The sequence below is a fragment of the Tenrec ecaudatus genome, chromosome 4 (genome assembly GCF_050624435.1).
Source record: "Tenrec ecaudatus isolate mTenEca1 chromosome 4, mTenEca1.hap1, whole genome shotgun sequence".
NCBI lineage: Eukaryota > Metazoa > Chordata > Mammalia > Afrosoricida > Tenrecidae > Tenrec > Tenrec ecaudatus.
The window spans coordinates 66,924,133-66,996,221 of NC_134533.1; the positions used below are offsets into that span (position 1 = coordinate 66,924,133).

General features: G+C 37.1%; 4 protein-coding genes and 3 pseudogenes across 4 annotated transcripts; 5 read left to right on the plus strand and 2 right to left on the minus strand.

The window, feature by feature from the left end:
• The first annotated feature begins 6,538 nt into the window (after positions 1-6,538).
• LOC142446835 (olfactory receptor 51V1-like) lies at positions 6,539-7,480 on the plus strand. Its single transcript, XM_075548570.1, has one exon. The coding sequence runs from the start codon at positions 6,542-6,544 to the stop codon at positions 7,478-7,480; it is 939 nt and encodes a 312-aa protein (XP_075404685.1). The 5' UTR covers positions 6,539-6,541.
• Positions 7,481-20,917: 13,437 nt separating this feature from the next.
• LOC142446836 (olfactory receptor 51G2-like) lies at positions 20,918-21,871 on the plus strand (annotated as a pseudogene).
• Positions 21,872-25,990: 4,119 nt separating this feature from the next.
• Positions 25,991-26,114, plus strand: LOC142447599 (small nucleolar RNA SNORA70; annotated as a pseudogene).
• Positions 26,115-38,411: 12,297 nt separating this feature from the next.
• Positions 38,412-39,420, plus strand: LOC142445884 (olfactory receptor 51A4-like; annotated as a pseudogene).
• A 4,066-nt stretch (positions 39,421-43,486) lies between these two features.
• On the minus strand, positions 43,487-44,428 carry LOC142446837 (olfactory receptor 51I2-like). The gene has a single exon (XM_075548572.1). It carries the CDS (start codon positions 44,426-44,428, stop codon positions 43,487-43,489), a length of 942 nt encoding a protein of 313 aa, XP_075404687.1.
• Positions 44,429-64,912: 20,484 nt separating this feature from the next.
• Positions 64,913-65,857, plus strand: LOC142445885 (olfactory receptor 51I2-like). Its single transcript, XM_075547757.1, has one exon. The coding sequence runs from the start codon at positions 64,913-64,915 to the stop codon at positions 65,855-65,857; it is 945 nt and encodes a 314-aa protein (XP_075403872.1).
• A 4,063-nt stretch (positions 65,858-69,920) lies between these two features.
• Positions 69,921-70,877, minus strand: LOC142446838 (olfactory receptor 51G2-like). Its single transcript, XM_075548573.1, has one exon. The coding sequence runs from the start codon at positions 70,875-70,877 to the stop codon at positions 69,921-69,923; it is 957 nt and encodes a 318-aa protein (XP_075404688.1).
• Between the last annotated feature and the right edge of the window lie 1,212 nt (positions 70,878-72,089).

Sequence of the window (72,089 nt, forward strand, 5' to 3'; positions counted from 1 at the left end):
TTATATTATTTTTGCTATTGTCTTTTGCAAAAATCACTCATGCTGCGGCACTATGTCGCTCTGCAGCCAAATGCTGTTCCTCTGATGGCTCTGAGATGTTTGTTTGTCTGTTTATTTTAAATATTTGGTGAACTGATAGGTAATTCCTGATAGGTATAAGCAGAGGAATTTGTAGTAAACATTTGGATACATTCAGTTATTTTTAGGAATGCTATTGTTCCTGATTCTTCGCACCTCACTTGTCCAGTAAAGGGACAGTGTCAGGCTCTTGTGATTATGGAAACTTTCACTTGCAACACTTTAACTTTCCCTGAGGATTGGCTGGCTTTGAACTGCTGATCTTTGGTTAGCGAGCAATAAAGAACCACTACACTTCCAGAGTTACTATGGGAACATTACTACATGGAAATTTAAAACTTGGCTGTGTACTGTATGAAGTGCAGGCATGTAGCATTAAGTGTAAGTGGTAGTCTTGTTAGTGTAGTCTTGCTGTCTAGTCAGTTACATCACACAGGATTGCTATGTATAACAAAGAGAAGCACTGCTTGGCCTTGCACCAGCCTTACAATTGTTTCTATGTTTGATCCCATTGTTGTGGCCATCATGTCTGTCTATCTCATGGAAGGCCCTCCTGTTTTACGCAGATCCTCTGTTTTACTAGCTTGAAGGTTTTTTTCCTGAGATTGGGCCCTCCTGATAACTAGTCCAAAAAATAGGAGGCAAAGTGTTGCCATCCTCACTTATAAGGAGCTTTCTGGTTCTACTTCAGCCAAGACAGAATTGTGTGTTTCTCTGTAACACCGTGCTACTTTCAATATTCTCCATAATACAAACTGATTGATACTTCTGTAAAAACAACAAATAATTGCCAACAGTTTCCTGCTATGTGTCATCCTCTAGTAGTACCCCTTAAAATTTCTTGTCAATGATGAACACACCAATTCATTGAAATTAATAAAATGGAGTCATTCCTAATTATAGATTATTTATTGAATATCATATATATTCCAAAAGAAAGATTCTGAGTATAAAACACTAAATAACAAAACATTAACATACCTCTCCACTATTATTCATACATGTCCATGCAAGATAGTTCGAAAACTTAATAGGCTACTAAAGAGATAAGTGTGTGTTCAAGAGGATACTTTAGGTAAGGCAACTCGGAAGATGGCCAGTAATGACTAGGCCTATATTGAAAATATGAAGTTAATTTTACCAAGTGAAGAATCAGAAAAGATCAAATAAATAAACTTCTTGTCACTGAGTCAACTCTAGCTCATGGCACCCCAATAAGACAAAGTATAACTGCACCAGTGAATTTTCAAAAGGATCAGAAGAAGGATTTTAAAAAGCTAAAGATGTGTAGATACCTCTAGGAGAAAATAATGTCTTAAAGTTAAATAAGAAGAGCTTAAAAAATACAAGTGTAAATATGGAATGTATCAAAAATAATACTCTGGTTAGGGCCTTATGGAGGTCATTAATCACTATTGGAACTTAAAGAAAAGGAAATATTAATAGCAAAAATACTGCAGTCTTATATAAAACATGAGATCATGACTCTTCATGAGAACCCTAATCTAAAACATGAGCAGATGAGTACAATAGCAATGCTACTTTCTATCTTTAATGAGCCTACCATTACTTTTGGTCAATCGTTTAGAATGTGAACATGTTTGGCACATGTCAATGAGCAGAGTGGAAAGTGCACATCAAGTGGTATTTACAATGAAAGAAAGGCTGCAAATAGAGCTCTAACGTTCTCAGTAATACCATTTGCCACTAGTTGACTAAGTCATTAGGCTCTAGTCACTAACCTCCTATAAAACTGTCTTTATCAATCAGCATTTATTTTGAAATCATATAAGTGTTCAGTCAGAAATATCAGCATTAGATTTATATAAAATTTCAATTCAAAATTTGTTATAAAATAAAGGCCTCCGAATGAAAAAAACCTCAGTGCTGTCAAGTACTTTTTGACCCTTCGTGACCTACAGGTGAGAGTAGAACTGCTCCTGTGGGTTTCTACGACTGTTCATTTTTACGGGAGTCGAAATCATCCTTTTTCTTTCCTGGAAAGCTAATGAAAGTTAAGCTTGCAGTTAATCCTTCAACACATAATGTACTCCACCACTAGAGTTTAATAATTCATTTTATTCATATGTATACACCTGTTTGCCATATTTATTTGGGATGTTAGTTCAAAAGATGTAGAAAAACAAAACCAAATTCATGAACATAGATAATGGAGAGATATAAATAGTGCCCCTCAGGAACTGATAGCTTTGCCCTTGAATTATGGTATAAAGCAATGCTTTCTTATATTTTTATTTTACTTGCATATAACTTCAAATTATAATGCATTAGGTGGCTTTTTTAAAATGACACTAATACACTTGATATTTAAAAAGAGGTTACAACACTAAGCTTTAGTTGCACTTTTATGAAACTTCCCTCATCAGATGCTAATAAATACAAAATATTTATGATTGTGTTTCTTAATTTATCTACTTACTAAATATTAGTATCTCTCCACTTTACCAATTGTTCTGTGTAGATGACCTCTGAAATTGGTTCATTGGGAATAAAAATCTTTATGATCTTATTTTTTAATGATTAAAGGCTTTATTAGTTGGGTTTTTTAAATCATTTTATTGGGAGCTCATACAACTCTTATCACAATCCATATATACATCCATTGTGTTGAGCACATTTGTACATTTGCTGCCCTCATCATTCTCAAAACATTAGCTTTTCACTTGAGCCCTTGGTATCAGCTCCTCATTTTTATCCCTCTCTCCCATTCCCCAGTCCCTCATGAACCCTTGATAATTCATAAATTATTATTATGTTATCATATCTTACACTGCCTGATGTCTCCCTTCACCCACATTTCTGTTGTCCACCCACAGGGAGGAGGTTATATGTAGATCCTTGTAATTGGTTCCGCCTTTCTATTCCACTTACCCTCCACCCTCCCAGTATAGCTATTCTCACCACTGGTCCTGAGGGGTTCATCTGTCCTGGATTCCCTGTGTTTCCAGCTCCTATCTGCACCAGTGTACATCCTCTGATCTAGCCAGGTTTGTAAGGTGGAATTCGGATCATGATAGTGTGTGTGTTGGGGATATGGGGGGCTGGCAGGGAGGAAGCATTTAAGAACTAGAGGAAAGTTGTGTGTTTCATCAATGCTACACTGTACCCTGACTGGCTCTTCTCCTCCCCAAGACTCCTCTGCAAAGGGATGTTCAATTGCCTACAGATGGACCTTGGGTCACCACACTGCACTACCCCTCATTCACGAAGATATGATTTTTTTGTTCTTTGGTGCTTGATACTTGATCCCTTCAATACCTCATGATCACACAAGCAGGTGTGCTTCTTCCATGTGGGCTTTGTTGCTTCTGGGCTATTTGGCCGCTTGTTTACCCTCAATCCTATAAGACCCAAGATGCTATATCTCTCAATAGCTGGCCACCATCAGCCTTCTTCACCACACTTCCTTATGCATACATTTTTCTTCAGTGTTCCTATGTGGAAGGTGAACACAGAATGGTGATTTTTGTTCTTTGATGTCTGATACCTGATCCCTTCAATACCTCATGGTTACACAGGCTGGTGTGGGCTTGGTTTCTTATGAGCTGGATAGCCACTTTAAGACCCCAGATGCTATATTTTTTTGATAGCCAGGCACCATCAACTATCTTCAACACACTTGCTTATGCACACTTTTATCTTTTAGTGATCGTGTCAGGAAGGTTAGCATCATAGAATGGCAGTTTAATTGAACAAAGTATTCTTGTATTGAGGGAGTACTTGAGTGGAGGCCCAATGTCCATCTGCTACCTTACTACTAAACCTATAAATATATGCACATAGATCTATTTCCCCATAATCATATAAAGATATATTTCCATATGTACATGCCTGTATTTAGGCTTCTATAAATACCCTTGGCCTCCTACTTCTTTCCTCTATTTCCTTTTCTTTTCCTCTTGTATGACTATCATGTTCAGTTTTCATTTGGGTTTCATTAATTCCTCTTGGTTGCATTGCTCTTGATCACTCCCTACCAGGCCTCCTACACACTCCTCACTGCTGGTTTTGAATCACTAGTTGTTCCTTTGTCCCTGGGTTGGTTAACACTACTTTCTGTACCCCACCTCCCCCTCTCCCATGTCCTTCGGAACCATTGGTCCTGTAGTTTTCTTCTCCACATTGTTTATCTAGTCTATCTTATCTAGATAGATCTGCAGAGATAATAATACGCACATAAAAACAAGACAGCATTAAACAAAGCAACACAGAAAAACAAAACAATGACAGCAATAACAACAAAAAAAACCCCAATGACACACAACATAAAAAATAACAGCAAAAAGTAAGCCTGTAAATAGTTCAAGGTCTGTTGGTTGACCTTTAGGAGTGTTTGCTGGTGGGGTCTAATGGTGTGCCATGCCCTGGCCCCAAAGTCAATTTGGGGGACTGCTCCCTTGGGACTTCCTTGCTCTGCTTCCTTTGCTGTCCTGTTGCATGCCCTTAGTGTTTTTCCTCGGTGTGGTGGGTCTGCTCAGGCAAAAATCCCACACTGTGTCTCCAGTGTTATCCCATATAGGGCTATGGGTCAGTGCAGATGTTCCCTCTCATAGTGGAGCCGGGAATATGGTCCTCTCTGTGTATTGACCGCTCTGAGCGGGGTTATTGTCCTCAGGGCTTGGTGGGCCAGGGTGTGCTTCACTCCTTTCCTCCCTCTTCATTTGCTTCTGCTTCTGTCTGGGTATGGTAGGTCGGTTCCTTTCCCACCTGAAGGTCTAGTGTCATTCTCTGTGGCACGCGATTCCATGGTGGGTTCAGGTTGGTTCTGATTGGAGCTGGCCCTACAGCCCAGTCTTTTTTATGGATTTCTTCAGATGTTACATTGCCCTCTGGTTTTGGCATGTTATGGTGTCATACCATTTAGTTCTAAGATATTTATAAGATTTTCAAAATATAGTGAATGTTGAAAAATAATTACATCAAAATATAATTAATTTTATGTGAAGCACATCAATAAAAAGTCTTGAGACAAAAATGCAGGTCCTTCCCTTGGTGGCTGGACAAGCTTTTATATATATGAGAACATGTTGTTTCTCTCCTAGCCTGGATTGTCGTTTTAGGGGAACTTACTAAGTCATTCCTCGCTTTATTGCTGAAAACTCAATAGATTAATCACTAGCATTTTTTACTGGAACATTGCAAAAATTTAAAAAGCACATGAAATTTGTGATTTCATTAGAAAATTTGTATGCATATTTGTCCTATTAATTAACTTCCAATCCCACATTACATGTTCAGTGGTACACTTCAAATGCTCTTTGGGTGTTTGTATAATTTGAGTATTTTCTTATATTTTTAATACTGTATTTCTTATAAACAAAAGTTATTACACTCCTAGAATTTCATTGAATTACCCATGTAAACTAATTATTTTGCTGGTCTTCTGTGGAATTGCAGTTGCATTCTGAAGTCCCAAGATTATTCTTTAAAATACAGTTAATTCACAGATTTTCTTAGCAAATAAATTCTTGTCATATTGTTTTAATCTACTTAATATGAAGTAATGCTGAGGGCATGTGGTAGTGTACCCAACTTTGCAACTGATAGAGCACAGACTGGTCTATAAGTGCCACTGCTGGGATATTACAAAATATGTAGTTCTCTCAAATAACTGATTCAATCTTACTTTTAAATAGTTAAATGAAGTCTTAAATAAAACTGATCATCAATACACTTTAAGACTTCAGGTAATACATAATAATGCAATTGTTTGAAAATACATAATTCAAAATGCACCTTATTTATGACATCTTATGTACTAAAATATTGTGATAGTCAATGTGAATGTAATTCTTTTACAATACCTCGAGAAACACAAAATTAAAGAGGGGGAAACAGTACAATCTCAAAAGGTCCCTAGATTAAAGAGAAGTTTAATAAGGTGGCATATACAAAACATTGTCACTTAATTTAGTTCATTAAGTTTTTCCTTGGTGAATTTTATGATCTTCAAAGTTTTATTAAATTTGCTAGTTGTTTCCTTTGGGATCTTATGACCCATTGGGGTGGTAGAAGGAACAGTTGTAACCAAGAGAAAATAACGCTCTACTGATATTCCCTAATGAACATTTATGTTGGCAATGAATCCCTGTGCCACACATTACTTTCTTTCAGGAATTATCAGAGACACCCACAAGGCTAGTTTCATGTAGAAATCCCAAGTGCCCATTTCTGTTACTGTTTCCGTATAAAACACTCTGCTTTCAGGCATTACTCACTAACACCAGAAACTTTATGTCTAGACTATAGATTTTTCTCCCCAAAAGATATTCAATTAAGGGATACAAAAACTCTATAATTTTTTAGTTCATGGCACTAAAGGATATTGCATTATTTTATTTATTCTGAAAAGCAGAAAATCAGTATTAGACATTTGAGAATCAGGAATTCATCCAATTGACTATATCTCTCCAGAAATATTCTCATTTTTATAGTAGCATCCATGATCTCCATCTCTAACCTCAGTAATCCCAACTTTGTTCTGACTGGTTTTTCCGGGCTAGGAGTTGACTACATCTGGCTCGCCATCCCTTTCTCCTCCATCTATGCCATGGTGTTCCTGGGAAACTGCATGGTGCTTCATGTGATCAGAACTGAGCCGACTTTGCACGAGCCCATGTTCTACTTTTTGGCCATGCTGGCCCTGACTGACCTGTGCATGGGCTTGTCCACAGTGCCCACCGTGCTGGGAATTCTGTTGGGACTTCTTCAAGAAATCAGCTTGGATTTCTGCATTGCACAATCCTACTTCATCCATGGTCTATCCGGCATGGAGTCTTCTGTCCTTCTTGCTATGTCCTTTGACCGCTATATTGCTATTTGCAACCCCCTGCGCTATTCTTCTATCCTAACGAAGGAGAAAATCATGAAAATTGGGATTGCTATTTTAGGTAGAAGTTCCTTACTCATACCTCCGGTCATAATTCGCCTGAAGTTCTTAGACTATTGCCGCCCCCATATTCTTTCTCACTCGTTCTGTCTACATCAAGACTTAATTAGAATGGCTTGCTCAGACATTCGTTTCAACAGCATCTATGCTCTGTTTCTGGTAATCAGTACCCTCTTGTTGGATTCGGTTCTCATACTTATTTCCTACATCATGATCCTGCATATGGTCTTAGCCATTGCAACCAGGGAAGAGAGGATCAAGTCCTTACAGACATGTGCATCTCACGTCTGTGCAGTTTTGGTTTTCTACATTCCGATTATTGGTCTGACTATGGTTCATCGCTTTGGGAAACACCTTTCACCTTTGATTCATGTTCTCATGGGAAATATCTATATACTTTTTCCTCCTTTGATGAACCCTATTATTTATAGTATCAAGACTCAGCAGATAAGAAGGAGAATCCAGAGATTGTTCTACTTGAAAGGTACTTAGATTCCCTGAGATAAATGTGACTAGATTTAAAAGAGTGGTTTGAGTCTAATTCAATGTGTAATTGTAATTAAGTGTAATACTTTAAACAGGTATTATATTTTATATATTTCAGTATAACCTCTATTTTCCTATAGTTTCATAAATCAGTTAAATTGATTGAAATATTATTGTAATCCACATTAAGAACCAGAAAATATGTACTCATTGTGCAGAGAATCCTTGAGGCAAGCTTGCTCATAATTCCAATATATGTCAGTGGACAATTCTGCATTTTATGAAAAAAACTATTTTGCTAATGGCAACTCTTGAAGTAATTAGTTAAATATAAATCATTATTTTATCATTTGCACTATTGTAGGTATTATTCTTTTTTATTACTGAGCCATAATGAAGCCAGAAACCTATGAATATTGGGTTATTTGGATTATTTGTGAAATTATAACAACAAGGACACTGCATGCTTTCCCAGTTTGAGGCTATAACTTAAAAATGGAGGTGCAGATCATTGGTAATTGCCAAAGTGATAAAATTGAAACTTTGTGATTACCTATTTGACCCCCAAAACAATGGTAATAGCAATTACCATACAAAAATGTTTACTGTGTATGTAGTTATTAGCTGAATTCTCTCATTCGAAATCTATGTTCTTGCTTTCAGAACTTAAAAAAATTAGATATTATTACTGTGATCGATTTTATGTCAACTTAGGTGGGTCAACCTTCTTTCATGATATGATCTCACATAATGTGGTGAACTCCATGATAGGATCATCTCTGAAACAGCCAAACTTGTGGGAAGAATGGATCTCCTTAATCTGATTACAGCCTTGATGTGACTGAGGGAGATTTCAATCAGGATAGAGCCTGCCCTCAGTCGAAATTGACAGTGTTTTGAACCTAGCCCACTTCTACTGCTGGATTTGCACCCTGCAACTGGCTCACCCCCTTACGTTTATATCACCAGCTAATGCCAAAAGCCATCAGCAGACAGTTGATCTAGGATTCATTCAGCCAATCTCAAATTCAATCAATCAGCTCTGCATCTATCCATCTGTGGTTTTCATGCTTCATCTTCCTGTTTTCTCCGCTTTGGGCCTTGTAGCTACAAGAACCAGGAGATGCCTTCAGCTTACATCTGACGCCTAGACTTACCCACATCTTCAATGATGTGAACTATTTTTATATGTAAATATCTTTCTATACATATGCATATACAAGCTTCACTACTTTTAATTGTCAAGACAAACCAACCTAACACAATTACCATGACTAAGTAACATAATAAATATGTTTCTAATTGAATTTTCCTACTAACTCATTTAGTAGATATGATTTTAATACATAGATGTATATCTTACAATATAAAATGATTAGATGCTATTTTTAAGTTTAGGGGGGAAATAAGACAAAAGGATTTAGATATATTTTCCAGTTTAGTTATTTTCAAATCTCTTTATATCCTCCCTTTTGTGCTGTTCTTTTTAATGAGAAGATGACTAATCCATTAAGCAAGGATAAAACGTTTGTATTGTAAATAGAAGTAGAATATGATCCAACATTTCTGAGGAATTAGCCACTGAAAACCATTTGAATAACAGCAGAAGATTACCAAATGATGGAATCCTTTTGAATAGCAGCAGACCTGTCAGATAGAGCCTGAAAATGAGTCCCTCACATCAATAGACACTCACAATATGACTGAGGAAAAGCTGCCTTTTCAAAGTAGCACTGATCTATTGATGCAGGTGGAAGAACGACTTCTGGAGCTACATTTGCTGAAAAGGCATAGCTCAGAGAGAGGAGAAATAGCCTCAGACAACTATTAATCATTAGAAGTCGGATTGTACGGAGTAGGAATCTAGTAAAATTGGAAGATTTCTGAAATGAAACAGAACACATAAAGACCAATTTCCTAGGCTTAAGTAAGCTGAAGTTGACTAGTATAAGCCATTTTGAATCAGACAGTGATATGTTTTACCATGCTAGTCATGACAAATACAAAATGTAAATTGTGTCACATTCATCATTAAGAGTCTATTTCAAGATCATGAAGTACAACTCTTTCTGTAGTAGGTTAATATTTCTAACATTTCAAAAATACCCAGTCAATCTCACCATTATTCAAATCTATGTTTGAACAATTAAGCTACTGATGAAAAAATCAATCATCTTCCGCTTGAAATTGATCAGACATGAAATCCAGACACATTGCTATTGAAATATGAAAGTTGAAAGCAAAAGGGAAGGATCAGGACTTGGAAAATACGGTCTTGATTATGAAATAGAAGCTGGAAATGGCATGATACAATTTTGAAAGGCCAACAAGGTATTCACTGCAAATACCTTTTTCAACAAAACAAACATCTATTATACACATGAATTTGTCCTGATAAAATATATAGAAATCAAATAGGTTACATCAGTTGGAAGAAACAGTGGAGAAGTTCTATATTAACAACTAAAACCAGGCCAGGGACTGACTATGGACTAGACCATCAATTTCTCCAGTTCTGGTTGAAAACAGAAGATAATTATAATTATAATAGTAAAGTCAAAATACTACCTTGAATATTTTACTGCCATTTAGTTGACTCCTAATGACCCCTGTGAGTGTCTTAGACTTTAACTGTTACAGGATTAGAAAGCCGAGTCTTCTCCCACAAAATCCTGGTGGTTTTTAACTGCCACCCATGCCAATCACAACCTGATATGTAACCACTACACCATCATGGCTCCATACCTTAAGTATATCCCACCTGAATTTCAAGAACATCTCAAGAATAGATTTGACACATTGAACACTAATTAGAGCATATCTGATGAGCTATGGGATGACATAAAGGACATTATTCAGGAAGAAAGAAAAAGATCATTAAAAAGACAGGGAAGAGAAAAACTCAAAGTGGATGTCAGGAGAGTCTCAAAACTTGTTCTTAATCATAGAGTTTCTAAGGCAAATGGACAGAATGAGGAAATGAAACAATTAAACAGAAAATATCAAAGGGCAACTCGGGAAGACAAAGTATGTCAATGAAGTGTTAAAGAACTAAAGTTAGAAAATCAAAAAGGAAGATATGCTTATCATATCTAACACTGAAATAAATGAAGGGGGAAAGCCAATTGTTACTATATTGAAAGGTTCTTTGGGCAAAATAATGAATGATGCAGGAAGCATGAAAAGAATATACAAAAAATAAACAGAGTCATTGTAGCAAAATATACTAATTAACCATCAAACAGTTTAAGAAGTATCATATGATTGAGTACTAATGATACTGAGGGAAGTACAAGCTTCTCTGAAAGTATTAATACAAACAAGGCTTTAATTACAAACAAAAAAATAAGGCTTTAGCCATTGACAGTATACCAATCTAAATATTTCAACAAGCTGATGGAGCACTCACTGGTGTATTCCCAGAAACGTAGAAGGCAGTTTCATGGCCAGAACGGCAGTGGAGCATCCCTGGTGGCGCAGTGGTTACAGTGAGGAGCTGTGATGCTCATGGAACAGTAACCACCAGCAGCCTGGGGATGGGGGCGTGTAAGCAGTCACAAAAGCCACAGAGGGTCACTGATTTAGCATTGACATAATGGAAAGGAATTTGGGTGGACGAATTGGAGGACTGCAGTTATAATCTTGAAAGACCCATATGCTCAAAATCAGGGGTGTTGCACATTAAAACTCAGATTTTTATTCTTAGCTTTAAGAGAATGCAATGAAAATTGAATTATACATATGAATCTTTAATGTTTCAAATGACTCTATTTGTGCTTTTGAATATATACACATATACATATATCATGTATATATTATAACTTTGCTATTATGTAACAATATATTTGAATAACTTTTCTGCCAATTGGATGTGGCTGTCCTCTATTGTGCTATTTATTTCTACCCTAGGTCTCTGTTCAGTGGGATGCCCATAGAGCTTTATTACCATTTACAGTGAAGGGAAAGCCAACGTGTCCCCAAGGAATTTGGTGCAAGGACTGGACGGGCATGTGTTGTGAGTGTTATTCTACTTGGCTAACTCTGTTAAGGGCTGTCTCATCTTCCATATTACTGTGTATGGAACTGTGTCCTTTTGAATGCTCTGCTTAATTGTGACTATTTTCTCTTCATAAAGATCCTATTGGGGAATCAACTCAATGAAAGTGTTTTGGTGTTTTTGTTTGTTTGTTTCTCTTTGGCTCCATTTAATGGTCTTAGTTCTGATTCCACATGTCCTGACCCATTTCCTCACTTCTTGTCTTTCATGCTGATCCTGTGGTCCTTGACTCTAATGTCCTGCCCTACCAGCAATGGTGACTCCCTTGAGGATTCAGCAGCCAGTTCCCCCATGACATTTTCTCACTTTGTCCCCAGAGTACTGTACAGGGTATTTACATACCTCCCTGTGGGGAGGAAAGAGGGGAACTTTTTACATTGTTTACCAAATAAATATGTGTCTTGGTTATTTCTGCTCCTACAGGACCACCCCAAATTGGAGTGCACAACATCCTGCAAGGAAAGCTCACTCAGATATACAAGCAGAGCAGCCATCTCCACTCGATTAGCTTCCCCTCCAAATGCATGAAATTTCTTTCTATTATTGACTTATCTTTCTATTCTGAGTTAATTGATGTACAGTGATATTTAGTTCTTCAAAAATTATCCTTTTCTTTTTTTCTCTTTTCCCATCTGTGTCTTTCTTCCCACCCTCATGCCTAGTGTCTGGATGGACTGCCTCCGTACATGAACTCTTTATCTCCCTATTGTTGCATGAGTTGACTGCCTCTGGCAGGAAGACTTAATGAAAGTAATGAAGAAAAGAAATAAGTATAATAAAATAATATTAGGCATGTTTGAAAAAGTACATATCTCAATACTTGGAATTGAAAACAGAATTATTAAATATGCACATACTCATTTCTTTTGTAATAAACTGTATAAATGACTGAACATTGTAAATAGGTTTATTTTTAATCTGGGAGACTTTGCATAGTGAGTCAATGAACTCTTTTGCTATCATGTTGAAATTAACCAATTACAAACGACCTGGAATAGCCATCGCATGCTTACTTGTTACAGCGCTGCATTATAGCCTCTCTGTAGCCACTTTTGTAACTTTCCCGTGGGGACCTTCCCAGAAAGCCAGAGCCTGGCTCACCTTGAAACCTCATAAAGAAGACGTTTTCCTTGTGAAGAGAAAGTGCATTTTTCACCTGGCAAATGTCACAGCCTACAGTCAACAACAGGAACACCCCCCCCCCCGTTCCAGATGTGAAAGAGGATGAGGCCAAATGCTGTTTCACAAGAAGCTCCGTCCCAAGTCTTTGTTTAAATCTGTAAACACCACCTGTGCACGCCCGCTTGTTTGTTGATCCTCATAAAAATGCCTGGCTCTGACCACTGGCTATCAGAGTGGCTTCAGCGATAGCAGACACCCCACCCCTTCTGCTGCCATTAAAGCTTTGTATTTTCTGACTGATATACTGAGGCTTTTCATCTTCCACCATAACAATAGAAATATATTCCCATTTTGACAACAACTACTTATTATAAAGTATTGCTAATCCAATGTTTTATATTGTTAAAATATTTCCCATAATACTACAATTATGCTATCTCTCAAGCTTAACATGACTCTAAATATGCAAATATATTTCTATCATGCTGTATGTAAATAATTTTAAAAATCTACTGAATTCTCAGGAGGACCCTGGTGTCTCTAGAAAGTGTTAGACTAATAACTGCAAGGTCAGTGGTTCAAACCCATCAACTACTTCAAGGGAGAATGAAGAGACTTTTGTTCTCATAACATTTGTAGTTCTCTTATCTCCCCAAAAGTCTTCATTTCAGAGGACAGCACTGATGCTACAGCTCAGTGATAGGACATGTCTGATCAGAGTACATAGGAGCAAAGGAAGGAGGAGGGAGAGAGAGTGGAACACATCCTGGCCCACCAAGCCTTGGGGACTATATTCCCTCTCAGAGTAGCCAAAGCACACAGAGGACCATCTGGCTGACCTCACCACTATACATGACGTCCCTCAAATACCCATAGTGCTTTGGGGGCCAACACTGGGAACACAGTGCAGGAAATGTGTCCAATCTGACCCCACTACACTGAGGCAACACAGTAAGGGCATGCAACGGAGCAGCAAGGGGAGCATAGCAATGAAGTCCTGGGGGAATACCAAAAATAGACTGTGGGACCAGGGTGTGGCACCCTATCAGAGTCAACTGAAAAACACTCCTAAAGGTCAACAAACAGACCTTGAATTATTTATAAGGCTTTTCTTCCTTTTCATTTTTCTTGTTGTAGTTGTTTGCTTTCCTTTTATGCTTTGTTTCTTTCTGTCTTAGTTTTGTGCATATTATTATCTGCATGTGTATCTAGATAAGATAGGAGAGATAAACAGTCTAGGGGAGAAAGCAATGGAACTTACAATTCTGGGGGGACATGGGAGAGACGGAGGCAGGGGAAAGGAAGTGGATATTAACAAACCCAGGGTCAAGGGAACAAGTGAAATAAAATTAATGGCGAGGAGTGTGTAGGAGGCCTGGTAGGACTTATTCGAGGGCAATGAAACCGAAAGGAATTACTGAAACCCAAATGAAAGCTGAACATGATAGTGGGACAAGAGGGAAGTAAAAGGAAATAGAGGAAAGAACTAGGAGGCAAAGGGCATTTATAGAGGTCTGAATACAGGCATGCACATATGTACATTTATATTTATATATGACGATGCGGAAATAGATTGATGTACATATATTTACAGGCTTAGTATTAAGGAGCAGATGGATATTGGGCCTCTACCCAAGTACTCCCTCAACACAAGAACAATCTGTTCTATTAATATGGCATTCCATGATGCTCATCTTCCCAACATGATGCCTGAAGACAAAGCTGATGCATAAGGCAATGTGAGGAAGAAAACAGATGGTGCCCAGCTATCAAAAGATAAAGCATCTGGGGTCTTAAAGGCTTAAAGATAAACAAGTGGCCTTCTAGCTGAGAAGCAACAAAACCCACATGGAGGAAGCACACCAGCCTGTATGATCATGAGTTGTCGTTAGGGTCAGGTATCAGGCATCAAAGACCCAGAACAAAGAATCATATGATTATGAGTAAAGGGAGTGTGGAGTGGAGACCCAAAGCCCATCTGTAGACAACTGGACATCCTTTCATAGAAGAGTCGTGGGGAGGAGATGAGCTAGTCAGGGTGCGGTATAGCAATGATGAAACATACAACTTTCCTCTAGTTCTTCAATGCTTCCCCCCACACTATCATGACCTGAATTATACTTTACAAATCTGGCTAGAGAAAAGCTTGTACACAGGTACTAATAAAAGCTTGAAACACAGGAAATCCTAGACAGATAAACCTCTGAGGACCAACATTGAGGATAACCATACCAGGAGGGTAAAGGGAAGTTACAGGGAGAGAAGAGAAACTGATCAAAATGATCTAACTATAACCCCCTCCCAGGGGGATGAACAACAGAAAAGTGGGTGAATGGAGATATCGGTCAGTGCAAGATATGAAAAAAAATTAATTTATTATGATGGTTTCATAAGTGAGGTAGGGTGGGGAGGGGAAAAATGAGAAGCTGATACCAAGGGCTCAAGTAAAAATAAAGTGTTTTGAAAATGACAACTTCAACAAATTTACAGATGTGCTTGACACAATGGATGGAATATGATAAGAGTTGTAAGAGCCCCCAATAAAATTATTTAACAAAATAGATTTGTAGTCTCAGAAACCCTTTATAGTATTGTGATGAGTAGGAATCAGCCAGAAGAAGTAGTAGCTTTGGGTTAATGAATTCTTACCCTGTCCAGGCACTACCATAAATATTTTATGTGCATATTTTCACATGTAAAAGTAAGCACATAGATTTAGTGATGTTCCACAAGCTTTACCATTTAAAGTAATGGATTAGAGATTTAATGTCTGGCAACTGATTAGAGATTACTCTCTTGATCAAAACATGAGTGTCCTATTTCTTAATACCTGAATTTTCTGGTTAATTATTTTTAAAAACTACTAATATTTAGCAAAGTTATTTCAAGTGAAAAATTTTCTATTTTTAAGGAAAATTATCAGCTATGATCCAATATATTCACTGAACTATTCTGTTTTGTAATCTCTAATCACAGCTAAGTATCCAGACTCCATTTATATAATAACATTTGTTCTAGAATGTTATTAGGGTCCATCAATTCAGTTCCAACTCATAGCAACTGAATTTGCAGCAGAAATACTACCTGATGCTGTGCAATCCTCAACATTGTCATATCTGAGTCCATTGTTGCTGCCACTGTGTCAATCCATCTCTTGACAGTCTTACTCATTTTCACTGAGCATTCACTTTACCAAGTATGAGGTCCTTTCCAAGGAATGGTCTCCACTAATAACATATCAAAAGAATGTGACACAAAGTCAAGCCATCTTCACTTCTAAGGAATATTTGGTTGTACCTCTTCCAAGATAGATGTGTTTGTTCTGATAGCCCATGGACTTTTCAAAATTCTTTCCCAACACATTTATACAAATGCATCAGTTCTTTTGTGGTCTTCCTTATCATTGCCCACCTTCTCATACAAGAGGTGATTGAGAATACTATGAGTTTGGTCAGGTGCACATCATTCTTCAAAGTAACATACTTGCTCCTCAACACTTTAAAAAGGACTTGTTCAGCAGATTTGCCTCATGCAATACATTGCTTGGATCCTTGAAATTGGTTGACTGCTACTTCCATGAATATGGATTATGAATCCAAGCAAAATGCCATCCATGGCAACTTTGATCTGTTTTCCATTGATCATGATGTTGTATCAGTTGTGAGGATTTTGATTTTCTTTCATTGAGTGATAATCCATACTGAAGACTGAAGTCTTTGATCTTCATCAGCAAGTGCTTCAAGTCCTCCTTGCTTTAACAAGCAGGGTTGTGTCACCTCCATATCACAAGTTATTAATAATCCTCCTTCCAATTCTCATACTGCATTCAACTTCATAGGGTCCACCTTCCTGAATTATTTACTCAGAATTCAGATTTCATTAGTATGGTGAAAGGGTACAATCTGATGCACATCTTTCCTGATTTTATACTAGGCAGTATTCTGCTCTGTTGCTATGACAACTGCTCTGTCCATGCACAGTTTCCACATGAGTACAATGCAGTGCTCTCTAATTCCCATTCTTCTCAATATTATCCATAGTTTGTTAAGATATACACAGTTGACTGCCTTTGCATAGTAAATAAACTCTCGTAAACTTCTTATGGGGATTCTCTGCTTTCAGCCAAGGGCCTTCTGACTTTATCACTGACATCACTTGTTCCATGTCCCCTTCCAAACCCAGCTTGAATTTCTGGTGGTTCTATGGAATAGATGCCCATGATTCTTTCTAAAATATATGTTAAATATTCTGTGGTTTATTTTGAACATGAAAATATCCAGTTCTAAAGATTTTAATGCAATGTTAAGACAATATTTTATTAAATCTTTTAAACAAAAAGGAAGATACTTTTGAGGAAACAAAATCCTATGATTTTGTGAAACTAGTCTTTTTCTTATGTCCCTGACTGGTTCTTTATGTTACAATGGTAGACCTACTGTGTTCACTTTCACTGTTATGCCCTTCCTGTGTCTATCTTTCAGTCATTGTCTCTGGCAATAGGGTCAATTTGATGTTATTAATATTAATACTTAAGTTCATAGAATTTGAAGATATGCACTTAAATCATGGGCTACCAAATTTTTAATTCTCGCATCTGCAGTTAGTGGGATAGCTTGTTAATTTTAAATTGCTCCATCTATTATAATTAAATTTCTCACTGTATAGTATAGTTAATTTCTGGTTCAGAGATGTGAGTATGTGTCAAAGTAGAACCACACTTGTTAAGTATTCAAGGCCTGACTGGATGTCGATCACCAAGCCCATCTGCAAAGGCATACAATGCACCTTCTTCCCTCTAACTGTAATTTTCCTATCATTAATGCTGAGCATCCCTGTGGTACATTTGCTACAACTGATACACCTATATAAATATACTCTTATTAACGGAAACAGGTAGTTTATGTTAGGGTTCACTCTGTCTTATAAAGTTCTGTGTGTTTCACAAATGGATATCATGTGATCACCACTACAGCATCATAGGGAAAAAAATGTACTGTTCCAAAAATGTCCTTCTTCCACCTTTTCCCTGCCAAACTTAAACCTATGGCAACCACTAAAAATTTTACTCTATGTATAATTTTAGCTTTCACATAATATTATTATGTTGTTATCACAGATTGCATTAAGTGAACAGCATGTATATAATTTATTTCATCTATTTTTAAGGAAAAGTTCCTCATAAGTTTATGATAGCAGAACTATCATTGATTTCTGACACGATTCAATAAATTGAAGTGCTCTGGAGTTTTCAAAAGGGAGAATTTGGCATGGCCTTGATTTTAATTAATTTGCTAGCATTTCAGTTACTGCAAGTTTGAGCTACAATCTGTTGGGAATAAGAACTCCTCTGGGACAATTTCTCTAGGAGACTTCTTTAGTTGCAATAAGTAACTGTGAATGTGAGAGAATTGCTTCAATCAGAGATTGTTGATTTCTTAAGAAGCCATCCATTACTCATCTAAACCAAGGAAGGTTAAAGAGGACTGTATTACTAAAATCACTATCAGCTTTTACTGAAGGTGCTTTTTCTGTGGAGAAGTAATTGTCAAAATTATTTTTATGAAAGTAGTAGAGATAGAACACCATCTTTATGGGAGGATTAAATGAAATTTCCTTAGCAAGCAGGATGTCAAGTCAGAGAAGCTCAGTGGCAATCTAGCGTGAAGCTGAAGGAGGTGGGGAAGGGGTTCGCATGTTGGAAGAGGGAATAAGGTGACAGAAGTTCCAGCCTAATGATGAAAACCCATTGTAAGTAATTGAATAATCAGGATTTTCTGATAGAAGAGATATATGTTTAACAAAATATTGAGTTGTCATCAGGTAGCTGAGAAAAGACTTTACAGGATATCTGAGACATCAATATTGTAATATACTTAAGTATAGTAGTTAAATACATTTGTATTCCTAGAGTTATTCTTTGTAATATCCCTTTGCTATGGCCAGTAATCCTCGATACAGCAAAAAATGGAAATTCAGCAAAATCACTATTGGAAACCTATCAGGCTGATAAATAGGAAATCTACTTCATAATATACTTTTGTTCTTCTACTCTAAGTTTTGGGAAATCTACTATTGAGTTCTAAATGCATCAATTTTGAGAGTATGGCCCTAAAACTTGTCCTATTTCATAGTTTCAATGGATTCTTGAACAACTGCTGATTCCTATGTCTTTGTTAGGGATTTATAATGGATATTATGAAGTAGAGTGTCTAAATTAGTGATTGAAAAGTATCTAGACATAGTCTCCTAGGTGATCTGATGATGTTCATGTTAATCATGGCTGGATCAGTGTTTAAGACATTGGAGAAAGGTGGAAATAATAGAGATAAAAGTGGATTTCAAAATTTACTTATCAAAGTAAGGACACTATGTTATGTGCATGTAGGATCATGTAGCCTATTTGCTTGTGTACACTTAAATGAGGGATGCAGTATACTGCATAGATCAGAATTTGGTTTATATAGGAGTGCTTTCTCTTAGTGTGTTGAGCAGCAGTGTATTGAATGATTGTATGAGTAGCATACAAATACTTGGTGAGATTGATTAACCCAATCTTTTATTCTTCATGCCAATATTTTTTCGTAATACTCTTTGTATACCTAAATGAATATATAAAACATATACTTTATTTATTATTCTAAATCCTTAGAATATCTGAATCTTCATTGTTGTTGTTGTTGGGTACTGAGTAGTCAATTCTATGTACAACAGTATAAAACACAGGCTGACCCCGCTCCATCTTCACACTTGATTTGTTTGAGGCTGTTGTTACATTTGCTATGTCGATCCATCTTCTTGAGGGCCCTCCTGTTTGTCACTTCTCCTCTAATTTACCAAGCATGTTGTCATTATGAGGGACTGGTCGCTCTTGAGAACATGTCTAAGGTATGAGATGAAGTAGCAGCAAATGGTGGGAATTCTTATGAGGATTTGTAAATTATTCTTATATTCACTTCTCTTAAAAACTTGTGCTTTGTATTTTCATTTTTACCACTCACACCATGAAAAATCAGAGGATGATCCAGTAGGTACCTGAAGTCAAGGAGATGTAAATGGAAGAGAGGAACAGAATAGGTCTTCACATGGATGGATGAAAACATATAAATTAGGATTCATCTGGTATCTTATCCTTAACAATATAACTGCATCTATTTTAAAAGACAATATTTTTGTGTATTTACATGTACATGGTTTTTTAAAACACAGAAATAATAACTGTCTTTTGTAACCATATCTATTACTAAAATAAATTACTAATAACTATATTCATAACTTATAATAATAGTCTCCTGTCACAATCAAATTGTTCTTCCAAAAGAATCACATTAATCTCTATTTAATTTGGGAGTCTACTTTCAAATATTTTAATTCTCCTTTGCTTTGATTTCATGTTTTCTGAATAAAAATGCTGCTCCATTCTATTACCTACCCCCCAAACAAACCATTGTAGTTACAACTCTAGTCTACATTTCAATTTTATAAATTTGAAATTTAAAAAATATTACATAAATATATTCAAACATCCATAATTAATATCTTCTTACACTTCACTAGAGAATATGGAGTTTTATGCTAATATATTTCCTTCAAAATATGTCGTTTTATATTTATTTATTATTTATGGTTTTAAATCTATTTTATTTATATTTTGATATACAAAACATATTTCAACTATTTCAATTAATCATCTTTGAATGATTGAAATTATTTTACATCAAGTTAAGATTAATGACAATAACAACTTTCATAATATATAACTTTCTATATAATATATAGATTATATAGAGTTATGAAGGTAATAGGGGAGAAAAAACAATGATTCCTTTTAGGTTGTCTGAAAAACAGATTGAATATAAAAGTATGGTTAAGCATAATTAGATAGGATAAATTAAACTTCCAAATACTAGAAAGACATTCAAAAATTAAATATTTCTAAGATTTAAAATTAAAAAAGGAACTTAGGTTCTTAATTTTATTTGCCATTTGATGAATGATTAAGGGTTTCTACCCAAAGGAACTTAACATTTTTTTTTGGAACTTAACTTTTACATTTACTACCAGTGTTCTAAATTCTAACTCCTGATAGCTTATTAGAGAAACAGAAATTTTCAAAAGATAAAGTCCTTGTTGTAAAGATGCTTTGTGTTTGAGTTGCCCAAAATAAATTAGATGCAGTTTGCTTTTCAATGTTCAAACCTATTATGTTTTCTTCCAATAGGAGCATCTGGAAACTAACTTGAGGTTGAATGCCAAGAAGTACCCAAATGGGTCCTATAAATAGCAGCTGGTTTCAGCCACCAACTGTCCTTCTAACAGGCATCCCTGGTCTGGAGGCTGTACAAGTATGGATCTCAATCCCATTGGGTGCCATGTACCTCATTGCTCTGCTAGGGAACTGCACCATCCTCTTTGTTATCAAAACCACCGCCAGCCTTCATGAGCCTCAATATATTTTTCTGTCTATGCTAGCAGCTACAGACGTGGGTCTGTAATTATCAACTCTGCCCACAGTGCTTAATGTCTTTCTTCTGAATCACAGAGAAATTGAGTTCCACTCTTGTCTGACACAGATGTTTTTCATACATACTTTTTCATCCATGGAATCTGCCATTCTGTTGGCCATGGCTTTTGATCGTTTTGTAGCTATTCGCAACCCACTGCACTACACTGTGATCTTGACCCCTGCTAGAATTACTGGGATGGGACTTGTGGCTGTGGCTAGGGGTGTGGCATTAATGGTCCCATTGCCAATCCTACTGAAGAGATTGCCATTTTGCAAGGGTATAATTCTATCTCATTGTTATTGCTACCATCCTGATGTTATGAAATTGGCCTGTGGACCTGTAAGAATCAATATAATCTATGGGTTATGCCTTGTCCTCTGCTCCTTTGGAGTTGACTCTGTGTTCATTATAATTTCATACATAATGATTTTGAAAACAGTGCTAAGTATTGCCTCAAAAGATGGTCAGCTGAAGGCACTTAATACTTGTGTTTCCCACGTTTTTACTGTCTTCATCTTTTATGTGCCACTCATTGTGCTGGCCTTAATTCATAGATTTGGTACATTCACATCTCCCCTTCTCCACGTAACCATGGCAAACCTCTTCCTCTTTTTGACCCCTGTTCTTAACCCTATGGTTTATAGCCTAAAAACAAAACAGATAAGATCATCATTGCAGAAGGTATTCAAGGGGAGGGGAAATCTGCTGGAGTAATCAAGTTGACTTTAATGAAAAAAAAAATTTCTTAATTGTTTCTTTTAAGTCAAATAAGTCATTTGTGGTATGTTTTTGTGATAACTATTAAGTTATCTTATTCTTCGTGTGAGACAGCAACATAGATATTTTAGCTTTTATGTTAACTGAATTCATTATGAACAAAGTTACACGAGGGCTCTTGCTGAAATATTAGTTTTCCTTTGTTATCTCTTCCCTTGTATGTATTTAAGTGCCCACAGTTAGGCAGTTACCAATTGTCCCGAAAGTAGAAGCAAATTAATTGACATACTCTAGAAAATTTTGGGGATTTTCATTCTTACGTATTTTACAACCTCAATTCCAGCTGAACAATACCTCTTCTTCCCAATGTATTTTTACAAACATATACCAGTTTATACATGACTCCAGATCTTACTACTCTCACAAGAACTGCATTAAGGGGTAAGGGTAATGAAGTTAAACGAAACAGAGATCAATATCATTATATAGACAATCTTGAAATAATGATAATCTAAATGTAGATACATGTATAGGTAATCAGGCTTATCTTACCATGGGTGTAGGATGGAGAATGGATTTGTGACCAAGAATATATGTAGGTGTGACAGAGAAAATACATTCATGTATATTGAGCTTTACTAAAAGTACATTCATGAATATGATGAAGCATACAACATGCACAGACACAAAAATGTCTTAGGCATAATCAAACAATTAAAGATAATGTGTCTCAGGACCATGATCTCAGGATCACCAAAGTCAATTGGTATAGCACAGTACACAAAGTCAGTGTTCCACATCCTACTTCAGTGAGTATTGAATTGGTCCTTGAAAGCTCATGAGTGATCATCTACAGTACATCTGGAGGAAACAAGAATGAACAAAATCAAAGATTCATGGAAACAATTAGTGTAATATACAAATGAATCATACAAACAACAGCATTCGTGACCCTGAGGTTATGTTCTGCTACCTCTACCAACTGCTCTGAAGAGATCACATTAGAAGGTCCGGGATAGTGTGTGTGTGTGTGTGGGGGAGGGGGGGGGTTGGGATATGGAGACAATTCAAAATTATAAAAAGACCAGACTTACTGGGGAAACCTCCTTAGTTGTAATCATCATTCAAAATTCAAATCCAGGGATTAATTTACTCCATGGCTCAATTTTCATGAAACTGCCATCAAGTCAATTCTGACTCGCAGGCACCCATTAAGGCAAAGCAGAACTGCTTCTGTAGGATTTCCAAGACTGCCATTCTTTGTGGGAGTAAAATACATTGTCTTTCCCTTGTGGAGCAGCTTGTGATTTCGAACAGCTAACCTTGCAGGTAGCAGCCCAACGTGTAACAACTAGGCCACAAGGCTTCCACACAGAAGAGCCCAAGGAAGGAAAAATGACTCTAGGAAATACGCACACCTTAGAATAATCAAGCGGGATACCAGTAAGGAAGCAATTGCCCAAGGACAAAATTCATAAGACTGAGATAAAAAGGTAAAGGATTAATGAAAATAGGAAAAACAGGGAAGAAGTGAGATAAATTATGTTATACTATGGGGATTGTGTATTGTAATCATTATATTAAACAAAATGTGTGAAAATTATTCCATGTAAAATTGGCTTGGTAAACTTTTATACAACTTACAGCTAAAATTACAATTATTTAATGTTTACATAGAATTGACTCTTCCAATTGTCTCTCAATATACCACCTAATTTTGTAATATTCCAACATTACAAAAAGCGTTTTCTTTTTTTTTTAAAATCATTTTATTAGGGGCTCATAGAAGTCTTATCTCAATCCATACATACATCAATTTTGTAAAGCATATTTGTACATTCATTGCCCTCATCATTCTCAAAATATTTGCTCTCCAATTACGCCCCTGGCATCAGCTCCTCATTTTTCCCCTGCCACCCACTCCCCCATCCCTCATGAACCCTTGATAATTTATAAATTATTATTTTGTCATATCTTGCACTGTCCGATGTCTTCCTTCACCCACTTTTCTGTTGTCCATCTCCCAGGGAGGAGGTCACATGTAGATCCTTGTAATCAATTCCCACTTTCCACCCCACCCTCCCTCCAACCTCCCAGAACTGCCACACTCACCAGTGGTCCTGAAGGGATCATCTGCCCTGGATTCCCTGTGTGTCCAGTTTCTAGCTGTACCAGGGTACATACATCCTCTGGTCTACCCAGATTTGTAAAGTAGAATTGGGATCATGAAAGAGGGTAGCGGGACGGTGGGGCGGGCTAGAGGAATCATTTAGGAACTAGATGAAAGTTCTATGATTTCCTATTGCTACACTGCACCCTGACAGGCTCGTCTCATCCCCGTGACCCTTCCATAAGGGGATGTCCAATTACCTACAGATGGGCTTTGGGTCTCTACACCACACTCCCCCTCATTCACAATGATATGATTTTTTGTTCTGATGATGCCTGACACCTGATCCCTTCAACACCTTGTGATCTCACAGGCTGGTGTGCTTCTTCCATATGGACTTTGTTGCTTTTGCGCTAGAGGGCCGTTTGTTTACCTTCAAGCCTTTAAGATCCCGGGCTATATCTTTCTATAGCTGGCCACCATCAGCTTTCTTCTCCACATTTGATTATGCGCCCATTTGTCTTCAGTGATCATTTCAGGTAGGTGAGCACACAAGGATATGATATTTGTTCTTTGATGCCTCATAACCGATCCTTTGGCATCTTGAAATCACGCAGGCTGGTGTGTTTCTTCCATGTGGGCAGTGTTGCTTCTGAGCTAGATAGCTGCTTGTTTACCTTCAAGCCTTTAACACCCCAGATACTATTTCGATAGCCGGACACCATCAGCTTTCTTCCCCACATTTGCTTATGCACCCACTTTGTCTTCAGCAATTATGTTGGGAAGATGAGAATCATGGAATGCCAGTTTAATAGAACAAAGTATTTGTTCATTGAGGGAGTACTTGAATGGAGGCCCAATGCCTATCTGCTATCTTCATACTAAAGCTATTCATATATGCACATTGCTAACAAGGGTTTCCCAGTCCGTGGACTCTTTTATTATTCTCTTGGTAAATTCTTTCGATGTACACAGGTGTTTTATCTTCAGTATATTCCATTTGTCAATTTGTGCCTCCTCTGTGTTTGTGTCCCTTCCCTAATTTCTGATAGTCGATGTATTCCCTGTGCCAAAGTTCTCAAGTTGGTGCTAATTGCCTCATTAATAGCCCTAATAGTTTGGCGTTTTACTTCAAGGTCTGTAATCTACCTTGAGCTTATTCTTGTGCAAGGTATGAGATAAGGGTCTTGCTTCATTTTTCTGCCGGTAAATTACCATTTTTTTCCAGCACCACTTGTTAAAGAGAGCATCTGCTTCCCATTGGATGCTTTTTGTGCCCTTATAAAAGATTAGTTGTATTATGCTAATGATTCTATTTCTGGGTTTTCAGTTCTTTTCCATTGGTCTGAGTATCTTTCATTGTACCAATACAATGTGGTTTTGCAAAGTGTGGCTGTATGATATGTGCTAAAGTCAGGTAAAGCAAACCCTCCCACTGTGAAAACTCCTCTTCTTGGGGAGTTATCTGCCTATTCTGGGCTTCTTCCTTCTCCATATGAAGTTGGTAATCAGTTTTTCCATTTCTTTGAAGAAAGGTAAGCGTAAATTATCGGAATTGCATTAAATTTATATAGCTCCTTAGGCAGTTTTATAATCCATGAGCATGGGCTATTCTTCCATTAGTTGAGATCACTCTTGGTTTCTTGTAATAGGATTCTGTAGTTTTCCCCATATCGATCTTTTGTTCTTTTAGTCAGGTATATCCCTAGATGTTTCCATTTGTGTTTGACTATTGTAAAGGGTACCACCTTTTTGATCTCCTCTTGTGTGGTCTTATCTGATGTGTATAGTAGTCCGATGGACTTCTCTTTGTTGATCTTGTATCCTGCAACTCTGCCAAACTCCTCTATTGTTTCCAGTACTCCCCTTGTGGGATTTTCCATATATAAAATCATATCACCCGCAAATATCACATCTTCCTTCCCTAGATGAATACATTTGATGTATTTCCTTCACCCTATTCTGTTAGCTAATAACTGCAGTACGATATTAAATAAGAACGGGCTCTGCAGCCAATTAAGACGACCTAGTGGGGGCTGGTGTGCAATGGCTGCAAACAGCAAGCCTCCTCGGTAGTGTATGCAGGCTATTGGTATGTATAGGCTGCCCTAAGGGACCTAGGAGACAACCTTTTGCTGCTTTTCAATGCCTCTGGCCTGGCTAATTTCTGCTCTCCCTAAACTAGGCTTCAAACTGGGATGTGAGGTGCTTTTGGGAAACCTCAAGGCACAGTGGCTAGAATCCACATTGGCCAGGTTTTCATGTCCATCCGCACCAAGCTTCAAAACAAGGAGCATGTGATTGAGGCCTTACACAGGGCCAAGTTCAAGTTCCCTGGGCGCCAAAAGATCCACATCTCTAAGAAGTGGGGCTTCACCAAGTTTAATGCTGATGAATTTGAGGATATGGTGGCTGAGAAGCGCCTCATCCCGGATGGTTGTGGAGTCAAATACATCCCTAACCGCGGCCCCTTGGACAAGTGGCGGGCCCTGCATTCATGAAGGCCTTGGTAGACCTGTGCTACCTCTCGTATCCACCAAATGAAAATTGAACTTCCTGATTAAAAAAAAGAAGAATGGGCACAAGGGGCATCCTTGTCTGGTCTGCTTCTTCAGTGGGATTATGTTAGTCTTTTCTCCATTGACTACCACGTTGGCTGTTGGTTTTTCATACAGAGCTTGAGTTGGCTTGAGGAATTTTCCTTGCATTACTACCTTCTCAAGTGTCTTAAACAGGAATTGGTGTTGGATGTTGTTGAATGCTTTTTCTGCATCTATCAATATTATCATGTGGTTCTTATATATTTCTTGTGTCAATGTGGTGAATGATACTACTGCTCTTTCATATGTTGAACCATCCTGGTATGAATCCCACTTGGTCATCATGAATTGTTTGTTTTATATACTTTTGTCTTCTATTGCCATAATTTTGTTAAGGATTTTCATTAGGGATATTGGTCTGTTGTTCTCCATTCTTGTGGGATCCTTGCCGGTTTGTGTAATAGAGTTATAATAGCTTCATAGAAGGAGTTCAGGAGTTTGCTGCCTTTTCCTATGTTCTGGAAGGGTTTGTGTAGGATTTGTGTTAGTTCTTCCCAAAATGTTTGGTAGAATTCTCCAGTGAAGCCATCTGATCCAGGGGATTTCTTTGTTAGTAATCCCTTGATAACCTTGTCTATTTCTTCCATTGCTATGGGTCTACAGAGGTTCTTGATATCCATTGTGGACAGTCTAGGGAGGAATTGTTTTTACAAAAATGTGTCCATTTCTTCCACGTTGTTGAATTCATTGGAGTACAATCCTTTGTAGTACTGTATAATTATCCTTTTGATTTCATTGTGGTCTGTTGTAATGTCCCCTCTTTCATCCCTCATTCTTGCTATTAAAAGTGGTTCCTTCCTTTCTTTGGTTAGATTTGCCAGTGGTCTGTCGATTCTGTTTATAGTTTCAAAGAATCAACTTTTAGCAGCATTAATTTTTCCCAGTTTTCCTATTTTCCCTCTCCTGAATCTCAGTCCTGATTTGTATTATTTATTTTCTTTTACTCTTAGCTGGATTGTCCTGCTGACTCTGCTATAGTTGTTGTAAATTTGGGGCCAGCATATCAATCATGAGACTCCATTCATTTTTCAGGTGTGCATGTATTGCTATAAAACTATCTGTGATAAATGCCTTTGCTGTGTCTCATAAGTTTTGATACATCGTGTTATCATTCTCGTTGGTTTCTAGAAATTTCCTAATTTCATGCTTGATTTGTGCCAGACCACACTCCTTTTGCAATAGTGAGTTATTCATCCTCCAACTGTTTCTCTTGTTTTCTTTATCTTCCTTTTGGTGATTTCCAGCCTTATGGCATAGTGGTCAGGGAGACAGGTCTGTCAGATATCAATGTGCTTAAATTTATGTAGATTCGCCTTATGTCCCAGCATGTGGTCTGTCTAAGAATATGTGCCACGTGGGCTTGATAAGAACATCATTTTTTATATTTGGATGAAAGCTCTGTAAGTATGTATCAGGTCAAATTGTCTAATTGTAGTATTTAGATTTCTAGCCTAATTGTTGAGTTGGTTTCCCTATGATCTTTCTCAGAGAGGGGTGTATTGAAGTCACCCACTATAATTTTTGAGGCTGCAATTTCTTTTTCATCTTTGGAGTGTTTTTTTTAACATATTCAGTGGGTCTCTTATTCATGTAATAAATGTTTACAATGTTTAGGGGTTCTTTGTTGAGCGTTACTGTGTCAGTCTGGGTACTTTAGAGAAACAAATCCATAGAAACTCATGTATAAAAGAGAGTTTTATATAAAGGTTAAGTGCGTATCAAGAAAACATTCCAACCCAGTGCTGCCCAATCCAAGTCCAAAATTTACCCATTAATCCATTTGTCCAATACCCATCCACAAAATCTTCACCATCTCACAAAACACGCAATGATGCCAACTGCAGGAGGAAAGCCAAATCAGTGAATGTGTAATCATCTCAACACTGGCAGGGGTCAGCACATAGGTGCTCCAGCACCCAGGCCTGCATCTCGGTTGTTCCATGTGGCTTCTCTTCAGGGATGTATTTTAGGAAGTGAACCTTGCCAGCTAAAGCAGCGAATTCGTGAAGACAGCTGAATCCTGGTCTGACCATCAAAAAGCAAGAGATCCGAGAAATAGAAAGGTGAGGCTCACTGAGCCATTTATCTCTCTGCTCTTCAATTAACCCCACATGTGTTTATCAACCAGGTTAGCACAATAAACTAGCTCAGTTACCTTGAGCATTACATAGTGTCTCTTATCTCATTTTATGGTTTGCAATTTGAGGTCAATTTTATCAGAGATTAGGATTGCAACCCCTGCTTATTTTGAATTGTTGTTTGCTTGGTATACCTTTTTCTAGTGTTTGTTTCTTTGCCTGTTTTTCTCTGTATCATTGAGAAATGTCTCCTTTAGACAGAAGATTGATAGATTGTGTTTTCTAAGCCAGTCTGCTTGCCTCATTCTTTTAATGCCCGAGTTCAGGCCATTGATGTTCAGGGTTATTATCTCCATCTGCAGACTTTGTGATTCATCTTATACTTTTTGTGTTTGGTGTTTTCCTACCTTCCTTTCTTATTAGTATTTTGTGGATGTGTGTGTGTGTGTGTGTGTGTGTGTGTGTATAATTCTTGACTTCTTTTCATCCTTAAGCCAATGCTAACTTGGAGTCTGTTTTCTCTTTATTTCCCTCTGGGTGAGGTTGTTCTATGTGGCAGTCTATTATTTATGCTTGATGAGTGTTGTTCTCCTGCCCATACTGGGTCAGAAAGGATCTATAGTAGGGCTGGGTTTCTTCTAACGTATTCTTTGAGTTTTTCCTTGTCTGGGAAGACTCTTCTTCATCTATCTTAATCGATAATTTGGCTGTGTGCAGTATTCTTGGGTTTGCGTTATTTTCCCTCAGTTTTTGGAATATGTTGCTCCACTGTCTCCTCTTCATAGTTTCTGCTGATAAGTTAGAGCATATTCTTATTTGGGAAACTTCATATGTGATTGCTTTTTCCCCCCTAGTTTATCTCATAATTTTCTCCTTTTCCTCTAAATTGGATATTTTAACTCTTATGTATCTTGGTGATTTCTTGGGATTCAGTCTACCTAGGTTTCTTTCAGCCTCCTGAATGGTTGCCTGGTTTTCATTCATTAAACTGGGAAAGTTTTCTCCAATAATTCTCTTACTATTATTGCAGATGACTTCTTTGTTGTGTCTTCCTCCTGTAAGCCAATAATTCTTATGTTGCTCTTCTTCATAGCATCAGACATAGCTCTTAGGTGTTCTTCAGCTTCTCTGATGATCTTATTAGATTTTTGTTCATGTCAGTTAAAGTCTACTTGGCTGTCCTCCAAGTCACTGGTGCAGTTCTCTACTTCCTCCAGTTGATACTCGAGTTGCATGAATCTGCTACTGGTTTTTCTTTTCTCCTCCCTAAGTGCCTGTATTTCCCTTGGGTGTATGGACTTTATCTCCTTTATCATTTCATCCTTTTTCTGTATTGTTTACCTCATATCTTGCATAACTCCAAGCAGCATTCTGAAAATTTCTTTCTGTGACAACTCAATGTCTGCTTCTTCTATGCATGTAGTTATGTTTGGGCCCTTTTTGCAATTGCCTTTTGTTTCTCCTGTTTTTTCGATGAGGTTGTTGGGGATGATGGCAGTTTGCATTGCATTTTTTTAGAGGAGCCAACTGCCGTTTTCCAGGGAGTCTAAGAGCACTGGCTCTCTTAGAGACTTATCAGAATGCTTCTTGGAATATCTATAGCTAATTTCACTATGGAATTAGCCTACCACTTTATCCTGCTGTGGCTTCCCTCTCAGGTGAGTGCCCTAGAAGACTGGTGGTTTGCTTACTTTTTTGTAGAGCACTGCAAATACTCAGCAGAATTGTCGTGGTCAGGCAGATCACTGCGGAGATTTGGCAAGGGTTCCTTCAGCAGTTTGGATTGTCAAAAGTCCCCAGTCCCTCAGAAACTTGTGTATCTGTGTCTACTTATCCTATAATGTTCCTCCTTTGATCCATCAGTGTTTAATTTCTCTTTTAGTAACTCTCCTGGGCTGATTTCTTAAGAGTCCCTCAGGTGTGTGTTACTCAGTCACCATCTTCCCAGAAGTTTCCCAAAACTTTTCCTATATCTCCATACAAATGTTTTTCATTTAATTGTGCATCATTTTGGGAAATGCTGTCCTAACTGCTCCCTGAATTCCTCCTAGGCACTCTAACCAGTGACACAGTTCATGGTGAACTATTTTTTTTAATTTTTGAATAAATAAATGCTTTCTATTACAACTTTGTAACATGTGAATGTAACTGCTATTTAGCATAGCTTTTTTAAAAAAATTGAAGACCCTGTTTCATTTTTATGGTATCTTCAGAACTTAACAGAATATTTAAAAGATTATACACAATAAATATATAGTGATGAATGAATCAATTGATATGTTAACTGAGATATGTAATTGAAGCTATGCTGCACTTCCAAAGTATAGTTAAAATGCAACTATAAGATAATCAGGGGCATCTTGACAACAAATTATTCAGAAAATGAGGGATGTATATTGAAGTATCAAATGTGTATCTCAAGTTATTTTCATTACACTACCATATCCATCTTTTGTCTCATAATATAAATAGAACAAATTCTATTAGATCTAGTTTATAGACATGATGGGATAGTTTGTTTCATGTTAGCTGGGTGAGGCCCTGATTCTCAGTAGTTCAGTAGTTGAGTTCTCATAATACCCCATAATGTGACTTATTATGATACAATCATCTCCATGACAGGATCAATTGTGAGCAACCGGATCATTGTGAGTAGATAAGGGTGATGTGCAACCCACTTTTTCAGGCCACAGTACTGATGCAATTGAAAAGTTTCCTGAGCCCTGCGAACTATTTTCTATGTAATTATACTCTGTGGAAATGCTTTCTTGTTTATGCTGGGTTTGGATCTAGCATCTGGATCAATAAATTCTGGTTATTTTGACTTGAGCAAATGGCCTGCAATATTTCCTGCTGATTCCAGAAGTCACAAGCAGTCTGCCTTTGTCCTTGGAGTCATTCACAAGTCTGACCTGCTGACCTTGGATTTATCTGCCTCTGTAGTGTGATATCTGCCCCTAGTGTTTCTTCCTGCTAATATTATATTTATCAGCCCCTCAAGTCAGTAGTGTCCACCTTAACATGTGACCCTCAGAACTCAGTTTTGGGGGGAAGTACCCAAATACCAACATAGAGGTACATATACGATATATATGAACTAGTTTTGCTTCTCTAGAGAACTTAACCTAAAACACAAAGAAAAAAAATTAAATGATGTAATTTGCTACTTTCTATATGATCAAAGGACTCCTGATTAAAAGTGAGCCTTGGTGGAGCCAGATATTATGTTGAACTGCTAACCACAAGGTCAGCAGTTAGTAACTACCAACTGGGCCACAGGAAGAGGACAAGGCTTTCCACTTCAGTAAAGTGTTACGGTCTCAGGAATTCAGAGGCAGTTCTACCCTGTTCTGGGGAGTCTCTGTGAGTCATAATTGACTCGAAAGCAATGAGTTTGGGTTTGTGCTTTGTTTTTATATGATCAGAGATCTTCATAATAGGGATTCAAAGCTAGCACATAACAAGTAGCATATAAAAGTTCGAATCAATATTTCCTTTTGTCTTACATAAGAGCTCAAGATATGGAACCATATGAATCATTTTGGGCCATAATTAATTATTATTATTTTAAGGTAATGTTGTTTGTCCTTATGCTCACTCAGATTATACTTAATATAAATTCCCTAAATCAAGAAAAGAAATATTTGTCTTGATCAAAGATATAGTATTTTGATTATAAGCCTATGCATGCAAGTAACGTGCAGTGCTCACAAAAAACAAGTGGTAGAAATAACATTTTTACTCACATATATACTGTTTCTAAGGTTTTAAACTCAAACCATATTGCAAGGTAACAAAAGCAATAAAAAACTAAAATTGCCAAATATAAAATGACACCATATAGAAATACTTAGAATAGAAAGGAAGGAAAACAGAGAGGGAAGGAAGTAAGAAGAGAAGAAAAGAAGAGAAGAAATATGAGTTGAAGTAAAAAGTCTTGCTACCAGAGTTCTAGCTCAAACATACACTGGTCTATTCTAAAGAAAGCACATGTAAACATGTCTCTCCTCTCAATGGAGGCTATGGACAAATGTTCTCAGTAATACACTTGTCTTAGTCTTAGTAGAGAAACCCTGATGGCATAGTGGGTTATGCCCTGGGCTGCTCACCACAAGGTGGCCAAGTAAAAGCCACCAGATGCCTTGCTGGAGAATGAGGAGGCTTTCTACTCCCTTAGCCTCAGAAGCCTTCAAGTGAACTTCAAATTGTAACAAATATTTGTTAGCCCAATTTCATAGCAAACAATTTTTGTAAAGATCTTAAAACTGCTTGTATACCTCAGGGCACTGCTGAAATAAAATTTAATAATTGTAAGTGTTTTTTTAAAATTTATTTGATTTAAATTTATCTCTTTAAGGTTCTTTTATAATGTCTATATTCTAATTAGAAAAACTCAATAATTGAATTGATTCCTTCCACATTGATTCTATAGGATGGAGTAGAATTTGCTCCCTAGGGTTACTGAGATCACAAAACTCTGTGGGAACATACAGGTTGATTTTTCTTTGAGCAGTCAAACACATCCATTGTGCCAACCCATCACCAGGAGCGTTGTGATAGTTACAGAATCTGGTGTCACTTTGGGACTTGAGAGGATTAAGAGTGAAGGAGTGAAGTCTAGTCTGTCAATCAGATCATAGCCAATGAGGCCTCATTGAGGGCATGGCTTTCTCCTGAGAATTCTGGGCATTCCTACATTTCCTCCTTGGAGGTGAGAGATTCTCTCTCTGTTCACTTCCTGTGAGACATCCCTGAGGAGAAGCCTTATGGACCTACTTTGATGCATCCCTGGGAACTGGAGGAGCCACATGGAGCCCCTGACAGCACTGAGGTGCTTCTACCACCACTGATTTTGCACCTACTGGCATGTGATGTTTCTCCATTCAGCATCAATGCATGTGTTTTGTGAGTCTGAAGAGGACTTTATAGATTGGTATCAGACATACAGGCTAATATCGGACTTATGGACCTGATCTGGACTTGGTTGGGATGTTTTCTTAATGTACAATTACCCTTTATATAAAACTCTTTATTATACACATGAGTTTCAATGGATTTGCTTCTCTAGTCTACCCGGACTAACACAAAGGTCTTCCTATTTTTTTCCTGACCCTCTACTTTACCAAGAGCATAATGTACTTTTCCAGAGGCTGGTCTCCTTTGATAAAATGCCCAAAGTACATTAGAGTAGGTCTCACCATTCTTGACTCTAAAGAACACTACTGCTATACTGATTCCTATAACTATATTTCACTGTCATTTCGAGTCCATTCCAAATTCATAGTAACCCCATAGAGAAGAGTAGAGTAGCCTCTGTGGGTTTCTGAGACTGTAAATCTTTAAAAGAGTAACATTTCATCTTTATGTGTCACAGAACCTGGAGGTTTTGAACTGCTAACATTATAATTAACAGCCCAACACAAAACCCACTACACTACCTGGGCTCCTACAGCTTTGTTGTTCTGATAATCCACATCACTTTCAATATTATTTGTCAATATCATAATTCAAATGCATTCCTCAGTCTTCCTTATTCATTGTTCAACCTACACTTGCATATGAAATCATTGAAAATACCATGGCTTGCATCAGGTACATGTTAGTCCTCTCATGACATTCTTACGCTTTAACACTCTGAAGAACTCTTGGGTAACAGATTTTCCCAAGGCAAAATGATATGATTTCTTGACTGCTGCATACATGAAACATTGATTATGAATATAAGCCAAATGAAATCTTTAACAACTACTATCTTTTCTCCATTCATGGAGAATCAAGATATTTTGTATTGATCCAATAGTAAGGATTTTGTTTTTAAGTAGAAATGTATATTCCATTCTTCCCACTCTATTTGGGCTAAAAACAGAAGTCTTCATGCACTCATGTTTTTTTTCATTAATCAAATGAATTTTGAATGACAATCACTGTCTCAGACACTCTTGATAAAGTAAGAAATAAATGATAACACCATTCAAAAGAAGAAAAGATACAACCAACAGATTTGTGACAAATAAGGAAGAGAGGAAATCCAAAACCTTTAAAGAAGACACTAACTCAACCAGACTAATAAAATAAATGGTCCTAAACATTCTAACACTTTAGAGCGTCTTAATGTTGAAAAACCATATAATATTAAGTATTAATTACAATGTTAATGAAAGAGATATTTTTCAACTATCAACTCAGAAATAAAATTTTAAATATACTTAGACAACATATACTTTAAGAATGATCCAAACTAAATCTCCATGCTTAGATTCCCTTATGCCTCTAATATCACAAAATACAGCTCATATGTTTAATTGAAGAGATTAGAGATATAATTGGTTACCTTCCCATGTGTTTAGAACGTTATAAGTCCTCCTGGGTTTTGGAAAATAGAATTTGGCAGAGCCTTAGTTTAATTGATTTGTTTTTGTAGCATTTCATGTATACCATGTTCAAATCACAATCTCATGGGGATTGATGAACTCCTTCCGGACAGATTCTCTCTAGGAGACTTCATTAATTGTAATAAATTACACTGGATGAAAGGCAAATACGTCGATCAGAGATTCCTAATGTCTTAAGGAGGCATCTATGCTTTATGCCCGGACCAGGAGATGGAAAGCGCTTGGAGAAGTCTGCACTGCTGAACTCACTAGCAACTCCTTTGAAGGTGCTTTTTAATTTTCCTTCGGGATAAACCCCTGAAGATACTTGTTGAAATAACTTTCTTGAAAGCAAGAAATGGAACATCATGTTTAGGAGCTGATTAAATGAAACTTTCCTTCCTTAGAAAGCAGAATGAAATATCATAGAAGTTCCGTAGGAAGAGGAGGAGGTGGGAGCACGTGACAGTATAAACCTAGTAGAAGAAGGCTGCAGGAGTTCCAAGTTAACTAGTGGAAATTCATTTGATGAATCACCATACAATGAAGGGGATGGGAAACCAAGATCATGTTTGAGACTTTGAGGGAAGAGGGGAGAAATTACATGTTTATGAAAATACTCAGTTATCACCAGGCAGTGCAGAAAAGAATATAAAGTATTTGTGAGAGATTATAAATGGATTATAGTGAACAAGCAGTAAACTTTATAGAGATTGAATTATTGGAGACATTATTAAAGGATTAATGGGAGGCTACTAATAAATTAAAAAAATAAGTTTATCTTGAAATAGTAGATTTAATTATCATTTAAGATTAGGCACGATCATGTTAGAGAAATTGAATTGAAGATATAAGACAGATATTTGATGTAGAAATGAGTATAGTGCATGTAATGGAATGACATAGCCCATCTGATGAAAATAGAGAATGTGTAGAGAAAAGCTAAATTAGTTGAAGCGAAAATCTTACTCCTTGGAAAGAGGGCAACAGCATACGAGTTTTAACAACTAAAAAAGTGATTAGGTATTAAGTGCATCTCTTGGTTTTGCATCAGTGGCCACAGCAGCTTTAATGGTGCTGTTGATGCTGACTATGGAGCCAGTAATGGCCGAGTCAGTGCTTACAACAGGGGATGGTGAAAAGAAGAGAGAGAAAAGTGGAGTCCAAGCTGTTTTAAGCAAAGGAAAGTAAAGGTATTACATGTGCATTATCACTATGTACTTGTGCCTGCTCAAATGATGTAGATATTATGTTGCATGCACCAGATTTTTGTTTATGCAGGGATGATTTGTTTAAGTTGTGTGATGAAGAGTGTATTTTAAGTCTGTCAGTATGAATACAGTACAAGTACATGGTAAGATTGGTTGCCTTAATATTTCATTTATCATGACTATTTTTTAAAAATAATGAGCCATAATACTCCATTTGCACAACTTAGGTAATGCATAAAGCACATTTTAAATTTATTATTCTAAATCCCTATGATGTCTGAATCATTATTAGGAGCTATAAATTCTGTCTGTGTCTCAGTCCCTCAACTAAGGAAGTGTGCTATGTAAACTAATTTTTATCAACCGTACCATAAAATAACACAGGAGGATATAACAGGGGCACAATGTCAAGGATATGTAAATGGAAAAAACAACCAGGATAGTTTTAAATATCAAGAATAAACTATATATAAATTTAGACTTACATAATATCTAGTCTTCAATGATATAATAGCATTTAATTTTATAAAGATAAAAGCTATATGAATTATCATGTACATGGTTTTAAAATAGTAATAATAGTTACTTTGGCTGACAGTAAAAAGTAATAGTTATTCTAATTATTTTCCTCAGGAGGAATAAATCCTTAATTTACATTTAATTGTGGAGCCATATTTTCAAATAATATAATTCATATTTGTTTTGATTTCATGTTCTTCTTAATAAAATATGGCATATTTATAGTAATTAGTTCCCATATAATCCATTGTAATTTCATCCTTATTTTTCTTCATGACAAACTTGAAGATTTTTATGCTAGGCAGAGTTCTCTAGAGAAACAAAACCAGGACACTAATAATTTGGAATACATTTATATAGATAAACAACATAAGAAATAAACAGTTACTAAATCTGGAAAGCAGTACAAATGGCTCAGTGCAACTCACTTCCATGAGACAGCTAGTGCACTGTCAGCCCTTTAAGTGTTGATGGCCGCTAGGTAGTCCTCTGTAGAGTAATTCAGGCTATCCGGCACAGGCTCTAAACAGCAAGGCAAGTCACCAACAGTCAGCCAGATGATAGGGTCCCAGTTTCCCCAGCTCAAGAGATGTTTATTCCAGTAGTGTGGTTAAGCAGGTCTTGAACAGCCTTAAATTACAGTGGCAAGGTATGCGGTTAGGTGTCCCACAGGTAGTGTAGCTTGCAAACGAGGCACAGAATAAGCAAGGCAGCTGCATATTGGTATGATCAAAGAGCAAGAGACAAGAAAGGCGAGGCTTGCAGAGCCATTTATCTCTCTGCTTTTCAATTAATCCCACCTGTATGTGTTCATTGGCCATGTTGACACAATAAATCTTAACTCTCAATTTTGAATATACTTCATAAGTGTATTCAATCCATATTTAATATATCCTTATACTTCTTTATAGGTATATAAAGCATAAATAAATGTGTGTTACTATCATTTCTTCCATGATGCCATTTTATGAAAATTTACTAAGAGTTTATTTATATTTTAAACCACTTTTATTTATATTTTGATATGCAAATTATATTTCAATTTTTTAATTAAAATAAGTGGTGGTTTTTGGTATGATGTCAAGTTAAGTAATGACAATAGCCACTTTGCTAATTGTATAACTGAGTTACATTTTGATGACTATGCAATTCTGAAAAGATAGTAACATTTACTTAGAGAAATGAATGGTGCCATTAAAAAGTTTTTATGTGGCTTATCGCTTTTGGAAATATTCTACATTTTATTTCAACAAGTGCTGATAATTTATAGGTATGAAGATTATTGGAGAGAAAGGGCAGCAATTTAATTTAGGTATTCATCCAAACTAATTGAATACGGAAGTAGACAAATTTAGCTACCAAATTGTATAAAGTAGTCAGAGAAGGAAATTTTTTTAAGATTTAAAATAAAAAATGAAATCATATTCTTAATTTTCTTTGTCATATGATGAATGATTGAGAGGTCTCACACAAAGTAACTTTACCAGCTTTTATATTTACTAATGGTTTTTCAGTTTTAGTTCCTGATAGCCATTTAGAAAAACCTAATAACCTTCTAAAGATTACGCCCTTGTTATAAGGATGCGTTGCTGTTAGAGATGCCCAAGAAAGGTCATAATCCATTATGTTCACTGATACTAAATCCATGATGCGTTTCTCCCAACAGGAGCATCTGAAAACTAACTTGGGCAAGATTCCAAGAAGTATCCTCTGGGGAGTAATAAATAATAGTTGGTTTCAGCCACCAACTCTCCTTCTAACAGGCATCCCTGGTCTGGAGGCTGTACATTTATGGATCTCTAGCCCACTGGGTGCCATGTACCTCATTGCTCTGCTAGGAAACTGCACCATCCTCTTTGTTATCAAAACCACTGCCAGCCTTCATGAGCCTCAATATATCTTTCTGTCTATGCTAGCAGCTACAGACGTGGGTCTGTAATTATCAACTCTGCCCACAGTACTTATGTCTTTCTTCTGAATCACAGAGAAATTGAGTTCCACTTTGTCTGACACAGATGTTTTTCATACATACTTTTTCAGCCATGGAATCTGCCATTCTGTTGGCCATGGCTTTTGATCATTTTGTAGCTATTCGCAACCCACTGCACTACGCTGTGATCTTGACCCCTGCTAGAATTACTGGGATGGGACCTGTCGGTGTGGCATTAATGTTCACTTTTCAAGTCTACTCAAGTGATTGCCTTTCTGCAAGGGCATCATTTTACCCCACTGTTACTGCTATCACCCTGCTATCATGAAGTTGGCCTGTGACCCTGACAGTTTAAATCCAATGTATGGGTTCATTGTTCTTTACTTCTTTGGAGTTCACTTTATGCTCATTATAATTTTATATATTCTGATTTTTAAAATGGTGCTCAGTATTTCCTCAAATGATGGTCAGCTCAAGGTACTTAATGCTGGTATTTCCCACATCTTTACTGTCTTCATCTTTTATGTTCCTCACATTGTGTTGGCCTTACTGCAGAGATCTGGTGCAGTTCCATCTCCCCTTCTCTCTCTCCTTGTCCTCTGTTCTCAACCCTTCAGTTTATAACTTAAGAATCAAATAGATAAGGTCAGTATTACAGTGGATATTCATTATTGGGGAAGATTTACTCAAGTATTCAAATACAACTTTAATGAAAAAGAAACCCTAACTATTTCACTTTTGTCTTCTGTCTGAAAAATATGGTGTTATTTCAGGATATGTTTTTGTGATAATTGGTGAGTTAGTTATTCCTAAGGTGACAAGAAGTCAGATCTTTTAGCTTTTAATGTAATTCAAACTATGTTAAGTGAGGGATCTTTCTAAAATACTGTTTTTCTTTTGATTTATTCTCCCCTTTTGTACATTATGCATAAGCAATTATGAAGCTATCAATTATCCAGAAGAGGCTTACGCATATGGTGAGAGATTTAATGTTACATTTGTTGTCATGGTTACAAATGTAATGATAATTCAAAATTCAAATTGTTATCATAATTTTGGAAGCTTTCAAAGTTTTATTAACCCCTACATGTTTTCCTACCTTATTTCCAACTATATAAAACCTCTGCTCGGTGTGCTTTTACACTAGAACTGATGGCGATTACACATCTCATTTTAAAAGTTATATAACCATGGGGGCAGGGGAGAGGGGTATTCTAAAAAAACACCCCCAAATATATCTACAAACATGTATAGATGACAGTGAATATTTTTCATGTGTATTTATATGTGTCATGAGTATATTCATAAATGTGGTGGAGCATACAGAAATCAATGACACAGAAACATTTTAGACATAACAAGACACAAGGAATTGCTAGACCTGGGTGCTCTGGCCATGGAGTCTGAGAATACAAAGTTCAATTGACAAAATATAGCCCCAAAAGACAGTATTCTACATTCTGCTCTGTTGAGTTGTACCTTGGTTATTAATAGCTTGAGACAAATATCTAGGGTTCAGGTACTGGTCTTTCCCGGTGTGGAGGAAATAAAAGTAAGGAAATTAAACAATCATGGAAGCAATTAGTTCAATGGCCTAAGGAACCACGTAAACATCAGCATCTACAAACCTGAGACGTGGGAACTAGATGGTGGTGCCTAGCTACCTCTATTCACTGCTCTGAAAGAGATCAACATGGGAAAGTCCTGGACAGAGTGGGGATAATTTTTACTGAAACACTGCACACACAAAAATTACAGACATTTATTTCGTTATCAGCCTCTCTGGTAGTCACAGAGTGTGACCTGATTACCCAGCCTGTCAGGTCCATGCTGCTGTTATAAATAATGTTGCTTTCAGAAAATAGTTAAGCACTCAATGAAGAGTTTTATGTATCATTTTCATTATATTAAAAGCTTACTCAATGTTTTATAAAGGTACCCAAGAGAGTGGAATCTTTGGTATATTAGAATTTAGGAAACTTTGTGTAGAAAATAATTTTTAATCTAGATTTTAATTTAAAATATCTCATAAAGCAATGGCCGGCCCAATTCAGGCAGAAAATGACATACAAGGGGCCACATACACATAACTCCTCCGGCCCCCGAAAAAAAAAGGAGAAAAGCTCCTCTGGGCAGAGCTTTCCTAGTACTCATTTTTCCTGCTGGTGAGTTAGTGCACCCAGTGGGATGTCAGGAAGTGTTCATTGGTCACAGTGAATATTTTTCATAAAAGCAATTTCACTCTACCTCATGTTTTGCCATGGCTGATTCAGAGAACAGCGTGAAGCTGTGAATTTTCTTTTTCCTGCTCAGAAAAATGCTACAGAAACTGTTGTGATGTTGAATGCAGCTTCCAAGGCAGAAACTCAAGTGTATGAGTGGTTTTCTTGTTTAGTAAAAAAAGGTGAAATATTGTTTGATGACAAATTTCATTCTGGGCGTCTCTCAACTTCCGGAATGGATGAAAACGTCCACTAGTACTGCATTTGGAGTTCATTATTATTAATCAAGTCAGATTATTAATCAAGCTTTCTATTTAGAGGTTCTGAAAATATTGTATAAATGTGTGACAAAAGGGGCCTGATTCGTGACAGACTGGAGACTGATTTTGCCACCACGACAATGCACCTGCTCCCACAGCCATCTCAGTGCACCAGTTCTCGGGCAGGGCACAGAAACAGTATGACTCTCGTGCCCCTGGCTCCTGACTCATGTGGTCTCACTCTGCGGGACTTCCCTTTGTTTCTGCAAATGAAAAGGGACAGGAAAGGACAGTGATTTGACCATATAGAAGAGGAGAAGGAAAAACGAAGGAGATGCTTCCAGCCATCCAAACAGATGAGTTGAAAATTGTTTCCAAGAACGGAATCTCAGAATTGAAAAATGTGTTAAGTGTAATAGAGAGTACTTTGAAGGTGAGAAGTTTGTTTGATTTAAAAAAAAAAGAAAGGTTCTGAGACTTGTTTTGACCAAATCACAATGATGAGTAATTGGGGGGTGGGAGGGTGGGTAAGGGAAGGTGTGGGGAGGGATGGAACCAACTTTTTTCTCTATTTTGTATTGAATGTTTTCTTCAACATGTAACCAATCAGTATCTTTTCAAAATAGTCAGGTGATGGACAATAATAATATAATAAATTAAATACATTTTAAAATCTGGGGGGTTTTTTGCAAGGGGGTTGGGTGGTAGCCCCTTATATACCAGAATAATGAATTTTACAATAGTTTGACACATGAACAGACATTGCTATCATTTGCGAGGCCAAAATGTAGTAGTCAGAAATAGATTTACAATAAAAATCCACAAATTTTTTACCATTGGGTATATTGCAGCTCATGGTGACCATATAGGATAGAGCAGAACTGTCCCACAAGGTTTCCAAGACTGTAAGTATTTACAGCAATAGACTGCTACACCTTTCTCCTATGGAAACCCTAGTGGGTTGGAACTTTCCATTAAGAGGTGTTCTTAACCACTGTGACACCGAGGCTTCACCCCACATTAACCATAAGACTGTTAAATCAAGAAGACGGACATACTACCTCAGAACTGTAAATGAATAGATTGATGAATTAATAGTCATTCTGAATGCAACAGGACTGCATTGCATTTAAAAAGAACTTTAGCATCAAAAAGATTGATAGCTTGACTTAGGGTTAAACTATGAAATCAGGTTGTTACAACAGAGTAACAGTAACACAGGTGAAGTTTCAATTACATATAGAGATGGGAGAGCAAGTTAAAAATACAGTTCGGAGTTATACTCGAATGAAATTAGTATAAATATTAGAAAAGGCAAGGAAACATAGAGTGACTAAAAAAACTCAAACTCAGCCTCACTGCCATCAAATAGATTCTGACTCAGGGTGACACTTTAGGACACCGTGGCACTGCTGCTATGGGTTTCTGAGACTGCAACTCCTTTGTCTTTCTCCAAGCAGGTGCTGGTAATTTCTAGCTGCAGACCTTATGACTAGCAGCCCAATACATAGCCCACTCTGCCACCAAGTCACCTGTTTATAGTGACAATATAGTTTGTCAATGTACACAATAATAAGTAGAGTTGGAAAATCAGCATTTAGTTAGATATTTTATATACAGTAAAATTTTGGGGGAGAAAAAAGTTACTTCAGGGTGAAATTAATTTAAGTACAATATTTGAAGGTGATATCTATGCTACATATCTTTCTGGAGCTTCTAAATTTTTAAAAGCCTCTTAAAGTGAAACTATAAATTTCAAGACATGGATATTACATAATTTATTTTAATATAAATCAAATACTGACATTTATGGTGAATAAAATAGGTGATAAGTAAATGTCTACATACTTATAAAATTTCCCTCTAAGGGTTAAAGATGGACAATTTTCTAAAATATGAGTGTGCATTGTAAACAGGAAAATTAATTAATATATTGAATGATGGCAGAAGAGCAATTCAACTCCTAAAAATTTCCTCAAAATCCCCAAATTTCTAACAATTAATTAAATTCAGAAACACAATAGAATTTTCTCTTAAGGTTATAGCATTTACTAAAATGCATTACTAAAAAGCATTTATTAAAGTATAGTTTCCTGTATCTATTATCTGTTTCTAGCCTCCATCACAGGAAACATCAAACACATATGGCAAGTAGACAGATAATATTTCAAAATAGGACATTTTATTCACTTTAAGAATTATGTATTACAATATATTGACCCTCTCTCTAGAATTATAAAGTTTAGTTTTTTCTAATAAACTATAGATTTAAGGTGCCCATTTTTCTGTGACCATTCAATACACTAATTTTTCATTTTCTTTGGAATTTAAAAGATTTTCTTAAGGCTTCACGGATTTGTTTTGTCTTCAGGCTGTACACAATTGGGTTGAGCATTGGGGGCATGAAGAGGTAAATATTTCCCAGGACAGCAAGGGTTAATGGAGAGCTTCTGTGAGTGATTCGATGCATCGTAGTTACTGCTATATGAGGTCCATAATAAATAAGGACAATAAAGATGTGGGAAAAACAGGTGTTGAGTGCCTTCATCTGGCCTTCTCTGGATGCGATGTTCAGTACTGCTTGGAATATCATCACATAGGAAATGACTATAAATAAGAAGTCAAATCCAAAGGAACAGATAACTAGAACCATCCCATAGAAAATATTAATTTTGACTTGGCCACAAGCTAACTTCATGACATCTGGGTGGATGCAGTAGGAATAGGAAAGTGTTTGTCCCTTGCAGAAAGGAAGTCTTTTAAGCAAGATAGGTAGTGGAAACATGAGTGCTATACCCCTGAGAAAAGCAGCCAGCCCCATTTTGGTAATGCACGAGTCAGTGAGAATGGACGCATATTGTAAGGGGTGACTGATAGCCATATAACGGTCAAAAGCCATAGCCAACAGAATTCCCGAGCCCATGGAAGAGAATGTATGAATGAAGAAAAGTTGGCTAAGGCAATGATTGAATGCAATTTCACAGAGGCCAAGGATAAAGACCTTGAGCACAGAAAGAAGTGTGGAAACAGACAGCATAATGTCGGCTCCAGCCAACATGGATAAGAAAAAGTACTGGGGCTCCTGTAGACTGCGTTCATTCTTCACCAAGTATAATACTATGCAGTTCCCCACCATTGTAATGATGTACATCAAACTCAAAAGTGGACCCAGCCACAGGCGTGCACCCCCTAACCCACGGAGGCCAGTAAGGATGAAGACAGCAGGTTGAAATGTGACGTTAGACTGAGGCATGGAAAAATGCAGTCTCCAATTCACAGCAGCCTCCTAGATGTGGATCCTCTGTAGAAAAAAAACAATACATCCAGTTCCAGTAACCATACATCAATGTCTTGTTTTCCAAAACATCAGAAATGCATTTAGTTTTATTTAGACATATATCAGTAATTATGAGGCACCAATTTATTCTTAGTTTCTAGCAAAGTTGATGTTGCTATGAATTTGCTCCTATAACTGCAATTCGGCATGATTTTAATAGTCACTTGTAGTTTAAATTTATATCTGGGTGATTTGATCTTGTTAATTCCAAAGACTTGTTTATAAAATGACTTTCAATGATTTCTAAAATATTACCTGCATAGTGTATATATTCTCGAGAATGAAAACTTAGTCCAACCTGTCATTCACTTATGCATTATATAAGTTAGGTTTAGCATAAACAAAATTATGAGAACTAAAAAATGTAGTACTATGAATAATAACAAAAGGAAACAAAAACTTTAAGTAAAATATCAAAACAGCATTACTACTTGGGTCATCATAATAAGAACATGATCACATTTGATTGCCATCTAGAAGTTCCTGAGAGACAAAACAATTTCATTAATTTTGACTGAAGTTACAATTACTAGTATACTGCACAGGCTATTGACCTAGCTTCAACATAGAAATACACCACAAGTTACTAACAAGCCATTAAATATGTATCTTCTCTAAGACATCCTGGGAAAACACACATAGGTGTTTAAAAGTATTCATTGCATAAAGTTGGTGAATAAGAGTGAAGAGGTAAATATCAAAATAACTGAAATCCACTGAAAGGACAGAGAATGAGATTGACCTCTCCTGGGAAAGCGCATAACATACTTCAAAAATGGAAAGGAAATACGTATGAGTGAAATGAAGGACATAAGGAAAATGATGGTGAACCTGGAAAAAATTTGCAGGGAATAGATTAGGAAGAACTCTGTAAAGACACAGAAGGTTGTTAGACATTACATCACAGATGATCCATTTGCACTTTAGCAAAAAATATGCTCTCTGTAAGTGAGATGGTTATATAAATATAAGCAAGAGATGAGTGTATAATCTATGAAAGAGTCACTGGAATTTTGATTAAGACTTGTCTATTCCACAATGGATAAAAACAGGTGGTATCAAACTTTCTTGAAAAGAGGGAACCAGATATTTGTTGTATATCCACTGGTAACACCCATTTTTCATGGTCTCCTTTATACCTACATTCCTTACCTTGTACATGTTCCTAAGAGTGTCCTCTCAGGTCAGAATTAAACATTACTGCCACATGTAAAGTTGTTAGAAGAGCATTATAAGTAAAACAAGAATTTTACCAGAGTTTATGATACTCATAGAATAAAGATAATTTTGGACTGATACTTGTTTAATGGTTTGTTTTGCTTCTTTTAAAAATTCTCAAGTTAATTTCATCTATGCTTCAGAACACAAAAAATTAGTTTACCTTTAAGTTTATGATTCAAGAGCCCAGGTAAAGCCCAACCTCCAGCATCAGTGTTTTTCTTCTAGAAGGGATATTTATTGCTTGGACTGCTAACCCCAGTGGAGGCTTGTGATATCACACACAGAGTTTCATCAATGTGGCCCTTGATACTTTCAATCCCCCTTACATGCACCACTCCACAGAGACCAACTTAATTTGCTCATACCCTACAACTTCCATGAATTAAATGAATGTTCAATGGACTCTGCATTGGAGATGATCAGATATACTAGCAACCACATCAATATGTTAAAAAAAAGTTAAAAAATAATTGGAAATGCTAGGACTGAACTTGACCAGTGAAGGCCAGATATAAGAGCTATTCTAGATAAAATTACAACAAATTTACTTAGCAAAGGTGAAAGAAAAGTGGTTGTTAACATTCAGTAACCCGTCAATGAATAAGTAGCAATGATTTATTCAGAAATATGAATTAGAATTCTCATACAATCATTCATTGGTTACATTTTCAGTTATAAATTACAATATTGTAATCTACCTTGAATTGCTGGAAATCACAATTATTAGGATATTTCAGTTACTATGGATTGAGTAGGCTCAAATGAGTAATATTGGATTAGTTGTAGTTTGATAATAAAAGGGTTTGAAGTCTGTAGGTTTAAGAAATAAATTTCAAGATGAATATTTCATTTACAATGTCTTATGCTTATCGTTGTTAAGTACCATTTAGTGGTCTCTGATTCATAATGACCCAATGTATAACAGCACTAAAACCATCTGATCCTGTGCCATCCTTAACAATCACTGCTAAGTTTATGCCCATTGTTTCAGTCACTATGTCAATTCATCTCAGTGATAATCTTCCCCTTTTTTAGTAACCTTTAGGTTTAAAAGGCGTGAAACACATTTCTAGGAACTGAGCTCTCCTGAAGACATATCCATAATAAGCGAGACAAAAGATCATCACCCTTGCTTTTAAGGATCATTCTTGTTATTCTATTACAAGACAGGTCTGATTCCATGGTAATTTTAGTACTTTTCACCAACAACGTAATTCAAATATATATTCTTTTGCTGTCTTCCTTATTCACTGTCCAACTTTCAAATTCATATTAAGTCATTGAAAATAATGTTACTTGGGTCAAGTGCATTTCAGCTGCTTCTTTTACACTTTAAGGCAGTCTTGGGTAGTTGATTTGTCCAATGCAATAAATCATTTGATTCCTGGCTGCTGTTTCCATGATCATTGATTGTGGACACAAGCAAACTGACGTCCTTGGCAACTTTGATCTTTTCTCTATTTATCGTGGTATTGTTTATTGGTCCAGCTGTGAAGATTTTTTTTTACACTGAGTTAAGTGTACTCATATATTCCCATTTGAGGATTTGATTGTGTCCTGTGTGAAGGGAAGGTGAAGAGTGAGAGCTATAGAAAGCAAACAAAAATCCTCTACTTAGATAAAACTGTAAACCTTTTATGAAATAAATTGTGGTAATGATTTCTTTTAGAAAAATACCAAACAAATCCTGAAGAGTTGGAGATGAAAGATTTCCCAAATGTCCAACAGTTCCAAGATGCTATTTCATTCTATTTCCTCCCAAGATCTTGAGTGCATTGCCTCACATCCCTGAGTTCTAAGATTCACTGCAACATCGCACAGACACGAAAAAACTCCAAGAAATTGTCCTACTTGGTTGAACCTATTGTTCAGTGCAAATCTGAAGGTCAAACGGAGACCAAATGCAGGCTCCAGAGTCAGGAGTAAACAATGTCCAAATGTCACAGCACAACCTCTTACATCTACCAATGGTCAGCCAGGAAATAGAGGTATGGCTTTTCAAGTGATATGGAGCAAAACTGAACAGTGACAGCATGATTTATACCCCTTCAAAGGAAAACAAACGATAGTGTCTTAAATCACACCCTCTGGTAATCTTAAAGATGCCACAAAAGAAATAAAGGGTATGAGTTGGTCCACACCCTCTATACAGTAGCATCCAATGATATCTCCAAGGATACAAAGAGTTTGACTTAGTTTATATCCTCTACTAATTCTGTCTAGTGGTATAGTGGAGAATATCCTCCAAAATGTGATTATATTCCTCGCCATAGGCTCAAGAATTACAACATATCACATAAGGAATTATGGATAAAAAGGACATATTAATTGACTGCAATTCACCTGTGATCTAGTGTATGACCTAAGGCAAATATGTGTCCTGTAAAAACAATTCTTTAAGGAATTTCTGGCAAGGGACTTCCAGCAACACAAGCCAGAGTGACTCCACAGAAATCAGTGCAGGAGAGTTACTAAGAGGGAAATGCCATACTGCCAGGTCACAGAAGCATTATAAAATTAAGAAGGCACAGATACAATAGGTTTTGAGGAGCTGGGGGCTTTTGGCTTACCACAGTGGAGGCCGGTTAGGGTTTAACCTTAGTCCCACCACTGGCTTGGCCAGAGTTGGGAACATTTGGAACAGGCTCAAGGCCTTTATCTCAACAGAGCCACAGCTTGCCACTGCCTTGGGGCAGGGTTTAAATGCCTCCAGCCCCAGGGTCAGGGATCAGCGCTCAGCTATATTGTTACTTTTTTTTCCCCTTTCTTCTCTCTTTTCCCCCACAGTCTCAGCAGGCTCAGTTTCTTTACTGTTTTTCTCTTCCCTTTTCTCTCACAAACCAGTGCCAACTTCCAGACCACTCCCCTCAGCCTAGGGAACTTATGCTTGCCCTCCATGCAGCTGGGAGACCTCCACCTTCTGCAGCATAACTAGAGTCTGGAGAAAGACTGTCCACCTTTTTATGGGTGAAATCCCCCTGCCCCCGCCTACCCTCCACAGCACTTAAGACATGACTGGGTAAATCCCTTCCACCTTGTTCCAGGGGAAATCCTTCCTGTGTGCCTGGGGGAGCCGATACCCATCTTATGTGGTCTCATATGACTGAAAGAACTTCCTCCCACCTGGTGTAGTGCCTCACACAGCCTAAGGCAACTTGACCAACACTTGCCAATGCTTCAAACTGCTGCAGGAACCTCTGCAGTGACCTAGCTGACCAGTGCAATTCCACCCCCTCCCCAATTGGAGGTACTTTACACCAAAGTGGGCACACCTACCTACTGTCTGTCACACTCCTGTTGCAGCAGGTACCCCGACAAGCCCTCTGCAGCAACCTAAGCTGCCATAGGCCACACCATCACACTTCTCATGAGAGCATCCAGTGCAGCACCATCTTCATGGGTACACAACCACCCAACCACCACACCTGAGAGGACGATCCAACTTTCCCTCCGAAGCCACAGGAGGATAAAACAGTAGGTAAATTCCATAGTGCAATTAGATATAGGCAGTTCGAAGAAGCATGCGTACAAGTTTCCCAGAGAGAGGCCAGTGCTCTTCAGCTCTCCGGAAAATGGCACCAGGCTCCAAATCAATGCAAACAGCAATCAGCCCCAACAATGTCAATGAAAAAAACAACAACAGGAAAAAACAAAAGGTAATGGCAGAAGATGCCCTGAAAATTACAATGTGCATAGAAGAAGCAGAAATTGATCTGCCACAGAAAAAAAACTTTCAGAATGATGTTTGGAGTCAAACAGGATATGACGGAAACAATACAGAAAAAGGATGAAATGATTGAGTAGATAAAGACCATACACCAAAGGGAAATACAAGAGCTTAGGGATGAGATAACAAAAGCCAGTAGCAGATTCATGGACTTCACCAATTGACTGGAGGAGGCAGAGAACTGCACCAGTGACCTAAAGGACATCCAAGCAGACTTTAACAAACGTGAACAAAAATCTAATAAGATCCTCAGAGAAGCTGAAGAAAATGTAAGAGCTATATGTGATCCTATAAAGTGGAACAACAGAATAATTTGATTATCAGAAGAAGACACACAAAGTAGTAATCTGCAACAATAGTGAGAGAATTCTTGGAGGAAAACTTCCATAGCTTAATGAAAGAAAACCAGGCAATGAATCAGGAGGATTAAAGAATACCAGCTAGACTGAATCTCAAGAAGTCACCAAGGCACATAATTGTTAAACTATCCAACATTGAGGAAAAGAAGAAATTCCCGAGAGCAGTTAGGGAAAAATAAGCAATCACATATGAAGATTCCCAAAAAAGAATATGTTCAGACCTATCAGCTGATACTATGAAGAAGAGGAGAGAATGGAGTAACACAGTCCCAAAATTGAAGGAAAATAATGCAAAACTAAAGATAACTCTATCCAGCCAAATTATCTATCAAGATAGATAAAGAGTCTTCCCAGACAAGGAAAACCTCAAAGAATATATAAGAAGAAACCCAGCCTACAAAAGATCCTTGCCGACCAGTATGGACATAAGAACAACACTCAACAAGCATAAATTAGAGACCACCACATAGCACGACCACACCCAGGGGCAAAAAAGAGAAAATAGGCTCCAAGTTAGCATTGGCTTAAGGGTAGAACGAAGTCATTATTGAACCCCGCCCCCCCCCCCCCCCACACACAGCATTGATACGAAAGGTAGGTAGGAAAACATGCAACACAAAGGTATAAGATTATATCACAGAGTTCACAGATGGAGGTGATAACCCTGAATAGTAATTGACTGAACTCAGACATTAAAAGACTGAGGCTAGTAGACTGACTTAGAAAACACAATCCATCAATCTGCTGCATAAAGGCAACACGTCTCAAAATTACAGACAAAAATAGACTGAGAATCAAAGGCTGGAATAAAAAGCATACCAAGTAAACAGCAATTCAAAAAAAAACCGGGGTTGCCATCCTAATCTCCGATAAAATTTACCTTTAAAGTGCAAACTATAAAAAGAGATAAGGGGGAAGCTATATAATGCTTAAAGGAATAGTAGACGAAGAACCACTAAGCATTTTAAACATATATTCCCCAAATGAGAGACACGCTAAATACATCAAACAAACACCACAAAAAATAAAAAAAGAAATCACAGGCTCAATAATTATATTAGATTACTTCAATATACAACTCTCTCACAAAGAGAGATCACAGGGAAAGAACCTCAACCAGAAGATTAGAGATCTAAACACTACAATGAGACAATTTAACCTGATAGATAGTTACAGAACTCTTCACCAAATACAAAACAATTCACATTCTTTTCATGCTAACATGGTACATATTCAATGATAGCCCACATGCTGGGGGCATAAATTTAAGCAAATTGATATCATACAAACCTCTTTCTCTCACCACTGTGCCATAAGACTGGATATCTACAAAAGAAGAAAACAAGGGCAAACAATTGGAGGATGAATATCTATGTATTATAAAAGGAGTGTATACTGGCTCAGATCAGAGATGAAAGTACATTTCTGGAAACCAAGGAGAAGGAGACCATGATGTGCAAAAACTTACGGGACACAGCAAAGTCAGTTATCAGAGGAAGATTCATAGCAATACATGCACACATGAAAAAGGAAGAGAGATTCATGACTGATATGCTGTCATAAAATGTGCAGCAACTAGAGCAGAGTCAATAGGACAAGCCTACTAATAGAAAAAGAATCATACAAATTAGGGCTGAGATTCAGGAGAGGGGAAATAAGAAAACTATGGAAAATATTAATGCTGCTATAAGTTGGTTCTTTGCAAGGATAGACAGAATTGACAGACCGCTGGCAAATGTAACCAAAGTAAGGAAGGAACAGATTTCAATAGCAAGGATGAGGGATGAAACAGGGACATTACAACACACCCTAATGAAATCAAAAGGTTAATTACAAAAGACTACAAATGACTGTACTCCAAAGAATTCAACAACTTTGAAGACATGTACAAATTCTTGGGAAAAAATCCCTCCCTAGACTATCCCCAATGGATATCAAGAATCTCAACAGGCCCATAGCAATAGAAGAAATAGACAAGGTTATCAAGGGATTACCAAAAGAATAATCCCCTCACAGCCAGATAACTTCTTCACAGGAGCATTCTACCAAGCATTCAGGGAAGAACTGACACCAATCCTACACAAACTCTTCCAGAACATAGAAAGAAAACTGCTGAACTCTTTCTGTGAAACTAGTATAACTCTGATACCAAAACCGGGCAAGGATCCCACACGAATCGAGAACTACAGACCAATACCGCTAATGAACACTGATGCATAAATCCTTAGCAAAATACTGTCAAATAGAATACAAATGTATATAAAACAAATAATTCACGATGACCAAGTGGGATTCTTACCAGGGATGCAGTGATGGTTCATCATATGAAAGACCATTAATATTATTCACCACACTGGCGTGAAAAACTATAAGAATTCTATAATATCAAATGACGCAGAAAAAGCATTCAACCATATCCAACACCAATTCCTGTTTAAGACACTAAAAAATATGGGAATGGGAGGAAAATTCCTCTATATAAGACCAGCTATATATGAAAATCCAACAGTCAATGTGGTAGTAAATGAAGAAAAGACAAAAGCAATCCCATTGGAAAAGGGGACCAGACAAGGAAGTCCCTTGTCCCCATTCATTTAATATCATACTGCAGATTTTAGCTAACATCATAAGGCAAAAAAAAGACATCAAAGGTATTTGACTGGGAAAGGAAGAGTTGAAACTATCATTATTCGCAGATGATAAAATCCCAATAGCTCCACAAGGGGAGTACTAGAAACAAAAGATGAATATGGCAGAATGCAGGATATAAGATCAACAAACAAAAGTGTATCAGACTTCTGTACACATCGGTCAGGCTACACAATAGGAAATCTAAAAGGTGGTATCCTTCACAATAGCCAAGCACAAATTGAAATATCTAGGGATATACCTGACTAAAAGAAGACAAGATTTGTTTGAGGAAAACTACAGAGCACTATTACAGGAAATCAAGAGTGACCTCAACAAATGGAAGCATATCATATGCTCATGGATTGGAAGATTCAATATAGTAAAGATGTCAGTTCTGCCCAGGCACTATGTCAATGTAAATCAATCTTGATTCAATTACCTTCATCTTTTTTCAAAGAAATGGAAATATTGATTACCAACTTCATATGGAGAGGGAAGAAGCCCAAAATTAGCAGATAACTCCTCAAGAAGGGCAGAGTGTGAGGGCTTGCTTTTATACAGCCACAGTGGCCAAAACTGCATGGTATTGGTATAATGACAACATGATAGACTCAAGGTTTTATTTTGAATTTTTTGCATTTCTTTTATTTTTCTTCAGTGTTAACCTAAATTTACCTATCAGAAATTAAGAGTCTGTTCCACAGTTAGTCCTTGACCCTGTTTCTGCTGCTTCTTCAGTTTCTCTTCATACAGATGTAGTCAATTTTATTTCTGTGTATTCCATTTGGAGAATGCATAGTTGACTTTTGTGTTGTTGGTAAAGGGCATTTGCAATTAAGAAGCCATTGGTCTTGCAAAATTCTATCATGCGATCTTTCAGCTTCATTTCTATCACTAAGACCATATTTTATAACTACTGTTCTTTCCTCTTTGTTTCCAACTTTCACATTCCAGCCAACAATGATTATCAATGCATATTGAATTTCTGACTGAAATTGTTGGTAGAATTCTTCGATTTCTTCATCATTAGCTTTTGTCTTTGATGTATACATTTGAATAATAGCTGATTGTGTCATCTCCATCATTGTAAACCATGTGATTATCTGATTCAAAATGATCAATTCCAATTCAATTCAGCTCATCAATGCCTATGGTATCAAATTTTATGAGTCCCATTTCATTTGTGATTGCTTCCTTTTTTCTAGATCCATGCTCAGCACATTCAAAGTTCCGATCATTAGCAGATTTTTGCAGCAGTTTCTCCTTATCTTGAGTTGTGCTCCATCAGCAAATGGCTATACTCCATGGGCTTTACCCTATGTTTCAAGTGCCCTCGGACCTGAGGATGCCATTCTTTGACATTTCTCTGACAATGTTCTTTCATTCTTTAGGCCATCAGTATCTAGCAATGTTTCAAAGATATGCATAAGGTTTTCAGTGGCTACATCTTCTGAAGAGGGCAGACTATTCCTTCTCTGTTATCTGATCTTAGTCTGAAATCTACACAGAAACATGTTCATTTGGGGTGACTCTGCTGCCATTTGAAATACCAGTACACTAATTTCCAGCATCACAGAAGCATATAATCCATGGTTTGACAAACTGACAGATAAATGGTGACTTGAGCTTTGGAAACCCTCTTTAGAGTTATGAGTAGCTACCAACTCAATGATAATGGATGACTGTAATGAAATTAATCACTTTTAATGGCCCTTCTAGACATAGTCCTCTAGTTTGTGAATGACTTATCATTCCTGGTGTCTACACCTTCAGTTATAGCTTGTGTTAGAATAAGAACTAACTTCAGATTTAAGCTGTTCTATTAACACAGCAGTTCTCAATCTGTGGGTTGTGACACCTTTGGTGGTCAAATGACCCTTTCCCAGTGGTTGCCCAATTCATAACAGTAGCAAAATTACAGTTATGAAGTAGCAACAAAAATAATTTTATAGTTGGGAGGTCACTACAACATGAGGAACTGTACTGAACGTTCATGGCATTAGGAAGGTTGAGAACCACTGCCTTAACAGGTCATATAGTTAAGGATTATGTCAACTTGGAGAGGTCAGGATTCTCAGTAAGTTGACAGCTGTGGACTCTCCCTTGATGTGAATGAACATAATGGAATAACTTCTATATATTAGGATATGCTGTGAACAAAAAAGCAGTTCTGGGAAGATTAAGGTGTAGTACTACCCCCCTAAACCAGGTCACAAAACTGATGTAATTGGAAGGAAGTTTCATGGGGTATGTGGTCTACTCCTTTAATGGTTTACACTGTATGGAAGCTAGCTCTCCTTGATGCTTGAATCCTGCATCTGTCTGACCATCTTTGGTTTTTTGGACTTGAGAGAGTGGCCCATAATATGACCTGCCAACCTTGGATTCATTTGACTCTAGCCATGAACCTGACCTCTGTGCTTGTATGCATCTGCCTCTGTCTCTACCTCCTCCAGCCTGTGCCTTTCCTGCTTCTATATTCACCTTCCAGCTCCGGTATATCAGCCTTGGCAGCTAGATGAATCAAGAAAAGCCTCCAACTTAACATCTGACCAAAGACTTGATCTGGACTGTACTTAGCCACTGTGACTACTATATGAGTCATTTTCTTGATAGAAATTTATTTCTTTATATATGCATATAAGCATAATGATTTTGCTTCTCTAAAGAACCCAGCTGGACATTGAATGAGGATAACCAAAGAACAATTAATACCCTTGAATTGCGTTGCTGACAAAGAATATTGAAACTATCATGGCCTGCCCAAAGAACAAACAATCTACTTTTGATGTAGTACAGTCAGAGTGATACTTAGAAGTAAGGATGGCAAGACTTCACCTTACATACTTTGGACATGTTGTCAGGAGAGAACAGGTCGTGCAGAAGGACATAATACGTGGTAAAGTAGAAGGGAAACAAAAAAGGAACACTTTCAATGAGCTGGATTGACACAATGGGCTCAAGCATAGGAAAAACTGTGGGGATGATGCAGGACAAGGCAGCGTTTCATCCTGTTATGCATAGGGTCACCGCCAACTCAATGGCAACTAACAACAACAGCAAAGAATACAGCCTGGAACAATAGGAAAACCAACAGCTGCCTTCTTAATTGAGAAAACAGATTAGTCATAAAACTAGTTAACACTAGACCTAACCCCACTAAAATCTTCAGAAGTGATCAAAATATTTTTTTTACCTAGCCTTTTAACATCAGAGGGGAAAAAAAATCACACTTCCATCAAAGCCTCAGATATAGGTATTGTGCTGTTTTAATTAATGTTCTCTGTTTTATCTCTCTAATTTCTAATATCCATTGCAAGGGATACACAGAATTCATGGACAAAATTCATATCAAAGCATTTATTAATGAAGCTAATTTATAATACTGGTGGGGAGTGCTCAGGATTCAGTTGTTTATTAGGATATGCTATAAAGTTCTTTAGTAATAAATGCCCAATGCACCATACCACTCTGCTGTAAGTCTCAACCTGAAGGCATCCATCTCAAGCTCTGTAGGTCAGCAAACCCAGCTCGCTGAATTAAGTGCCCTGAGGCACCCCACTCCAAAAGGTAGCCTCCTATATAAAAGCACTCAGCTTTATTTTCTCCATGGGTTGTGAAGTCTATCACTCTGTGCCAAGCCCCAACTCCTGGTTATGCTACTGTTTCTCTTATGTTATAGCTCTCTTCTGCATCTAGAAAGCTTATTATACAGGAATTTCAGGTCTAAGGGCAAGTTCTGCTCCTGACTCTTGCTGATAATAAAATCCTTCCTCTTGCTTCTCAGAGGGCTAATTTTACACACAGCAGAATAGCACTGCATGAAATCCTGTTCCCAGTTGGGAAATCTCAGGTGAATCCTATCAGTATCTTTTCCTTTCATCTTATCAGACCCACACAGACTAAGGTCACTTTGTGGAGTTGAGAGACTGATGAGAAAAGCCACATTGAATAACTCACTCTCCCTGTAGGCACGATGTCATATTTGTTTTTAAATAATTTTATTGGGGCTCTTACAACAATCCAAACATGCATCCATTGTGTCAAGCACATTTGTACATTTGTTGCCATCATCATTCTCCAAACATTTTCTTTCTGCTTGAGCCCTTGGTATGAGCTCCTCATTCTTCCCTTCACTCCGCCACCCACCCTCCCTCATGAAACACAAATAATTTCTAAATTATTATTAATTTTTCATGTCTTACACTATCCAACATCTCCCTTCACCCTATTTTCTGTTGTCTGTCCCCTGAGGGCGGGGGTTATATGTAGATCATTGTGATTGGTTCCCTCTTTCTCACCCACCTTCCCCTTACCCTCCTGGTATCACTCTCATTATTGGTCCTGAGGGGTTTATTTTCCTGGATTCCCTGTGTTTCCAGTTCTTTTCTGTACCAGTGTACATCCTCTGGGCTAACCAGATTTGGGATCATAATAGTGGGGATGTGGGGTTGAGGAAGCATTAAAGAACTTGAGGAAAGTTGTATGTTTCATTGATGCTATACTGCACCCTGACTGGCACATCTCCTCCCCACAACCCTTCAGTAAGGGGATGTCCAGTTGCCTACAGATGGACTTTGGGTCTCCACTCTGCACTCCCCCTCATTCACAATGATATAATTTTTTTTCTTTGATGCCTGATACCTGATCCCTTTGACACCTCGTGATCACACAGGCTGGTGTTCTACTTCCATGTGGGCTCTGTTGTTTTCTCAGCTGGATGGTCGTGTGTTTATATTTTGATAGCTGGGCACCATCAGCTTTCTTCACCACATTTGCTTATGCACCTGTTTTGTCTTCAGTGATCATGTTGGGAAGGTGAGCATCATGGAATGGCAATTTAATAGAACAAAGTGTTCTTACATTGAGGGAGTACTTGAGTGGATATCCAATGTCCATCTGCTACCTTAATACTAAACCTACAAGTATATGTACATAGATAATTTCTCCATTGTCATATATAAACATATTTACACATATACATGCCTGTATTTTGACTGTTATAAATCCCATTTACCTCCTAATTCTTTCCTCTGTTTCCTTTTACTTTCCTCTTGTCCCACTATCATGTTCAGCCTTCATTTGGGTTTCAGCAATTCCTCTAGGTTACATTGCCCTTGATCAAGCCCTACCAGGTCTCCTAGTCCCTCCTCACCATCAATTTTGGATCACTTGTTGTTCCCTTGTCCCTGGGTTTGTTAACACCCACTTCCTTTCCCATGCCTCCCCTTCTCGTATGTTCCCCCAGAACAACAGGTCCAGTTATGTTATTTTCTTTTCCAGATTGTTTATCCTCCCTATCTTATCTAAATAGATCTACATGGAATAATAATATGTACACAAAAAATAACTGAGCAAAACAAAGCAACAAAAGAAAAGAAAACAACAAAATAAACCCAACAACAATAACAAAAAGAAAAGCCTCTAAATAGTCCAAACCTGTTTGTTGACCTTTTGTGCCCTTCTTGACTGAGAAGTGTAGAAGACTAGTGCAGAGCCACTGGTGATAAACACCAAATAGATGTCGGTTACCACCCTAAAAGACTGCCAGCCTAGGACTCTCCTAAGCCTCTTGATGTGGGTCTAAGTGCTCTTTTGTCCAGTTAAGCAAGCACAACCTTTCTTTCTAATTGAGCATTTCACACCGCTGCACTGAGCAGCATTTTTCACAGTTTGGTCTCTTGCTCTGGGTTTTAAACCTCGTTTGCCTACTCTTGATCTCTGTTTTTGAGAATATAGCTGGCAGCCTATATCCTGACTTGATTCATCAGTTTATAAGCATTGTGAGTCAACAGAGACAGTTTTTGTCTGAATGAGGATGATCCACTTGATCTTCACATTGGAAGTGGCTAGCCTCCATGACTATATAAGTCATTCTGTAAATAATTCTTAGAGTCTATGAGATATTACAGCAAATTGCAGAATCATGGCAATGAGAGAATATATGAAGAGATAATGGTGTTTGATAATAGAGATACTGTAATATTATATCAATTTAGAAAAGTCAGACATTTGGGACATTTTTAATGTCCATCTCACTGGGATCAGTCTTATATTAAACTTAAAAAATAGATTCATTTTTGCATCTTTTTAATATTTTTCCAGAAACCTTAGATGCCCCATTGTGTAATAGGCCCTCGTTTGTATATTGCCCAGTTTCAAAGATTATAGAACAAAAGTCAATTTTGCTTCATCTATGCTTTCCAATCTCTAGACTATTTGTACCAATTTTGTATTCATCTTTCTATAAGAAATGATTTTTGCCGGAGGTAATAGATTGGGTGTATGATTCTAAAAGAAGAATCAGAGATCACTTAAGGGGCTGTGGATTTATTTGTTTGTTTTTGGTGATGCTCCTTCAATAATCTTCTGTTTCTTTAACTCCACTCAAAATAAAACAAACCCACATGTCTCATTTTCCACCAAAAGTGATATGGCTGGGCTGTGTGCTAAATAGTGTTTTTCTCTTTGCTTCGTCAGATAATTTTCCACAGGATTCCAATTGAAATCAACATTTTTAACAAGGTACTTAAAAATCAAACGAAGTAACTCAAAATTAAAAAGTCAGTCTCTTGTACACATGTACACACACACACACACAATAAATCTATCAACTTGAATGGTCAAATTATAAGACTGATTTTGCTAAAAATTATTGTGTCCAAAAGGAATTAAGGACAATTGGCTGGGCTGTTTTTCTCACTTTCCATTCTTCAGCCTATTTTCTCAGGGGAATGTGTGATGCCTCAAGGTATTGTAAAGTATGGTCATTCCTCAAGGGATGTGAGTGAGACAAAGGACTGTAATTTTTCCGCCTAGAGGAGGAATACATACACAAAGCAGTGCCCTCTGTACTACCAGGTGCTTCCATCTTTTTTAGATGCCATGGCCCCAAATGTTGCCTGACCTTTTCTTCTAAACACTGTGGTGTGGGTACTTCAGAGCCGTGAGTTATAACAGCTCAAGGTAAGTCCAAGGGAGATGGGCAAACTAGTTAAAGATGGAAGCACTAAAATGCTGTTATAGTGGTTGAAATCGAGGGAATAAAATCATTTTGAAAATTTGACCCTTCATTTTTAACTCTCTCTTTTAAAATTTATTTTGCCTTTACTTTTCATTCTTTTCACTAACCCAAAATAAATGGGAATAAATATTCAGAAAAATTGCACTTCCCACTCAGTTTTCTTTTCTTTTGTTTTTATGAACATCATCAGTTCCACAGGCTCATTATCTTTCATTTATCAAACATGGTTACATTTTTATAGGTAAGGTTTGCAAATATTTGATCATGTCAGAGACTGTGTTAAATTACTTTACTGAATTGCTTTGTAGGAATAATTGAGGATAACAAACGAGATGAGAGCTATAAGCCAATTGTCTCACGATTAATTCATAAGGTCTTGGTCCTCTTCAAACAAACATTGAAGATCCTCAACAAGCTACAGAAATAATTCAAAGGGATCCTCCAAAGCCTTAAATTGGTTTGGAAAAAAGGAGAATTCTATATCTAAATATTTTTTTTTCCTTCCCAAAGTTCCTCCTGGGTAAGTACATGGCATAACAGGTATTTGTGAAAGTTCAGGCAAACTTTACAGTAATTCCATTTATGTATGATGTATATTGTGACATAAAAGTTCATAATTTTCAAACTTAAAAAGTCATAGCGACCCAACAGAGCAAAGAGAACTGCTTCTGTGGGATTCTGAGACTGTAAATCTTCGCAGTAGAAAACCTCATCTTTCTCCAGGAGAGCAGCTAGTGATTTTAACTGTTGACCTTGTGGTTAGCAGCGCCACGTGTCACCTAGAATCAAAATTATGAAAGAGAAATGCGTCATCTGATTCTAGGAGATCCATTCATTGAACTGAAATAAAGACTAAGTAGCTTCTTAAAGACACAAAATTAGTACATTAGGGACAAAATTTAGATGTGAGTATCAATAACCTTACATTTTAATCTCTTAAACTCTATTTCAAATTGTTTTACTTGTTCCACTTATCTTATGAAAAATTATTTTTTTGAAAAATTATTATTGTTTTTGCTAAAACACATTTTATATTTTCAACTACTAATCTCTTTATATTCATTCACTCTTACATACTTATGTTTATATTCCCAACCCTGATGTCCTGTTTTGAGAAGCCATATTTACTAAGAACCATTTTTATCACCAAGTACAATATGGGAGATTTCTCAATTATCCAGCTTTAAGTATTTATTTGCTTGCATTTATTACCTCTTCATTGAAATCCTAATTTTTGAGGACAGTCCACTAATATATTTTCTTTTATTCTTAATATCCCAGTGTTTCCTGCTTCACTATTTCCTATTACAAATTCCTGAGTATGGACATCAATTATATATTACTCCTTAGTTTAATCCCCTTTATGTTTTCCATTAGGCCATTGGCTCCACATTATAACTACCATCTGCATGTGAGTGATATCCCCTTCATTCAAAATAATTTCTTCCTCTATACTTAATATAGTGTCTCTAACAACCATCAAGTCATTAAGGACTTTGCTACTAAGTAAAATATTTTCAAAGTTTATTATTTTCTAACCTTACCTACTCTGGTCCTACTCTGAATCCTCTGACTCATCTCTTCAAGTCTCTTTTGACTCAGGAAGCCAGGCTCAAAATTTTGGTGTAAACTGAGAGAAAAGGGACCTCATTCTTCAATTATAATTAACATAACTAATTAAAATATTTTTTTTCTTTAACAAAGCATTTGACTATGGTGATCCTTACTGTATTACATATTTATTAAATTGCTGTCGTTTAACATCCTAATGAGTCCAAGAATTGTCAAGGAGTTTGTCACAAATGTAAGTTACCTTTCATTCTAATACTTGGTGGATTCTTTTTTAATCAAACTTCTTTATTATCCTTAACTATACGTGGTTTCTGAATTCAGTTAATAATTCCACAACTTTAGTTTTAACAGAACTATATGCCATTTATGTCTTTACTTTACCTTTCCTTTCTCTAAGCTCTTTATTCTTTTCAGGAAAACACTGCCAATGTATTTAAATAAATTAAATTTATTTAATTTCCCTCTACTTTTGCTGTCATGACTTAATTGATAAGAATTTATAGTTAATTTATTCTCCTCAAATCAAATATATTGACACATAGGGCTGTTAACCACAAGGTCAGTCGTTCAAAACCACCATCCATGATGTGGGAGAAAGACAGGCTTTCTACTCCCATAAAGAGTTAAAGTCTCAGAAACCTGCAGGGGCAGTTCTATCCTGCCCTACAGCGTCCAGATGAATTGGTATGGACTCAGTAGTAGTGAGTGAATTTCCATTTAATATTCTACATTTTCTATGAATCTTATTGAGACACGTCACAGACTTGCCTTATTTTAAATCATATCACTAGTATCCCTTGTTATATTTGAATGATGGCCTTTTGGTCTATGTACAAGTTCCACATGAGCAAAATAAAATGTTCTGTAAATCCTAGTATTTGCAATGTTACTCAGTTTTTAAGGATACAGGCAGTCGGATGCCTTTACATGGTCAATGAAACATAGGCAAACATCTTTCTCTTATTCTCTGCTTTCAGTCAAGATTCTTCTTCTCTACTGGCACTTCCAAGTCAATGTTCTGATTCCTTAATTTATAATCATCTTCAGAAAAAATTTATTTATGTGTGATATTAATGATGTTGTTCAATAGTGTACAAATTCTATTAGGTCACTTTTATGGATGGGCACACATATGGATCTGTTATAGGTAACCTGATAGACAGTTGCTCACCATAGGAATAAACATATAATAGTGAATCCTTCTAGTATTGCATTGTTTGTTGAAACTTTTCAGTGGTCTTGTTTTTGCCAAGGCCTTCAGTGAAGCTTGAACTCTTTCCTTCAGTCCCATTGGTTCTAAACCATTCAGTATCATTGGTTAATCATGTTCTACATACTTTGGACATGTTGTCAGGAGCACATGTGAGGATGTCATAGAACCAGGGAGCGTTTCACTCTGTTGTGTGTAGTGTTGCTATGGGTCAGGACTTACTTGGTGGCATCTGAAAACAACAACCTCCTGAAATAATTAAACATCCTACATTTTTGGTTCAGTGACTCCCTTTATTTCTTCCATCTTCTTTTTCATCCTTTATGCTTTTTAAATTATTGTTTTATTAATTATTATATTGGGGGCCCACACAACTCTTATCACAATTTATGTATCTATCCATTGTGTCAAGCACATTTATTGCCATCATCATTTTCAAAACATTTTTTTATACTTTAGTGCTTGGTATCAGCTTCTCACTTTTTCCCTCCCTTTCCACCTTCCCTCCCCTTTGAACCCTTGATAATTTATAAATTCTTATTATGCTTTTTAGAATAATGTTTCCATGGAATCTTTTAATACTAGAACTTCTGTCCTGATTCCCCCCAGTTATTACATCTGGAGTCATGCAGAATGTTTTCTTTCTGTTTGGTTTTATAATTCTAGTTTGCTCCCCCCCCTCACATTTGATTATAAAATTTAGTTTATCTTTGAAATCTTTTGTTCGATTCTTTTATTTATTTGTCTTACTTTTGCTTTGACTATATTATGTTCAAGAGCAAGTTTGTCTCTTCTGATATGCATTTTTATCTTTTTTTGCTGAGGCTTATCCAACAACATTTGCAGCAATGCATGGACAGGGAACTGCCGGAAACTCGGGTCAGTTTCATAAGTGGACATGGAACAACAGATATAATTGCTGATGTCAGATGGATCTTGGCTCAAAGCAGCGAATACCAGAAAGAGGCTTACTTATGGTTTATTGACTAGGCAAAGGTACTGGACTGTGTGGACCATGATAAACTATGAAAAACTTTAAGAAGAACAGGAATTGCAGAACACTTCATCCTTCTCATTCAGAACTTGTATATGAATCAAGAGGCAGTTGTACAAACAGAAATAGGGGATACTGGGTGTTTGAAAATCAGAAAAGGTGTACATCTGGGTTTTATACTCTCACAGTACTTACTCAATCTGTATGCTGAGCACATCATCAGAAAAGCTGGCTTCTATGAAGAACAATATGGCATCAGAACAGGAGGGAAACATTAAAAACCTGTGATAGATGACACAACCTTGCTTCATGAAAGTGAGGAGGACCTGGAGCACTTAATGACGAAGACCCAGGAGTGCAGCTTTCAGTATGGGTTATAAATCAATGCAGAGAAGACAAAAGTATTCACGACTAGACTTACAGTTTACCTCGGGATGAATGGAGAAATATGAAAGTTGTCGAGGAAGACGAAGAAGAAACTATGCATCTGAATTGCGGAGCTGGAGAAGAATACTGAAGGTGCCATGCACTGCTGAAAGGACAGACTGATCTCTCTTGGACGAAGTAGAACCAGAGAACAAGATGAAAAAGTTGGGAAAACATAAATTGTGCATGCATAGCTATTAGTGAATGAAATAAATCTACAGCGCATGGCATTTTTAAGTATACACGTAAAATAGTTGTGATACATAGCAGAATATCTATATAGTAAGTTGGATAACTGTGGACCATATTGATGTTAGACACATGGGGAAATATGAGAAACTAAATGATTATTTATCCATAAAAAGAACTGAAAAAAGACACAAGTCATGATTTGATCATGACATATCCGTGATCACAGCTTTGCTATACATAAATCAGCCACTCATTTGTGATGTTCATAAGATTTCATTTGGCCCAATGTTCTCAGCATAAAAACAAAAACCAGAGAAATAACAGATATATCCAGTAGTCTTACTGTTGAGTTTGTGCTTTGGCCTGTATGTATACTGGTGTGGGTACGATATTAGCCCCAGTTGCCTTCAATATTTTAGACCACCTTAATAGAATATCAACTTTGATCTTTCTAATCACCCATCAGCAGAGAAAATATGAATAATGTAGAACTGAGAGGTCAGACACCATGACTCTTCTATCTGATTTTACTACTGTTCTAAATCTGTTAACCTATCTTTCTCCTATCAATAGTTCTCAATAGATGTTATGAATTGCCTGAATGAGCCATGTGAATAATACATTTTAATTGGTTCTATGAGCCTTTCTGTTCAATATACTTTGGCATAGATTGTCTGGTAGTGTATTCTTGGCATATTGGCATTGTTGGCAGTGTTGTTAAAGCCACAGTGTCAGTTCACACTGTTTAGGGTCTTCCTTTTTTCTCTGACTCTCTACTTTTTGTGACATGATATAATTCTCTAGGAAATGTTCCCTTTTCAAAATGTGTCCAAAGTATTTGAAATGCAGTTGTGTTAGCCTTGCTTTGAAGAAGCATTCTGGCTTACTGCTTCTACTAAGAGATCAGTCATACTCAATTTATTCTGTATGCCTGTAATTAGTCGGCCTCTAGTTGTAGACTCTTTATTTAACCACGGAATACATTTGCATGAACTTTATTATTTGATCCTCTTGTACATGTTCTCTTTTTTAGGTTTGACCATTATGTCCATGTTCAATGGCAGCAGCTACCAGCCACAATTCTTCCTTCTTTCGGGCATCCCAGGGATGGAAGATGCTCATATATGGATCTCCATCCCACTGAGCATCATGTACATAATTGCCATTCTTGGAAACAGTATCATCATTCACATAATACGGAAAAACTCCAGTCTTCACGAGCCCCAGTATATATTTCTATCTATGTTGGCAGCTACAGACACAGGCATGTCAGCCTCCACATTGCCCACTGTTCTTAATGTCTTCCTTTTTAATCATCGAGAGATTGAGTTCCATGGCTGTCTGGCTCAAATGTTCTTCATTCATACTTTCTCTTCCATGGAGTCAGCCATCCTGCTGGCCATGGCATTTGACCGTTTTGTGGCCATACGCAACCCATTGCGCTACACTGTGGTCCTGACCCCTTCTCGAATTACTCAGCTGGGGTTGGTAGCTGTGACGCGGGGAGTGGCATTAATGGCTCCCCTGCCTATTCTGCTCAACCGACTTCCCTTCTGTAAAAGCGTCATCCTATCACATTCTTTCTGTTTCCACCCTGATGTGATGAAGTTGGCTTGTGGATCTATTCATGTCAATGTCATCTATGGACTGACCTTGGTTCTTTGCTCATTCGGTGTTGACTCTGTCTTTATTGTCCTATCCTATGCTCTAATCCTGAAGACAGTTATAGGTATTGCATCCAGGGAGGGAAGACTGAAAGCACTCAACACTTGTGTTTCCCATATTCTCACTGTCCTCATATTCTATGTCCCACTTATTGTTCTAGCCTTAATCCACAGGATAGGCAAGTACCACTCCCCTCTCCCCCATGTAACCATGTCTAACATTTTTCTTTTTCTTACACCTGTCCTCAACCCATTGGTGTACAGTGTGAAAACAAGACAGATTAGGAATGTGCTGTGTAGACTATTTGCACTTAAGGTGGGATGAAAAGCAGAGTGAGTCTCCTTAAGAAATTGATTTGAAGGTACCAATATATTGAGAACAGAAAGCATACATTCTTTTCCATATATCTGAAGTACTTTCTTTGGTACATCTCTGCACAGTTCTGCTATAAACTTCTGGAAATATGAAAGCTCCTTCTAGTTTTAAATCTTACATGGTGAAAGATTTTTGTGCATTCATGCTAGACTAAGTATCCAAAGGGTTTGTACCATTTACCATAGGGTAGAGTGTTTCAATCTAAATAGTGCTTCAACTGTTTTCAATATGAGGGTCTCTCATATATGCATGTACTGTGGCTTAAATCTGGTTAAAACTAAATATTTAAATTGTTATACAGATATTTATGATTGAAGTGAAGTTTAAAATACTATAAAGATAAATGTTTCAAATGACAAAACAAGATTTAATTTTTATTTATTTAAATAAAATTATTTTAAATGATTTGTTTTAAAGTATTTATTCTGTGATTATCAAAATGTAAGTGTTATATAACACAAAATATAAAATATAAGAGAGACAAAAATGATAAACTAAAGGAAAACTATAATAAAGCCATGTGTCTAAAATCTGTCCTATGCAATTTATATTTCATTTCTTCATATATTATTCTATTAAACTCAGTTTGGTGAAAATAATCATGTAATTAGTAAACTAAAGGCAATACTCTGCAATTTAAGCATTGTATCATGTAAGGAGTTATCATGATATAGGCAAGTCAAAAATAGACTTCTGACTAGAAATGTCTATAAAAAAAGTTAAATTGTATCTTAAAATCAGTGAAGTATCTTAGGAGTCAGAATACTTTTGAAGGTATCCGTTACATTTACAAAATGAGTTCCCATTAAAGATAAAATGTAAACTTTAAAATAATCAACTTTTCCATTCTGTTAATGTGTTGCAGATTACTGCTGAATGAATGTTTTTGGAACTTTGATAAATTTTCGAGAATCCACGATGATTATCCTTATTGTTCACCTCACACTTTCAAGAAGCATATCCTAATAAATCCAGACTTCACTGAGTTACCTTTTCTGAGTTCATTTGAAAAGTTTAACCATGTCACATAATCTCATATCACACACACACACACACACACACACACACACACACACACACACACGGGAGTTCTCCCCAAATAACAGAATTGTTTTCAAAGCTACATATTTAATTTTTTTAACAAAATAACATCACCTTCAAAGTAATCTTCCTTACACTTAATACATTTGTCAAATCTTCTATTTTATTCTTGGAAACCTCCATTGTTATGTTATTCACCTCTTCTAAGTTGTCAAATTGCTGTCCTTTCATGTCCCACTGCATTCACAGAAGCATAAAAGAAGTCTCACGGAATGAGGTCAGGTGAGTAAGGTGTGTGGGACCAGAGAGGTATGATTTTTTTTTTGCCAAAAACTGATGCACTGAGATGACTCCGTGAGCCGGTGCATTGTCATTGTAGCAAAACCAGTCTCCCTTCTGCCACAGATGAGACTTTTTGGTCACACAATTTTATACAATTTTTTCAGAATCTCTAAATAGAAAGCTTGATTACAGGCTGACGAGGTGGAATGAACTCCAAATGCACTACGAATCAATATTTTTTTCACCCTTTCAGAAATTTGCAGACGTACAGAATGAGGTTTGTTATTAATGAACATTTCACCCTTTATGAAATGAGAAAACCACTCATTTTTCAACCACTTGAGTTTTTCCCATAGCACTGTCCTTGTAATCTGTGTTTAAAATCACAAGAGTTTCTGAAACATTTTTCCCAAGCAGGAAACAAAATTTCACAGCTGCACGTTGTTCTCTTAAGTTGGCCATCATCAAAAACAAGGTTTGAGCGAACTACTGTTACCAAAATATTCACTGCGACCGGAGAGAACCTTCCCAAGGCACCCACTGGGTGGGTGCACTAGCTCAGAGTGAGTTGCTGGATGCTCACCTAGTGGAAAAAAAGTGTACTATGGAAACTCCACGCAGGGAAGCTTTTTTCTGTTTTTTTTTTTTTTTTGCGGGGTATCCTTTTGTGTGTATATATATATAAACTATATATATATACCCATATATACACGTTTTTTCATACCAAATTAAATAAATGGCCCAACTCTGCTCATAGGAATCGGTTATGTGAATGAGCTATGTGAATATCATTTAATCTCATGTATAAATTTGATGCATATATATTAGAGGACATTTCAGATATTTTTATTGATTATTTGAACTCTTGTTTACGAATTAATCTAAAACTTTGAGAAAGTGCCTTCAAATTCTTTCTTATAGCTTCACATGTAGCCCTGGTGGCTTCACAGTAAGTGTTGGGCTGTGATCTACTTGGTCAGCAGATCAAACCCACCAGCAGCTCCAAGGGAGAAATACTGAGCTTCTTAATTCTTTACACAGTTACAGTCTTGGAAACCCACAGGGGGTAGCTATGAGACAACATTGATTCAATGACAGCACATTTGTTTCTTTTGGAAAATTTAGTCTCTTTCATTTACTTGTTACCTTGATCTCAGTGGGTCAATTGTTCATTTTTTTTAATGACTCTAAGTTGGCTCCAGAAGAAGATGGGTCACTTTGATTTTCTTTTTAAACTGTTTCAGAGGTTCAAAAAATAGGAATGAAGCATTTTTTTCCATATCAAAGTATTGGCATTAGACTTTAACCAAAAAGATGGCAGTTCAAACCCACCAATTACTCCTTAGGAGAAAGATGAGGATGTCTTCGCCTATAAATATTTAGTCCAATGAACCCTCTATAGAGCCACTGTAAGTCAGAATTCAATTGATGGAGTAGGTTCCTTCTTTATTTTCATTTTGGAAACCTTTAATATGGAATAAGAAACAAACTATTCATACAGTGTTCATTCTGGATTAATAAGTCAGATGTCTTAGAATAACCGTTTCTCAAAACACAATAGATTATTTCTTTTCAAATTTCTTTACGTTTGTCTATAACCAGAATTTTTACAACACTAACCAAAATCCATCTATAAGAAATAGTAAAAATAGCAAACATGTCAACCATAATAGGTGCCTAAAATCAAGCATCAGGGACAACCAAGAACACGTGACATCTTGGATTCTCGGTAAAGCAAGTCTTCTATTGATTTTTTATAATTTCGAGACAATGCCCCCTCCCCTTTGCAGGGAAGAGTTATTTTCATTTGGCTCAGTTTCAAGAAAACACAGAGCTTGGATTCTTCTTGCCATTTTGCCTTACACTAGATGGTAAAACACAGCTATCATTCATTGTGATGATGCTTATTATTCATTTAAGTATCCCATCTCCCTTCCACATCTTTCGTTATATTATGCATTTTTGAGGGGAAGAGTTGCACATTTTCCATTTTTAATTATCGTGTTTAGCAATCCGCATGGATACAGAATCAATCCTCATGCAAACAACAGTCAAAAAATCAAAGGAAGCATTGCATTTGGTAAGTCTGATGCACAAGATCTCATTAAAGTGTTGAAAAGCAAGAATTTTGTGTTGAGGGCAAAGCTATACCTGACCCAAGCCATGTTGTTTTCAATCACCCTTTTTCATGTTAAGGTTGCACATTAAATAAAAAAAGACCAAAGAAGAATCAATACATTTGAATTTGAATTATGGTAATGGTGACCAATATTGAAAGTAACATGGAGTGCTGCCAAAGAATAAACAATTATGCCTTGGAAGAAGACAGCTAGAATGCTCCTCAGATATAAGGATGATGGGATCTGTCTCACATACTTTGGGCATGTTATCACCAAAGACCAGCCCCTAGTGAGGGCCATCATGCTTGCTAAAATATAGCGGCAACAAAAAGAGGAAGTCGCTTACTCAATGGATTGACCCAATGGCTGTAGCGAAAGGCTCAAACAATAAGACCCGTTGTGATGATGGTGCGATATCGACTGTGTTCAGTTTGGTTATGTATAGGGTCACTATGAGCCCGAACTGACTCAACCGTACCGGTGCCTAACAACAATTCCATACTGCTTGGCACATATCAGAATTGTGAATCGCATTTTAAACTCTTTGTTCTCCCACTGAAGAAAAAATCTCACTCTCCAGCAATGACTCTTTGTACCCAAAATCGCTTACGTAGGGCAGCCTGGATCTGTCGAGATTTAAGGCTATAAACCAGGGGGTTCAGCACAGGTGTCATGAGGAGGTAGGTGTTGCTCATAGTGGTATATAGAATTGGTGAAGTGTCCTGAGCAAAGCGATGCAGTACTGCCAGACTGATGAGTGGCAGATAAAACACAAACACTGTGCATAGGTGACAGGCACAGGTCTGCAGTGATTTCCAGTTTCTCTCCTGGGTCCCCAGCTTCATAATAGTGCCCAATATCTTCATGTAAGACACTAGGATGAAGACAGCATCCACTGCAAATGTGCAGAGCACAAAAACCAATCCGTAGACACTGCTGAAGGTGACATCCCCACAGGCCAAGTTCAACATATCTGGGTAGTAGCAATAGGAGTGTGAAAGGATGTTGGCTCCACAAAAAGGAAAATTCTTGAGAAAAAGAGGCAAAGGGATCAACAGAGTGACACCTCTGATGAGAGCAGCTACGCTAAGGCAGACAACAGAAGAGTGTGTCAGGATCCTAGTGTAGTTTAGCGGAGCACAGATGGCCACCAAACGGTCCAAAGCCATGGCCACCAGGACACCTGATTCTACCGAGGACAGGGTATGGATGAAGAACATTTGAGTCAGGCAAGCATCCAGACCAATGCGGTGCACATCAAACCAGAAGATAGCCATGACACTAGGCATTGTAGTCAAGGAAAGACCCAGGTCAGTGAGAGCGAGCATGGCCAAGAAATAAAACTGAGGTTCATGAAGGTTTTGATCTGCTCTAACTAGGATGAGGAGAAGAGAATTGCCTGCAATGGCCATCAGGTAGAGAAGACAGAAAGGAATTGAGATCCATATGTACGCAGCCTCCAATCCAGGGATTCTGATGAAGGAGAAGGTGGGGCAGTCAGAGGCAGTGTGATTTAAAGCTGGCATGTGGACTGCAGGGGAACTGTCCGTGCAGACACTTGCAGGCCTAGGAAAGAGAAAATGTGTGTCGTGAAAGTGGAATACATACATTGGAATTGGAATCATTGTTTACATGTGGAATTGTACAATTTCAATAGGTGAGGTAAACTTTTAGCTCATACTTTTGAATACTTTTTCTCTTTAAAAATAATTTTATTGGACTATATCTCACATATCATCCAATATAATTGCTCAGTTATATTAAGATGAGCTGTGAAATCATCACCACAATCAATTTCATAACATTTTCTTCTACTCCTTGTTAGCTCCCATTTCCCCTCAACCTCCTCTGGACGTACTCTTGGGTAATTACTAATCCAGTCACTGTCTCTGTGGGGTTAGCTATCCTCGATGTCATACACAAATAAATCACGTAAAACAAATATAGGATTCACCCAAACCGAAAACCAACAATAAGTGAATAGAAAAAAAAACAGAAAAGTACCTCAATAAAATGCAGAAAATATTTAAAAGCATACAACTTCATAATGGATTAAAGGGAGATTAAATGATAAAGTAGCTTTTATCCTAACTGTATCTGTCATAACAAACTTTACAATGCTCTCTGTCTGATATCAAACTATAGACTACTACAATCAGAAGGGAGTCAATGGAGGTTTTATGCATACATCAACCCATCAAAGGGACTTCAGACTGTCTCTGTCATTCACAGCCTCTGGCACACCATGCAGTCATAGTTTACACTCTGATACAACTCCCTCCTTTGGATTGTATTGATAGTTCTTGGATCACACAGGCTGCTGTGCTTCTTTTACGCAAACTTAGCTGATGCTTTACTTCAATGCTGCTTGTTTTCAGACAAGCATGAGAACCCTAGACCAGTGGGGGCATTCAGTCAGTTCCGAATTTTTCACTACATTCAGTGAACTGGTGATTAAAATGGTCCTTGTAAACAGGGTTCCTTTAGGGGAACTGTTGATGTGGAAATCACAAATGTGCATTCTTGATTCTTTTTTAACATTCAGATGCACAACAGCATATTGTAGGTACCCATAGTAATTGTCATTGCATCCATAGGCTATTTGGCAATAATAATTGATATTTTAAATGAAATGTCTCTTCTTTCAAATGCACTGAGAGTGGAAATAAAGACATAGACTGAAAGATCTGTGATAAGATATATTAAAGCATTCAAATGCTTGGAAAGGAAAGGGTCCA

What these genes read in the sequence shown, in the direction of transcription:
- LOC142446835 (XM_075548570.1), top strand. Translation starts at nt 6,542, where the DNA reads ATGATCTCCATCTCTAACCTCAGTAATCCCAACTTTGTTCTGACTGGT.
- LOC142446837 (XM_075548572.1), bottom strand. Translation starts at nt 44,428, where the DNA reads ATGCCTCAGTCTAACGTCACATTTCAACCTGCTGTCTTCATCCTTACT.
- LOC142445885 (XM_075547757.1), top strand. Translation starts at nt 64,913, where the DNA reads ATGTCCATGTTCAATGGCAGCAGCTACCAGCCACAATTCTTCCTTCTT.
- LOC142446838 (XM_075548573.1), bottom strand. Translation starts at nt 70,877, where the DNA reads ATGCCAGCTTTAAATCACACTGCCTCTGACTGCCCCACCTTCTCCTTC.